Raw genomic sequence first — 72,089 nt, forward strand, 5'->3', positions numbered from 1 at the left:
TCATACTTCTTCTACTACTGTTCCTATGTATCAAATGAATTGCTTTAGAATCCCAGTTGAAGTTTCTAACAAGATTGACAACATTCAGCGAGATTTTTTTTGGGGAAAAGATGTCTCTGTTATTAGAGGAATCTATCCAAAAGCTTGGGGTAAAGTTTGCATCCCAAAGGAGTTAGGGGTGATGGGATTTCTTAATCTTCGGAGTTTCAACAGTGCAATGTTAGCAAAGATCAATTGGAGACTTGTACAGGATCCAGATGCTATGCTAGCTCAGGTAATGAAGAACAAGTACTATCCGGAACATAGTCTCCTTAACAACGAGATAGTGTGTCATGCAACTTCTTCTTGGGGTTGGAAAAACATCAACAAAGAAATGCCCAAAATCAGGTACAACTCTACTTGGGTGGTGGGAAATGGGAAGACAATACGAATCTGGGAGGATTGGTGGTGCATTGAGATAGCTGGCAATCCTAAGCCTTTGAATGAACAAAGCATGAGTGTTACTTATGTTGCTGAGTTAATGGAGTGCATTGGGGACAGATGGAAATGAAATACAAATGTGTTGAAAACTTGCTTCCAAAGAGAGGTAGTGGAAACAATTAGTAAGATCAAAATTTCAGAGAGAGAGGAAGATAAACTAGTGTGGAATCTAGAAGCAAATGGGAAGTTTAGCACTAAGTCCCTCTATACCCAGATTGTAACAAATGATCAGTTAGAGCAGCACAATGACAGAAACCTTTGGGGAAGGGTGTGGAATCTCAACACTATACCGAGGATCAAAACTTTCCTTTGGAAATGTGTTCATGCTATTCCACCACTCAATGAGAGGATTAGGAGAATTCTACCATACATAAACAAGTTGTGTCCTATGTGTGGACAGTAGGAAGAATCACTTAACCATATCTTTATGGAATGTGATTTTACTTTTATGTCTATTCACTAGTATTGGCTTTAATCCTGTTTTTGTTTTGAATAATCAGGTACAGTTCCTTGGATGGTTTACAAACTGGTTTACAAGAACCGACGTTAGGGACAAAGGAATCCTAAACTGGCCAGAAACTATGGCAACAATCATGTGGGATGTTTGGAAAACTAGATGTGATTTAGTGTTTAGGAAAATCAGGCCAAATGTAGATGTCACTAAATATAGTATTACTACCTTAGTGAAGGATAATACTAGAAGTAGATGGCACTTAGAAAAAATGGATGAGATAGACATCTCTAAGTCGTATTATACGTTAAACCCAACCATATTGTCTATGAAAATAAATGTTGTTGTTATAATGGATACTAGTACAAATATTTCAGGCATAGCTCTAACTTGCTCTGACCATACATGTGCCTACTCAGGAGCCAAGTGCATCCATATCGCAGGAACAAGTAAAGAGGAGTTAGAGGCAAGAGCAGCTTCATCGACAATCAAGTGGATTCGCGACTTAAAGCTCCAGATGGTACACGTTGAAGGAGATAACTTGAAAGTTCTTGAAGCAGCTAGTAAAGCAATTACCAAGATAACAAAAAACTCCAAAAGATGGCAGGATGATACAAGCTTGATTTTTCGCTTATGTATGAAAGGAATTAAAACTCTTAACTTAATTCCGGTTTTTGAAAACTTTATTACCAAAAATATAGCGGTAGTCAGTACTAGGGAAGGTTTAACAAAATGTTGGAATGATGATTCTTTTTTGTATTACATGAATCATCTACCAGTGGATATCGGTAGCCAGTACTCAATTATGTAAACTTCAGGGTCTCCCTGTTTCTTATTAAAAAAAAAAGATGGGTGAATAAAACAAATGATAGAGTGATTGGTGAAGAAAACAATCCCGCCCCACTTCTTTTTGGCTGAAGATGTTCCCCCACATCCAAGCTGCTCATCTTTAGGCTCAGATAATCTCTAATAGAAGGCACATATTTTAATTTTTCATGATACATAACATTTTAGATTCCCAAAAAAAATAAATTCATCCCCATCCTACAAAATAGGAGGGATGATATACTAAATACAAAGATTTTAAAGAAAGTCTTAACTAGACTTCATGAATGACCTCCATGTTTATTCTGGTAAAGATTTTATCACATAAGATGTTCTAAAGGTTAACTCATATACTATTAGAGATAGTTTATTAGCTACGAGGTCCTATACTCTCCTAGATCAGGGTTTTAAAAGACTTCCATATAGGATTTTTTACACCCAATGTTGGAAATGCGCTTATAGTCTTCCTTTTCACACACTCCTTCGTATGAAGGAATGTTTTGTAAATTTTGGGACTAAAATGGTCTTTTCCATACCGTGACACCAGATTTGACCAAAATTTCTAAACTCCTCCGGTGTAAATGAGAATCCTCACCCCTCGCTCTACACAACTTTGAGATTTGACTTTTTCTTTTGCTTGAATTTGATTTAGATACAAGTTTTTATGAAATTGAGTTTAGCAAATAGAGTTAAAGGGGGATATAGTGGACTTGTCCAATAATATGGTGTAATTAGCTAATCACAAGGTATCTCAATTCTCAGCATGGTAGGGGCTAATATTCCCATTGTCTATTCTCGTGTCTTTGCAGAATAAGTAGGAGAGCTACATGACAGAATTATTGCTCTGAAGAAAGATGCGGGACTAAAGATTTCACATGTTTTCTTGGAGAGTGATGCTCGTGTCTCGATAGAAAAATTCTCTATGAGATTTTTGATGGGTCTACTACCTCTATGCTTGAAATAAAAATGTTGAATTCCAAGTTTCTAGTATTAAGAGATTTCAGTGTCGTTTTATTCCGAGAATTTGTAATATCGGAGCGCATCACTTAGCTTCTTGAGCTATGAAAAAAAACGTGTATTATGTTTTAGTTCTCATCTCCTGGATGGTTATTTCGTTTTATTATGAGAAATTGTAATAGAGCGCATCATCACCTAACTGCTTGGGCTACGAAAAAAACGTGTATTATGTTTTAGTTCTTAGCTCCTGGATGTTTATTGTTAGAGCACTGCTCGGTTGAACTGGCAAGTTTTGTTATCTCAAGCTTGTTGTCAATGTTAAATGAACAAAACTATATCTTAATTTCTAGTCTACTAAGTCAAGTCTAAGACTAATATAGAAATTGGTAGTTGAGTATCATACATCACCTTCGAAAACTGAAGATAGACGAAGACATTTGGAGAACTTCATCAACAAGGTATGTCAAAACTGAACCATTCTATTTATACACAAACACTATGTTGTATGGCTTTTAGTACATTTATTGCAAAGAAGAAATTTCGAGTCAAGCTTGTCTTGTTAAATATATCGAAATATGATTCAAGCAATGGATATCCATTGATCCTTAACAATATTAGTTCAAAGCGATTTATTGTTCAAGAATTAATTTTGTGGATAGTTTGAAAATTTCCTAAGCAATGAATTCTTATCTATGTGTTTTGGGAAGGTTTCAAACATCAAAGAGGGAAATTCAGAACTATTTTAATTTGGACTCAGGGTAGGTTTGCGAACCATCTCGCAAACCATATATATCTGACTTTCTGGAATACAAGAAGGTTGGCGGACCAGTTCACAAACCTTAAGTTAAATATAGGATATTTCACCAACTCGGTTCACGAACCGTGGCAATCTGAAATTGGTAAAAGGCCAACGAGTTTGTAAACTATCTATTTTGAACCGTTGGCCTTTGTGATGATTCCTCAGAACTTTGTGAAAGTTCTTTTTATCTCAGACTTTGTGATTCCTCAAGATTGATATCTGAAAACTATTCTTAATTAATTAGTTCAGATTGTTCTTGAGAGGTGGTTAAGAATCCAGGCTTCTCGGCTAACTAAATGTAAGTGTTTCGGATTTGCGAGGGTTTCTAACTTTGTATATTGCAAATATATTTCCAGGCCTTGATATTTAATTTAAAGGGAAATCAAATAGGCTTATCTGTTAAAGGCAGATTGGTATCAAAAGTCTTCACTTAAGTTAAAGCAACTCTTAAGCTATAAAGCACGTCAGCAAAGGGAACCAATTGCGTAGAGCCTTGCGAGGTTCAAGAGACGTAAGGAACACGATTGTAATTGAATCTCTTGGAAGGTTGATTCAGTCCCAACTACATTCCAATCTGAAGTCTAACATATATTGCTTTCAAGACAAGCTTCTCACATGCTTACTTGAAACCCTAATTAGTGTTTCATCTAAACAGAGAAAGTGTTTGCTTGAATCTCAAGTTATCTTAGCTTGACTTTTAAGCAACCCCCAGTCTTGAAGATACTCATTCAACTGGGAAATTCAATCTCCGACACTATATGTCCTAGTTGATTGCTAGAGTCATCCTCTATTGTCTTAGGTTTCCTCTGAAAAACATAATTAGGCCTACAATTTAAAGACTTCATTTGTGGATTCGTGAAGCCAGATACGAATCTCTTTACCTTGATAGTTCATGTATCATGATTTTGCTTTTCTACTATCGAGGTTCTCGTAATCTCTTTCATGCAAGATGATAGAATCACAAAGTTCTATTAGTATCAGACTTTGTGATTTCTCAAGATAGATGTCTGAAAACTATTCTTAATTGATTAGTTCAATATTTTTATTGAGAGGTGCTTAAGAATCCAGGCTTGTCAGCTAACTAAGTATAAAGTGTTAAGAATTTATGAGGTTTGATAGATCTGTCTACTACAAACAGGTTTCCAAACCTTGATCTTTGATCTAAAGGGAAATCAAATAGGCTTATCTGTTAGAGGTAGATTGGTCTCAAAAGTCTTAACTTAGGTTGAAGCAAATCATAGGTTGTAAAGGACGTCAGCTAAGGGAATAAAATGCGTAGAGCTTTGTGAGGTTCAAGAGACGTAAGGAGAGAGATTGTAACTGAGTCGCTTAGAGGGTGGATTCGGTCTCAACTGCATTCCAGTCTGAAGTCTGATAGTAGGTTAGTGTCTGTAGCGGCTTAATACAATTGGTATTCAAATTTGGACGAGGTCCTGGGGTTTTTCTGCAATTGCATTTTCCTCGTTAACAAAACTTCTGGTGTCTTGTGTTTTTTCTTTTTCACATTATATTATTTATCTTTATAATATGATTTGTACAAGTAGTACTATTCAATTCTAATAGATACATCCGTATAAATAATATTCATTACGAGACTTGTTTTTTGTAAAATTCGTATCTTGAAAGAAAGATAACAAGTTTCATACTTGGAAAACTTCAGATCTGAATATATTGTATACCACTTGATTTATCTTGGATATTGATTTTTGAGATCGTCCATGTACTCTTCTTAAAAATCAGTTTCACGGACTCCATTGTGTTAGAGCATTGCTCGGTCGAACTCACAAGTGTTGTTATCTCAAGCTTGTTGTCAAACTTAGTTGTCAAAATTATATCTTAATTTATAGTCTACATTTAGTCAGGTCTCGGATTAGGATAGAAGTGTGTAGTTGAGAATCAGATATCTTTGCGTTCTATCGGTTGAAGGTGAAGATCGACATGAGCTTTGGAGAACTTCAACATCAAAAGGTAAGTGAAGACTGAACCTCCTGTTTTTCAAGTTTTAACCTTTTATCTATGAGACATTATCGCATGACTAAATTAGACAGTACATGCATAACATAAATTTCGAGTCAACTTTATCTTATATATTGTTCTTGAAATATGACTACTTATACTTAAGAACATTTGTTCATACTTGATGAATTTGGTTAAGAAAAATTTATTGTTCATGACTTAAATTATGATTTAAGATTTAATCATTTGAAAATAGCCTGGAATAGTGATATGTGTCATTGATGTTATTCGGGAATGTTTCGGATTGATTATTAGAGAGATATAGAACTACTATTAATCTAGATACATGGAAGTATCCATACCAGTTCACATACTGGGAGAACTGTTATAAGTATGAACTCCGCGGTACATGTACCCAGTACACGTACCGCCGTAGCTATAGTTCGGCAACGACTTTGTGATACACATACCCGGTATCCGTACCATAGAAAGTCTGTGACTCGTGAACCAGGAACGGTACGCACACCCAGTACGCAAACCAGTAAAGATCTGTTGGTTTTGATACCGAAAATGGTATGCATACCAGGTATGCAAACCATAAACTATCTGTGACTTCCTGAAGTTGTTTTTTGTCTTAAGGGTATCCATACCCGATACACGTACCATGAAAAAGACATTCACAAACATGCACAGTACATGTACTTACCCTGTCGAATATTTTCAGATGCATCAAAATTATTTCTATGAGATAATCGATATTTGATCAACTCTCTAAAAACATTATCTAGACATTTTTGATCATATGTATTATTCATGAAAAGTCTTAAAGTGTTATATGAAAATGGTTAAGTATATAGCTCAATTGGATAGTTTCGACCAACCTACATGAATAGGCCATTATACACGGTTCGGTTATGGTCCATCCTAACCATACTCACCCTGTCGAATATTTTCGGATGCATCAAAATTATTTCTATGAGATAATCGACATTTGATCAACCCTCTAAAAACATTATCTAGACATTTTTGATCATATGTATTATTCATGAAAAGTCTTAAAGTGTGATATGAAAATGGTTAAGTATATAGTTCAATTGGATAGTTTCGACTAACCTACATGAACATGTCATTATACACGGTTCGGTTATGGTCCATCCTTACCAGAGTGCATATTCTGATATGTTAATCTCAAGTCAAGTTTTTCATCTAACAGTGATTATTGATTGCTTGGTTCCAAAGTTATCTTAGCGTAAACCTAAAGCAACCTTGCTCTTGAAAGTCTATAAAAGGAGAACTTCTAACAACTGGGATTTTTGAATCCCTAACAGTATTCTTGTGTGTCCTAGTTGTAAACTAGAGTCTTGCTCTCCTTCAAACCCTTTTAGGGTTTAGCGACTAAAAAGACTTCACGTGGGGATATGTGAAGCCAGGTCTAACTCTCTTTATCTTGATAGTTCGAGTATCCTGATCTTGTTTTGATTGTTGAGTTTCTCACTCAAACAAGATAGATAAAAACCACAAAGTATCTTCGTCTCATACTTTGTGATTCCACAAGTTTCGACTTGTGAGGTGAATAATAATCCAGGCTGCTCTTAGGGAGTCATAAGACCGGATTTTGAGGTTTGCTAGACTTTTTATATTACAATCGATTTCCTACCTCACACTGATCTTTGATCAGAACGGAAATCACAAATAGGCCTATCTATGGAAGGAAGATTGATTTTAAGTCTTCAATTAAGTTAAAGCAACTCTTAGGCTATAAAGGACGTTAGCTAAGGGAATCATTTGGGCGGAGTCCTGCTGGGATTCAAGAGGCGTAAGGAACGTGACATGTAACTGAATTGTTGTGACGGTTTCATTCGGTCTCAACTACATTCGAGTCAGAAGTTCTGATAGTAGGCTAGTGTCTGTAGCGGTTTAATACAGTTTGGTGTTCAAGTCTGCACTAGGTCCCGGGTTTTTTCTGCATTTGCGGTTTCCTCGTTAAAAAAATTCTGGTATCTGTGTTATTTCTTTTTCCGTAATATATTGTTTATCTTTATAATTGAAATATCACAGGTTGTACGTTAATCAATCAAAGTAGATACATCCATCCTTGTTTGTTGGATACGACTTGATTGGTTCTTGGATATTGATCTTTGGAATCGTCCAAGTACTCTCACACATAATCAGGTTCACATATTCGGTTATGTAAACTTTCTAATTGTGACAGAAATCGATATAAGCTCTTCGTATAATTCATTGATTGAGATTCGTTAAGTTGACCTCTCGGAATTATATTCGAGTTTAGTTTATACAGGTTGTTTAAGAAAAAGTTGGTGGTGTATCAACCTCTCACGGGAACCATGGCTCGAGCGACAGCATACTTGGTTCAACACAAGGAGAAACGACAAAAGAACTGGGTTGTGACCCGAGAATAACTCTCGACCTAGTTTTCTGGTACAAGATTATAAGAAGGGAGGTTCTCTCTATCTAAATGTTGTCTGTCCATAACAATTCTGAAGAGTTGTTTCTAGGCCCGAGTAGAAACAACCAGGTGCTTCAGTAGTTCTTTGTTCTCAACTCCCATGATCACCAAGCAATGGATTTAGTGTTTTTTTACCTTGTTTCTTTTGGCATGACTCCAAAGTATCTACAAAATGCAAAAGAAGCATAATATACAAAAACTACAAGAGAAATAGTTAAGAAAAGTGTAAATAATTGATATTCAAAAGATGTATTTTAGGCACTTATCAAATTCCTCCACACTTAATCTTTGCTAGTCCTCGAGAAAACAAAACAAAACCAGAATACAACAACTCCCTTTCGTTGAGGATACAATTACACTTTGCATGTATAACAAGCCTTTATACTCCTAGGTGTCCCTAGCGGATGAGTTATAGTCTCGTGAGGGTTTATAAGAGATATACCCACAAAAGCTATGCTCCAACTCATAGCTATTTTTGAGCGATGGAGGATAAACACTAAACAAGCTATTTAGTTGGCATCTAATCCCTGACTCAGCTGAAATATACCTCATATTCAAAAAAAAATTCCATCTACTTAGAAAGCCTAGTGTTCATTCTAAATTATTCAAAAATCTCTAAGACTTAGAGTTTTATATACGTCAATTTTTTTATGAAACCCTACCCCCGCACTTAAATCAAACATTGTCCTCAATGTTTCAAACCATTGCAAGAATAATAAGAGGAATACTTGAAAAAGACAAGGAAGTAAGAATTGCAATTGTCACCTGATTGACGCATACAAGTAACGTTCAAAATAGATTCCCCGTATATCAACAATCTGAAAATTTGGGGATCTACCCATAAAAAAATCTGCATATATAGCAATAGCTTCGCAAAAATATTAGCAAATGGTGGGAAAAGTGAAATTATCAACCTAAGAGAGTCACCCCCACACTTAGCCTTTTCTACACTCGGAAGTGTATACAAAACATAAGAGGAAGGCATTTCTACTCGTTCCTCTCGACAAACCTGCATGGTATTAGACTCAAACACATATGGTGGAACTTAGAAGCAAGAAAATCAGATAAAACTTTTGAAGCACACAATTCCAGCCCCAAATGAGGTATTTTCCTAAAAGATGGATTACCAACTCTATGAGAAACTACTTCAAAGTTTGGGAGGATCATCTCTAGATGGAGATTCATGTAAAGCATTATAGAAACCTTGCAAAACCTCATGTATCATGGGATCCTCGGTACTGCTGGACACTCTTGTTCTCGCATCACAAGTATCAATATTCTCACTCAAACTCTTGTTAAGACATTCACTGGTTTCTTCTATAACTAAGTCGTCCTCATCTAAAAAGAAATCAGAAAATCTTTCATAAGCAAATTATTGTAATCCTTATGTTTTTCATTACGAGTTGACTTCTCATTCAAAGTATCGACTATCTCTGGATTTGGAGTAGGATACACAAAAAAGTCATAATCATCACCGCTCTCATACACAACATAAGTCTTACCATTAATAATTATATTGTTTCTGGACTCGGCTTCTTCCTTTTGAATAGGAGAATGATCATTATGATCATGAGTTGAGCTAGTTGCACCGTCATTATCAATATTTTCCTAAGGTTCATCATTTTTGGAATCTTTCTTGGGGCCCTTCTCCATTATCCACACGGCGGTTAACCTCCATATGTATGGACCTGGAAATTGCTTGAAGAGTCTCTTACGTTTCTCCCTCTTCTTCCAACTGTTCATATTGTTTAAAGAGTTTCTTTATGTTAACACGTTTTCCGCTACTACCCACAATAGGTTCTGTAGACCACGTCTCTTCCCGCTGAATGGGTGAAAGATCATAAGTACGATGACAAGTCTAAATACACTATCATATGTTTCACTTGGTACGAAACTCTGCACATTGGGAGTTGAGCTAATATGGTTCCATGTATGTTGCAAATCCTTGAATTCTTCAAACATCTGCATGAAACTAGATTGGAACATATGCGAAGTATAACTATCCCCCCATCCTTGTGATTATCCACTTACATAACCGCCAAAATTTTGTTGCGATGTATGAGAATAATCACAATACATTGTAGAATAGTCATCATAGCCAAAAGATTGGTTTTGATTTTATCCCGCATATCGTTGGAAGTTATTGTAAGAGTGAGACTGAAAATCAGAATTATTACCATAGTATGGTCTTGTGAACCATATATGTTGTTCCCAAAAGGAAACATCTTGAAAAATTATGCATATAACTCGTTTAGAGACTTACTTCTTGTTACCAATTGTGCACGCGCAAAAAGAATGATTAATGGTACCTGAAAACAAGATCATGAATTGAGAGCTTAAGATCATTCACACCGCTAACTACTAAAAATCCAGAGTTATAAGCACAATGAATAGCATAATTTTTTCACAATTGATAAAGTTTGGAACTTGAGTAAACAAAATGATTAGTTTGGTTAATCTAGGTCTAGTGTTTTTCCTAAGAATGATGAAAAATAGAATATAATGCCTAATTTGCAATTGTATTCTCGTGGTATTCTTTTTCTTTGTCAGGTCTAGTGATTTGCCAAATAACATTCCTTTAGAACCAAATGAAGCAAGGGTTTATGAAGCTTTACTCGTTTGCTTGCAGTACCCATATATGAGTTTCGATCAATAATTTTACAAATACTTTGGGAGTTCAATGACCTATTGATGCTATGAACAAGGTTTTTTTCAAAAAATGCATGTGATATTAGGAAATCGAGAAGGTGTCAAAAAACTGAACGTGTCGCTACATTTAAGATTTAGATCATTGTTCTCAATCAACAAAAACAAATCCAAAATGATATTATAACTTTTGTCGAAATTGATAAAGAACAAATTAAAGTCGGCTTCAGGTCCAACAACAATTTATCTATTTGTGCATCTCATACTAATTAAAAAACTCAGTTCTATAATCAATCTAAACTAATTGAATCCATATCAAAAAGTTCAGTTTTGTGATCCGAAAATATCAGGATAGACAAATGATAAAGAAAAGAATGTATTTTAGTTTGGTTGTATCAGGTGTTGCACAACAACAGGATTTTAAAAAGTTTGCTAAATCCTCTATAGTCCATGGTGATTTTCTATCAAAGCTCAATAAGTTACAGCTTATTCATCATTGCTTCCACATCTATATATAAACTTCTTGGACAAATAACTTTCAACGCAATAAATCTATATGGACATCAGCTTAGTTCTACTAAACACCTTATAACTTGCATTTGATGAAGAACAGATTAAAGCAAGCTTCAGCTCCAACAACAATTTATCTATTTATGCATCTCATACTAATTAAAAAACTCAGTTTTGTTATCAATCTAAACTAATTGAATCTAAACTAATTGAACCCACATCAAAAAATCATTTCTTTAATCAATCTAAACGTTCAAAATACCCTCTATTTTCGCGTTAATCCTTCACCCAATTTCATATAACTAAACTAAACCAATTATCATTTGATTCTGATGAAATAGAGAACTCAATTACTTACCTCGTCAAAGAAAAAGATAAACTAACGAAATTTATCATCAACAAAATCAATTCTGAATCATCTTCTTCATCTTCATCGTTCAGATTTTAGGTCCAATCGATGGACATAATTTACATAATATATAACCTAGTTAAGGCTGAGTTCGGTAGTTCTTAGTTTTTTCAAAATGTATTTATAGTAACAATTTTTCATCTTAATGTTTGGTAAAGCTTTTACAAAGTGCTTTTTATGCAAAACACTTCCAAAATTCCCCAACTTTCAAAAGTTGTGGAGAAAGAGCTTTTAAAAACTCCAAAATATAAGCAGTGGTCCCACCCTAATTTGATATTTTCCTTTTCTTTCCTATCCTTATTTTATTTTCTTAATGACAAAATGACCCTTAAACTTATATATCATCAATTTTTTTTCTTTATATGTTATTCTTTACAAATTATTATTTTTTATTTTCAAACTAATTTATATACTATTTCATTGATTTTTTTTAACTTATATATAAAATACTTACTTAATTTTAGTTTGATTTTTTCTAACAATAATAATAATAATAATTATTATTATTGTTACATTGAAGAATCACCTTCGAGGGCCTTTATTGAAAATAAACATAGAGTTATTTATACAGAATTTGTTGGTAGTCTAGCCACCAACTGGGCGCCAACGCCCTTTTGAATTGCAATGCCTGCTTTATGAAATACAAAGTTGCCAATGTCACAGTTGGCATTATTGTTAGCAAGACAGTTCTTCAGTCTCTTCAAGAAAGTGGTAGCGTCTTCGCGTAGTTCAACTAGAGTGGCGAAAGGAAGAATACCCAACTCGTATCCATGTGCTTCAAAGGTGGTAAGATATTCGTTGTGCTTGCGAAGAACTGCGATGGCCTGGCCGGGTGTGAAGTAACGAATGCCATTCGTGAAAGGCGAGACACCTGTGATGCCAAAGCACGTATCCTTCCCATTGTCCCACTTATAAACTAGTAAGTCAGCAGGTAGCAAAGTAGTGTTATTCCCTGAGAAGAGACCTAGTGACGCTTCCTTCCTGGCTGAAATTCCATCTCTGAAACATATGTCGACAAAGATGTCTTGTACCAGATCGTGACGAAACTTAAGCTCGACCTCGCTGGCGCAGTGGAGTGCATGATCCCCATATATGTTCATCTCCCTATTGCAACTGGTGTAGTGGCTGCCTTCAACGAATAACGGGATGCCAAGGCGATAGCTGAGGATGCATCTAAACTGACGAGGGTTGAGTGTCTGGTTTAAGCCACAGATGGGTATCTCCAGTAAGTAGTCTTGCGCGTGCTTCATCTTGTTGCTCTGCCAAAGCACATTGTCTCGTACAGACATAGCGAAGGTAGTGGGTATTTGTTTCTTGAAAGCTTCAAAATATGTTACAACCAAGGAATATATATAATGCATGGAATGAGGGGCTGTAACATCGAAGCTGAGCGAAGAGGATTGAATTCCACAAACCTGAGTGTATGTCTGTAAGGCTTGCTGAGAGGTAACACTTGGGATTGTAGGGGCAACACTGTTTAGAATGGTGTGCTGAACAGGTTGTGTCTGAAACTACGAAGCTAAGTAACAGTACTTAGATGTGTCAGACATAGTGTAGCTTCCAAGTCCACCATCTTTCATAGGAAGAGTTGCTATACGAAACTGCAGGGGGCCAAAACCAGTTCCGTCTGTGGTAATCAACAGCCTGATATAGGCAATCGTCAAATGTGCGCATAGTAAAATATAGTTTGGAGACACCGGAGCAATTGCGCAACAATAACATCTTATATTGGGGGTCTTTAAGCTTCTTCACTACAGTCATAAGCTGGATTATCTTCTCGACTCGTTGCAAAACCATGTCCTTACAAAACTGTAAGTCTAAACTTGCAGGCCGCCTAACAGTTTGACTCCTGATGATGGCCTGCTAATATGAGTGGGAAAGATATCTGGCTTGCGACTTCGAGGGCCTGCATTGGGCCAAAAACCTCCGTTTTGTGAATATTGAGGTGAAGACCTCTACAGGCTCCTTCCGTATGGATGATCTGCAAAGCTTTAGATACCGCTAGGGTGTCACCAATGATGGTGCCGTCGTCCAAGTACCATGCATGTATGTCTAGATTGCACTTGGATGTGATGTTCTTCACAATGAGGTTGAGTGTAAGAGCAAAGAGCAGGGGTCCAAGGGGATCACCCTGTTGAACCCCTTGCGCTGAGGATAAAATAGCATCCTTGTAATATAACCTGGGTGGATTTGCGTAGCAAAATTCCACCCAATGTGAAATTGCAGAGCATTGAGATCTAACCTCCTTAATTAGTGTAGCCCTATCTACCATGTTGAATGCATTTGTAAAATCAATGAGTAGCATGGATGTGTCGGACCTGTTGCCCTTGAGCTCTAGTAGTCTGTTGACCGAATGGAGGATGCTTTCTCCACGACAAGGCACGCCAACTCCAAATTAATAATCGTCGAGGTACACAGACATGTCTTTCCCCACTTTAGTAGCAGCGAGCTTTGAGACTAGTCTCCTCCAAATGGTGCCCACGACAATGGGTCGAAGACCACCACCAGGATTTTGCAGGGGAGTGAGAGGGGCACTGGCTATAAATTCACCAAGCGCAGTTGGGAACTTACCAGATAACCACAGATTAACCACCTTGGTGATTGAGGCTATTAACTCATCTGCGACTGCATTAGCTGCGCCACTCATGGCGTCAAGGAGATGTTGAGATCTCAACCCATCTCGTCCGCAGGAGGTTCCTTTGGGAAAACTTTTAATGGCCTTGAGAGCAGACACAACATCCACAGTAATAGCATCACAAGGCATGGCCTCAGCATGAATAGCTGGTGGAGGAGCAGTAGGGTGTTTGTGCAATAGTTCTGAAAGTTTTGCCTCATTACAGGGAGCCACACCATATGAGGAAAGCACCCTAATGGCAGCAGTATAGTGTCCGTAAGACAATTTCTTACGACAAGCTTCCAGATTTGCGCTGGCTTGTGCCTGTTTGCTCTTAGGCTTGCCTAACTGGCTGCACTTCGGTCTTTCTAGCAAAGTGTTGACCAGGTTGAAACATCCATTTGGTTCTCGCCAGTCCAGCAAAGCTTAGTTAATAGAAGCAGCTTGCAGCTTATTTCTAGTGCCTGATTGTTCCTCTGAAGAATTTTTAGGGATATATAGATTGAGAGTGCATATGGGGAGAAGCAGTAATCGAATCCAAGAAGATATATCCCTAGGGTTAAGAATGACTGCGTCTAGGCATGATTTAAGAGTTCTAGAAAAACTCAGTCTGCAAGGTGGAGGGATGCATGAAATAGTAGTAAATTGTCTCTGAAAAACATCAGTCAGCAACTCCAAAGAAAGAGATACAGAATGGGTATCTGTCGAAGTGGATGGAGTAATCACTGACTGCCATGGAGGCTTGGGTATGTCAGAGATAAGAAAATTCACGTACCTACCATTATATGGTCCAGGAATAACCTCATTATCATGCTTGCAGGATTTTTTCCAGACATGTATAATCATGCAATGGCTGCATAGCCAACAATGCATTTGTTGTAAGACTTTCTCCCATGCTATGTTTGTAGCCCTATCTTTGCCCAGTCGCTCTCTGCATTTCTGTTTTGCTTCTTCAAGCGGGAAGTGCTTGTCAGTAAGGTGTCTCTGGAAGGAACTGCGAAATATCCCTGCCGTTAACCCCATCGTTGTAGTCATCATAGTTCTTGAATGGACAGTGAATTCGTCTATCTTAAGGAGGAGATGATCTCGATATTGGACCATAATGAGGTTGTGAATATGGGGCAACATGAGATGCAAAAGAGGACGATGTTGTAGCAGGTTGAGATGAAGAACGTGCTCGCATTCTTGGCATGGTGGTAACTGCCAGTAACTACCCAATCGATCGGAGTGATGTGAAGAACAATGCATGAAAAGGCATCACAGGAAAGAGTATAACAAGGGGAATTGAGGGAAAGATCTTTAATGGAAAACTGCAGGAGAAATCCGGAGATATTGCCGGAAGCGTTTTGCAGACTTTCTGTCGCCAATAAATCGCCTGGAGTTTCTCTTTCCTCACCCTTATTATATATATTTTTAATAATAAGAAATTCAGTTATGCGAGGTACGACGACTCCATTGTTAGAAAGAAAGAAGAGGTCTGGCGAATCCAATGGAGATGCAGGGATGATGAGGGGAAACAATTTTGGTTTCTTAGATCAACCCATTTTCCCCTGATTCCGTTCGTGTTTTTCCTTTTTGCTTCTTCTTTCTTTTTATTTTGGGAACTGATAGACCATAATCTGTTGCCTTCCACGCTTTTTGCACAACACAGTTCCTAGGGTTTCTGCAAGTACATAATGCATATTACCCGTTCCTCACATAGTCCTGCTTCTTCTTCAACATTAGAACTACATGCATATTTCATTCACTATCCATTCTGTGGGTATGATGGGTGGAAAGATGGGATAGGAGGCAGAGGTTATGCCAGGAACTCTCTAATTCTCCACCTAAATGACAAGCATCTTGTCAATGGAGATGAAAAAAACGCTCTAGGCTTAGATTATCCTCCATTCATGATGTCTACAATGCCTGTGAGTTTGCTTTGCGGCAGCTGCAGATGTGGTTATACACAGATTGCATGTTGCTTCACGCTTGGAGTCGACCATGTAGACATGCAGGTGAGGTATTAGTTGGTAGTAAAGATGCAGAGTTTCTTATACATGGAGTTCCTTGCACATCACCTGGTGAATCCAGTTCTGCAGATGGTATTGTTTCTGTTGTACCCTCTGATCAGCTGCCTTGTCTTAATTTGGAATTGCTCCATGAGGTTTTTCTGAAAAAAGTTCCCAGTCAAGAACATACCTCCCAAATGTAAGTTGCAGTTCTAGAGAGTTCTGAAATTTACTTTTGACATATTTTTTGACAGGCCATGTGATGTTTTTACCTGGGTTCGGTTGTTGCTCTTGCTTGTGGGTGTGTTGCACTTGTATATCCCCAAGAATAGCCAGGAAGAGAAATATGGAAATCGTAAGAAATTCCAGACTGCTTTTATCACACAGTGGTTTGATCCGGAGGGCTGTATTAGGTTAATTCATAAGGTACTACTCGAGCATCAACAACCTAACATTAGAGGTCGTAAGAAGGTCAATCAGGAGGCCAGCAATCTAAAGGTGTGTTGAAATAAGGTCCAGAATGGGCTGTTCACATCAGTCATCAAAGTTATCACCTCGAGTGGCATAACACCAAATAATGAGGATACTTTGAATAGTCTATTGGATGAACACCGATACGCCCCTCCTCCTCTCATCCCTTCCCACCCCATTGTTCCTTGCAGCGTTATCTCGACTAATAATATCACTCTTGGAAGGATAAAGAGTTTTCCGGAGGGTTCGTCATGTGGACGAGACGGTTTGAGGGTACAACATCTTCTTGATGCTCTCAACAGGCCAGCTGAAGTAGTTGCGGGGGATTTACTCACATCTATCAACGGTGTCGTTAAAATTTGGCTTGGTGGTTCATGCTCTGCTCAGCTTGGCGAGTATGTCGCAAGTACTCCACTCACTCCGTTGCTCAAGCCTGATGGAGGAATACGTCCCATTACTGTAGGCACAATGTGGAGATGTCTAGTATCCAAAGTTGTAGATCAAAACATTGGCAAAGAAATGTGTGCGTACCTTGAAGATTTCCAGTTTGGTGTAGGGGTTCCGTGTGGAGGAGAGGGTATTCTGCATTCGGTTAACATGCTCATTTGGGAAAAAGGTAATTCTCATTCTATGTCTATGTTTCTTTTGTATTTCGAGAATGCTTTCAATTTGGATAGTAGGACTGCTATGCTCAAAGAAGTGAGAAATAGGTGTCCATCTACTTCTAAGTGGGTGGAGTTTTGCTACTCTCAGCCTCCTAGGCCATGTTACAATGACTCTAAATTGTCGTCTGCCCAAGGAGTTCAGCAGGGAGATCCCCTCGGCCCCCTTCTTTTTGCACTCACCTTACACCCCTTGGTTAAGAAAATTGTGGATCAGTGCCAGTTGGACTTGCAGACATGGTATCTGGACGATGGGACTATGACTAGCGATACTCTTATGGTGTCTAAGGATTTGAAAATTATCCAATCAGAAGGGGGAGGTCTGGGTGTTCATTTAAATATTACAAAGACTGAGGTGTTTTGGTCATCAGTTGATGCACGTTGTATCGATGCTTTTCCTTTTCAGATTGGTAGACCTGCTAAAGGGGTTAAGTTTCTTGGGGGGCCAGTGAGTCTTGATCATGGTTTTTCAGTGATTGGGTCAAGTCTAGAGTTCTCAAGACTACGGAGTTGATGGATGCGGTAAAGAAATTAGAGGATCCTCAGTGTGAATTACATTTGCTCAGAAGGTTGTGCCGGGGTTTCCAAGTTATATTTTCCGATGCGAACCACTATGCCCGACTACATAATAGAGGCGCAAGGTATTTTTGATTCTCATTTAGCCCATCATGTGCATCACATTGTTACTAATGATGGTCCGGGGTTAGGATTCCTACATCCCCAACTTATTTCTTTATCTCTTAGGCATGACAGTTTGGTCTTATTCTTTATGGCAGATGCGATTCAATATTATTACTTGGCCTCGGTTATACAGATACAACCCCTTCAATCTGGTATTATGTGCAACACTTCTTTAGTGGGGGCCTAATCTTGGTCTTCAGCGGTCTATGGAATTATTTTCAAAGTGTATGTCCCAATGTCAACATCGATCTTACTGCCCTTCATCCCATAAAGGTTTTGGCAGTTAAGTATTTAAGGTTGTCATGAAGGTGATGCCTGAGAAGTTTTCTATGTCTGCTCGTGACTGTGCCCTTTGGAAATATAACAAGTCCAATCATGCTCCTGATTTTCTTAAAAGCGTTACCTATTGTAGATGGCGGATTTTCGACAAAGGCTAAATTTGTAAACTCATAATCATACGAAACTTTGATTCAGCAATCGGACGTGAGTATCGAGACACGAGTCTCTCATCGAATTCTCAACAGAGAGTACTTTCTCTCAGAGTACATGTAGATATGAAGTCTCACGACTGGACAACGGCATATCTCATGAATACTGAATACTTTCAGTGATTATTTCTATATAGCATCACGTGATGGAGGGCTCCTAGACAGCTTGCTCTGCTAGTATAGAGCGATAACGTCTTCAGGAACAAACAACGAGTTTACCCTAACTATATAAAAGATATGACTTACCGGCAAGCTCATATCGGGATGATTAATGCTCCTAGACAGCTTGCTCTACAGTATGGAGCCACAAAGTTAATTATTCCTAATTGCTCCTATTCCATGGTCGAATCCACGACTGGTCCCATGGAATGGCGATAACAATTGTTCTGATTCTATGGTCGAATCCACGGCTTGATCTCATAGAATAACAATAATTATATTATCTCGTTACTCCGATTTCATGATCTAATCCACAACTGGTCTCATAAATGGTAATAGATAAATCTTAATTACTCTGATTTTATGGCCGAATCTACGATCCCATGGAATGGTAATGCTCACTTTATTATTCTGAATTCGTAGTCGAATCCTCAGCTGATCCTATGAATTAATAATAAACATCTTATTGCTCATTTTTGTGAATTATTCTCCATCGAATTCCACAATTAGTAATAAATAATCAACAACCGGGCATCTGAGCTACCTCTAAGTAAGCCCCGATTCAAATGGTAAAAGTGTATTCAACGATGATACACTAACAGTCACCGCACGAACGAGTATTTCAAAAATACAACGAAACGATGAACCTATGCAAAATAGAGAAGAAAATAATAAATAATTAAAATATTGACCAGGGTGCTGGGAGCACGGATACACAACCAACCGACCGTGTCGTGGTCAATCCCAAACCAGTTTTATATTTTAATGTATTTTTATTATTTTTCATGATTTGATGAAAATTCTCTCATTTTATCAAATTTCCTTCGTCTCAGGAAACTCCTCGGTTTCATGGTACTTCCATAAATCGATAAAAAATAATATAAAATTAAGGAAAGGAGTGTGGGGCGTGACCATTGGCCAACCGGCCATGCCTTGGTCCCAACCGGCCCCACACCCACGGTTCCTTATTATTTTTATTATTTCTCTAATTTCATGAAAAAACTCCTTGATTTCATGGTATTTTTGCATAAATCATCAAATAATAATAAAATAATATAAATTATGAAAACTTGTTGGACCGGGTCTTGGCCGGCCGGCCATGCCCTAGCCGGTCCCACACACCCCTTTGTTTTATTATTTTATTATTAGTTTTCCTTGAATTCATCAAATTTCTTGATTTCATGGTATTTCTCTCAAATTAGGAAAAATTCCCTCAAATCATCAAAAATACTTAAAGAATATAAAAAAAATTATGAAAACTCGTGGGACCGGGCCAAAGCCGGCCGACCATGCCTCCACGGTCCCACACGCCCTTGTTTTTATTATTTTAATATTTTTTGCTTCCCTGAACTCATGAAAACTCCTTCAGTTCATGGAAACTCCCTAAATTCATCGAATTTCTCAAAATTCATGAATTTTTCATAAAATCATTATAAAATTAGGGAAACTTGTGGGATCATCCCTGGCCGGCCAGTCATGCCTTCCACGATCCCACACGCCCTTGTTTTATTATTTTAATATCTTTTGCTTCCTTGAACTCATGAAAACTCCTCTAATTCATGGAAACTCCCAAAATTCATCAAATTTCTCAAAATTCATGAATTTTTCATAAAATCATCAAAATATTATAAAATTAAGTAAAAGGCACCACGGGACCGTGGTCACGACCGGCCGACCATGCCTTGACCACAGCGGTCCCACCCCTCCTCATTCCTTATTTTATAGATATTTTTCATCATCTCATGGTGTTTTTCCTCAGTTCCGTCGAAACCCTAATTTTGGCATATTTTCTCGAATGGATGCTCAATTGCACGCTAGAAAATATCAAAATTCTCAGGACTGAGACGCGGACGCCTTGGGGACACGCGGGCGCCTTGGGGATCAGTATTCTAATTAATATTTTGGTACACTGCCAATAATCCATCAGACGAGCAACACATGCTCAGACGATCAAATATTCAACAATTCATCACATGAGCAACACTTGCTCAAATGAGGAATATTTGCTCAATATTGGTTCAACAATCAATATTCAACGATCCATCGAACGATCAATACTTGCTCACTTCATCGTAAGAACTATACCTCTGTCTCATGACATGTTCAATTCATGAGTTTCAGAACATCATGTTCAACTCAAACGACTACATGGACTCATCGTCCCATCAAACTACGAAGTCATCAATTGACTAAAAAACCACGAGACGTCAATCGCGTCACTTGGGGGGATATCACTTAGGGTTTTGGTCTGGCGGTCTACGACACGTGTGTTCAAACACACGATGGAATGTGAGCAAGTCGTGCAATCAGTTGAAGGAATTCACGAGGTAGTGGGTGGAAAATCGACCAAGTCTCCACACGTTGAGCAACTGGTTTCAAACACGATCTCCACTTCCCCACTCCTTGATTCCATCCACTGTCACACTTCATGGAATCATGGTGTCTAAAATTCCAGCAATATAAATAAGTCTCTGAATCATGATTGAATGATGGGCATAAACAGTATCATCAATCTCACGTCTCATCGACAACACGAGATCATCAACTCATCAATTGAGCAACTACTCTCAATTGAGCAATTTCAATCACTCAGAGCTTATCGTATTTGGAATTCACACATCCACAATCTTTGATTACCATTGATTCCACACATTTCTCAGCTTCCCTCCTACAGATCAACCCATCCTCTCTTGTGACCGAATTTACTCTGGAACGGTCATTGTCTTGATTTAGGCCGGAGTACTACAGATTGATCTCTCGAATCTAAAGCACCCCCTTTGCAGCGGTGCATCTGTGTGAGGTTTAACATTTCGCTCGGTTCGAGGAGTCTCCTCCGTACGGTCGTCTCCTCAATTCCTTAAAAACCAGCAAATCATTTTTCCCCATCTACACCTATTGAGGGGCTTAATCAGAGATTAAGGGCGCGACAATTTAGTACGGTTCTTTATTACCGCTTGGGTATCCCTTTATTCACTGCAAGTATTCAATGTTCCTTTTGTCAACGGGATATGGATTGCTTTGGGGATCATGCTTTACATTGTGCTTATGAGGTGGGGCTCAAATTTCGGCAAGACCTTGTCCGAGATATTATTGCTGATATGTGTTATCGAGCTGGTGTGCCAGATAGGAAGGAGTGCTTTGGGTTTCTTATCTACTGATGATGGGGCTTTGAGGCCGGCTGATATTCTGGTTTACAATTGGGATAATGGTCGTGACGTCTGTTTAGATGTGACTGGGGTGTCTCCTTTTATTGGTGGAGCTGTTCGTGCTTTTTAGTCGGGCTTAGGTTTGAGCAGTGCCATTTCGCAAACATAAAAAATACTTTGATAAATGCTTGGCCCAAGGTTTTGGTTTTGGTTTTGGCTTTTACGACATTCGGGGAACTCAGGGAGGCTATAGTCGATATGTTGAAGAGACTGCACAACCACCTATTTAGGTTTGATATTAGCGCAAAGAAACGTGATTTCTTTTTCATAGATTAGGGATTGTTATACAGAAGGGCGTTGATGCCCAGTTGGTTGCTAGGATTCCAACTAGTTATTTGAAATAAAAAGAATTTTATCGTTAGTTGATTATATCTTATAAAATTAAATAAAACTATTTCAGAGATATGTCTATTTTTTTCATTTGCTACAACAATAATTAGTGAACCTAATAATTTAACAAACACAATTTAATCGGTTTTTTAATCAACTTTAACTTTAATTTATACTTTACCAAACATACAACTGCATTTTATACACAACAAGGCACAACAACGAGCAGCAAAAAAGCACTTTTATAAAACTCACATCAATACCAAACTAAGCCTAAAACTGATCATATCTGAATTCAAACTCAGATTTAATCTTGATGAAATGGCTGACTTTCAACCTGAAATTTTTACACTCTCAGAGTGTGTTAATGGGGGCATGAAGAACAAAGGAAGAAGATATTTCTTTCTGTGGTGTTGTCTCGACAAAATCGAGAGAAAAAGGTTGGTATTTGTCCAAGTCTAGTTTCCTACTAAGTCATGACTTGTTGACTTGGTTTTGATGCCTGATTTCTAATAAAATAAAAATATATTTTGATTTATAGAAATTAAATACAATTGTTAGTTTGTATAAATGTCGAGAAAGTAGTGACAAGAATAATTATGGGAGTTGTAAATTTGGGATTGTTTTAGATGTGGTGAAACTTTTGGGTGGAATCATCATTTTAGATTATAATTGTTGATGTCTATATAATTATCAACAAATATTATTGTTACTGATAATTTTTTTTAATATTCCTAATTATTATCACTAATACATAATTTATTAACAATTATAATTGTTGGAGGACCTATTACAGGTGTATCCGTGACTCAAAAAGAAACTATGACAGGTTACACTGTGATAAAATCCTGATTTTGGTGTAGTGTAAGTTGGTATACTTTCAATTGTATTAGGTTTTGTCCATATAGGTTGCGGAACGAAAAAAGTTGGTGGTGTACTTGGTAGCCTCTCTTTTTCAGTTATCTAGCCTCTTCGAGAAGAGCGTTTTTCTAGATGACAGCAAAGCACTCAAGGTACAAACCTACAAGCTTGATTTTACACCAGTAGTATACAAGGCCTCTCCCTTTCTAAAGGTGTAGGGCACGTAACATAATAGATAACTTTTTCATGAGAATCTAAGTACACTCTCAGAAAAAGAGAAACTGGATAATTTTTTAAGATCAAATGCTTATAACATCATCTCTCCAAAAAAAAACTAACATAATTGAAAAGTGTATTAATTATGCCGTTTTTGCTACAACTCTGCAACAATGGTCTTCGTGTATGTATCACCACTACCGTAATACCTGGTTATCGAAAACCAAAGCAATAAACGAGGAAGAATAAAAGTATAGAAAGAGAATACAAATCTATGATTCTTCAATAAACTTACTGGGGTATACTGAGGCGAGTAATCTCTTAACTTAAGACATTTGATGCCCATCCCAAGATGTTGACACAGGTAATGTCATATGTCTTCAGCATTTAACAATCTCTTTCATGTTCTTTAATATCACTTCAAAGGAGATTCTTGGGGAAATTATTTAATGAAAGTCACATTCATTGGATAAAGAGATTCAAATTTAAATTGAAATATGTTAGAGCATCACTCGGTCGAACTCGCAAGTTTTGTTGTCTCAATCTCGTTGTCAATGTTAGATACACAAAACTATATATATCTTGATTTCTAGTCTCCTAAAGTCAAAACTCGGATTAGGATTAAAGTATGGTAGTTGAGTGTCAGACATCACGGAATAACCCTTGAAAATTGAAGACTGAAGAACAAATGAACATATTTGCGAGAACTTCATCAACAAAGAGGTATGTGAAGACTAAACCATCCTATTTACTCACAAAAATTTCCATTCTATCTTATTAGACTATGTCGTATGATTTTAGTACATATAATATTGCAAAGAAGAAATTTCGAGTCAAGCTTGTCTTGATAAATCTATCGAAATATGATTTAGGCATTGGATGTTCTTAGATCCTTAACAATATTGGTTAAGAACAATTTATTGTTCATGAACTATTTTTGTTTCAAGTTGATCATTTGAAAATTATCCAAGCAAGATATGTGTTATCCATGTCCATTGGGAATCTGAGTTTGCGAACGAGACAAGGTATGCATACATGGTACGTGTACCCTTGGAGCCCGAGTTCGTGGAGTACCGCTCAGCTTTGTGCATAACTCTGATAAACACTTCAAGGACAACTTTTTTCACAAAATCTCTTGATCTTGTGAATCATGGTTTAAGTCATAAGTATTATTGAACACCACTTATGCTTGTAAGTTCAATAAGCATACTTGCCAATATGAATCATCATTGTACATTGTTCCATAACCTTGGACCATAATGTATATTCTTTTATGTAATTTCAAGGCAGACTTCTCACTTGCTTACATGAGTTCCTAATAAGAATTTCATCTCTGAAAAAGTGTTTGCTTGGATCTCGAGTTATCTTAGCTTGAATTCAAAGCTACCTAGAGCCTTTAAAATTTATTATTAAACAGACTCATGCAACATGATTTTTTAATCCTTGGCATTCTTGTGTTCTAGTTTCCTGATAGAGTCGTCCTCTATAACCTAGGTTTCCTCTATGAAACATAATTAAGTCATGACTTTAAAGACTTCACTTAGGGATTCGTGAAGCCCAGTTAGACTATCTTTTACCTAATAGTTCGTGTATATGGATCTCGTTCTTATTGATCTTTGAGGTTGTTGTAATCTCAGATCATGAATGAGATAGATAGATATCACAAAGTTCTCTTCGTATCAAACCTTGTGATTCCTAAAAATATATATTTAAACTCTTATTTGATTTGTTTGGATTGTTATTGAGAGGTGGTTAGTAATCCAGGCTTCTCAGCTAACCGGGTGTTAGTGTTCCAGATTCTTGAGGTTTGTTGTACTTTATCTACTGAAAACATATTTTAAATCCAGATTGAAAAATCAAAAGGAAAATCAAATAGGCTTGTCTATTAGAGGAAGTTTGGATCAAAAGTCTTCACTGAGGCTGAAGCAACTCTTAGGCTGTAAAGGACGTCAGCTAAGGGAATCAAGTACCAAGAATCTTGCGAGGTTCAAGAGGCGTAAGGAACACGACTGCAGCTGAATCACTTGGAGGGTTTATTCAATATAAACTACATTCCATTCTGAAGTCTGATAGTAGGCTAGTGTCTATAGCGGTTTAATACAGTGTGATATTTGAAGCTGGACGAGGTCTACAAAACTTCTGGTGTCTTGTGTTTTTCTTTTTTTCGTATTATATTGTTTTATCTTTATAATAGAAATGACACAAGTAGTACGTAATTAATTGAGATAGTTTAAGTCCGTATTAGTTAAGATAAAAAACAAGAATTGCTCTTGTTGAATCCATATCTTGAAAGATAGATTGCAAGTTTCATACTTATCATAATTCAGATCCCCTTGATTCGAATACAATTAGATTTTTTTTTTTTTTTGATATCATCCAAGAACCCTTCTACACAATCAGGTTCACAGAGGTTTAGTCTAAACATATTGATCTTGGAAGAGAAAAAAAATGTTTACAATCTTATCCAAGGGTCTTTGCTTTGTCTTACTTGTTATTATATTAGGTTTTGTCCATACAGGTTGCCGAATGAAAAAGTTGGTAGCATACTTGGTACCTTCTCTTTTTCAATTGGTATCATAACCGACAAATACCGATATACCTAATAAGGTTAAGCTCTACCTTGATGGGTAATCGTTTTGGGAGGATTGTTTTATTCATCTATAACGTACAACCATAATGGCTTAAGGATTCTTCCGAGTCTTTAGGGGACAAACTCATTTTTTAGTCCTTTATATGCTCTCGACTCAACTAAGATTCCTAATCTAATGGTTGATAGAAATGAATCTAAAGTAAAAAGAAACATTCCCTTAGAAAGGGCAAAAATAGAGAATATATCAGTCAAGAGTACTAGGCTTTGTTGTCTTGAAAGGTTGTCTCACAATCTTCTTAAGGAATGCGATAAATGATTGTATATAGACGAAGATATCTTCAAATCCGTTAAAGATACTCTTGAATTCTTGCAAAATTTTGCCTTGATCAAGAACAAGGTCAAATCTAGGGGTGTAAATTGGGCCAGGCCAGGCAGCTTGGCTCGTTTTTTAATCCAGGGCATGCCAGACGTGCTTCATATTCAGCTACCTGATGGTTTTCCAAAAGTTGTTATAGATAGTGATAAAAGGGTTCTTTTCGGACTTGTGAAGGAAATAATTTTTAGATTTAAATAAATATTGAAAATTTGATTCAAAAAGTGATGTCAAGATTTTGGAGAAACTGGGGCTAAGGGTTCCACTATTCTATCAATTCCAAAGTGATATTATTATTATTATGCAATTTCCCATTTAAGTGATTCTAATTATTGCAAAAATAGATTTTATAAAAGAGCAATTGTAAGTTGAAAGCATGGAATATCAAGAACTCAAAGTTAAGCATATACCATCAATTAAAATAACAATTGCTTAATAAAAATCATTGGAAAAACTCTTTTGTTCTAGGCAAAAAATCATAATTTAAATTACATAAATTATTTAAAATAGAAATTACCACTTTTTCATTGTCAGAATAGCTTCCTCCGTCGCCCCATAGGATGGGTTTATCTCCTCATACCAATCATGGTCTCAAAAGATTGGTTTATGGCTCAAAAGATGATCAAAAGAGTGAAAAGGTATGAAACTGTGAGTTTGTAACAGTTATAATTGTTACAAACTCGTTGTAACGGAAGAACGAAAGTGAACTGTTGCAAACTTTATCAATTGTTGGAATAATTGTTACAAAACTGTTACAAAGAGTTTGGATTTGAAAGTTTAGGCCATGGTTTCTGCGACTGTTTTCAACTATCGAGTTCACTATTCACCTTCTTCCCCGACTGCAACTCGACAATTTCTTTGTAAATTTTTTTCTTTGTTTCTGAGCTTCCCTAAACCTCCTTAAGTCTCGACATCCCCTCTCTGAGTTCCCAACACCCTATATATACTCCACAGGGCCAAAATATCTCGCCATAACTTCATATAATCTTCCATTATTCTTCACTGTCTGTTTAGGAAATAATTTAGATATTTGATTTCTCCACGAGTTCTGAAGCTGCCAAATTACTATATTTATCTCCTTCACACTCCAGATGGTTGTTAGAGTCATCCTAGCATACGCAAACTCATTCCAACTCATGCAAATCCCGTGACAGTCTCCATACAATGACGTGCTCCCTGTTTTGCTCCACAATTTGATTCAACCAATTCTGGCACGAGATAACACCTGAAATAGCTTAATATGGTTATATCACGTCTTTCCACAAAGTTTCAGCGATTGAATCGCACAAAATCACGTCCAAAAATCGATCGAAACATCTGCCAGTTGAAGAAGAAAATTTCCCGCCAAAATGAAAATTCAAATTTTTGAAGATGGTGCCCCCTATCCGATCCTGGGGTGCGAATAGCATCTGCCTTTTTGGGTGACCTGGGTTTCCCCTTAGTAATTGAGTGCCCCTTAACCAATGATGAGAGTCCGAATAACAAATGTCCTCCGGGGGTGCTCCGTGCAACTTTTCGAGCCGAATTTTCCAACAATAATTATTTTCGAAAAATACATACAAACTCACAAAACACTTTAATAAGGACCAAAACAAGTACTAACAATACGAAACAATGAGGACAAATTAGACACATAAATGCGTCTATCACTACCCAAAAATCCTGTCAGGCCGGGCAGGCCAGGTAAAGACAATTACTTTGAAGCCCAAAGACCGTCCAAAGCCTATTTTATTAACCAGACCCAGGTCAGGCAGGCCAAATAGGCTACAAGCATTTCGTACTTTTAAGAAATTGTAATAATTTAATTCTCGTTTGGAACTTGGAGACTGAATGAACTATAATTTTAAAAAATATTACTCAATTAATCTTCTAAACTTAAAATAGAATTGAAAATAAGAATTTTAACCAAAATATAACCAAAACACGCAATAATTTGCTTCAACGTAAAACTAACAGTCCGATGATAAGTTTAACGGGTACCAGTCCGGGTTGTTTGGGCAGATATCAGGCCAGACTATTAAAATTTAGGAAAATCCCAAGCCCGCCCATTCAATCTAACCAGGCCAGGCCAGGCGGACCATAGCGGGTCGTAACGGGCTTTGGGCTTCCGGATGCAGGAAGGCTCGGGCAGGTACATGCAGGTTGAGTATTATCGGATATTATTTACAGCCTAGTCAAATCCTTTCAAAGCTCTGACTCTCATAAATTCTGTTATTATCACAAATTGGACATGATTGAACGGTGAAGGTGCTCATGAAGTGGTACAAAGAACACCAACGATATGGCACGAATATAATGGTGACAATATGGCTATTTTTTTACTGTAGCAAAGTAACCATAGGCAGCTTAGCTCCGACCGCCCGCGACTGAAGTTTAATAACCATCGTCTTACTAACATCGCACGCTTATATTTTGGGCACACTTCTTTCATCAGCCACCAATCAAATATTATTATAATGGAAAATCCACTTTGCCCATCCAGGATTGACCAAGTATCTAAGTTTCCAAATCCCCAAAGAAATTGTCCTTGTAGCGCGTTTAGATACCAAAAACAAAAGCCAAAAATGAAAAATAATATACTTCACAAAAGTTGATATTTTTGTTTATATGAATCGTTCTGAAATTTTATACCAGACATACTTCTTGCATTTTAACTTTTAGAAATCAAAAAGCTATTTGTGGATTATATTCGAATAGGCCATTAAAATTACGAAAACTTGTTTCCTAAATAGAAACATAAAAGGTGTTGAATAAGAAGTAAAAGTGTGGGACCATAGAGTTTAGAAGAACTCAGAATAAAACATAGGAGAGAATATACTACTCCCTCCGTTTCAAAAAATATGCTTGTTTGGTTTGCACCAGTGTAGTCAATATCGGCCGTATCGGCCGATATATCGGGGATATTTCGGATATCGGTCCAGAACGATACGATAAGAAGGATATCGGGGATACGATATTCGCCCGATAATATCGGTCGAATATCGGCCGTTTCGGTCAAATATCGGCCGTTTCGGTCAAATATCGGCCGTATCGGTCGATACGAAATTTTCCTACATTTCCTGATATGAGACGGTATTGGTCGTTTTCTATAAAGTTTAAGGGTAATTTTCGCGAAGAAAGTCTTCCAGGTGGTAGTAGAGGTGCATGTAGCTCTCGAAGCAAGTCTACTAAAGTTACTCTTTTGTTTTTTTGATAAAATTGATGTTATCTATTATATCTTATCCGAAAATGTGTGGAGAAATGTTTAATGTAAAATTATAGTCTCTAAATCTAGAACAGATATTTCAACGATAATATCCCCGATATAAAATCGTACCAGTGTATCGGTCCCGGCCGAGATGAACCGATATCCGATATTAACTACATTGGTTTGCACAAGGATTAAGAGAATTATTCATTATAGCAATTTTTTCATAGTTTTTCCTACTTTATCCATGGCCCCAGAGAGAGAAAATGAAGAGAGAAGTGGTCACCTCTTCATATTAAGAGTGAAAAAGGAAAAAGAAGAGTGGTCCCCCATGGGCAAATTAGTAAACTAATAACATTCGACTTTCCAAATAAGGAAACAAGCCTAATTTTTTGAAACATCCAAATAAGGAAACAAGCCTATTTTTTAGAAACATAGGGAATATAAAGGAATCTAAAGATTTAAAGGCCTAGACAGATAGACAAATAAAGTTCTCACGTTGAATGGTGAGGAAACCCTCGCTTCCTATTGGCCGAAATAAGCCTTTTATGACTTTTGTGAAACGAAAGTTTTGGTAGAGGCACTTGGCAACGTATGATTGGTTTAAAAATTACAATTATTTTTTCTTTTTAAATTTTTTTTTAAAAGAAAACTTAACTTACTGTGCATAGAATTTTATGATGTCTAAATTCAATTCGGAAGTCGAGTACCTTCCATATTAGGACTTTTTTTCTCTCCAAATTACTACATACAAAAAGAAGAAAAAAAACCCACATATTTCACACATATTATCTGCGAAAATAAAAAAGATAAATAAATAAAATCCACACATATTTCCTATCTTTTCTCCGCTTATTTCATGTATTCGTCCTACAACACCAAATCAAAAATGTATCATCACGGGCCGGGACAAAGCCCTGCGCACACCAACTCAAAAATGCATCGTCATACCAAGTTAAAAGAAAGAAATGGTAGCAAGGACACAAATTCAGTTTAATTTAATTACGAGAAAATCTTTCCTTATTTTCTCTCTGAAAACTTTAACTTTAAAAAGATTTCATTCACGAAAAGAGTTGAGTAGTCAAAACTCTGTAAACCTAGGCGAACGAGTTAAAACCCAGCGAACGAGAGAACGAAGTCGGTAGTTTTTGTCTCAAAGTTTCAGAAAAGGAAAAGGGCGGTATAGAAGAGATAAGAAAAAGAAACAGAGTTCGCGTTGATAGACCGTCGGAATCTTCGAATATCAAAGCACTCACTACCATCATCATCGACAACTACTCCCACTTCACAACATTGGCGTGCTTTGTACGGTCTATCCTCGCTCTCTGCAATTCTTCCTCTCTCTCTCTTTTATAATTCACACAACGCAACCATAACCCTAACTCGTAATAAATTTTTCGCGTAGTTTTGCTTTTAGCCTTATTAGATTATATGTTTTAGTCTACTATAACTGTTTAGGTATTTAGGTGTTCATATAATTGAATTCAATTTTTGATTCTGTGTTCTGGGTTTTATCTGTGTTGTTTTTTAGTCTATCTGAGATGGATGAAAATAGGGTTCCTGGAAATAATGGGATTGGTAATGGTAATCGTTCAGCTGACGATGCTTCTTATTGGTTAGATGCTTGTGAGGATATACCTTGCGATCTGATTAATGATATTGTTGATTTTGATCCTGTTGTTCCCACCCAAGTAGTAATTGATGACACTGCACATCAAGGTGTTGATTTTTTCGGTGGAATTGATCGGATACTGGAGAGTATTAAGAACGGTGCTGGTTTTTCGGAAAATGAAATTGTTGCAACCGGTGTTGAGTCTGAGAATATGGTGACTGATGGAAGAATAATTCAATCAGCGGAAGTGAACGGAGAAGCGCAAAAGGAAAAATTGGCAAAAACTGAACTCAAAAGTGATGGGTTTTGTCTGATTATTAGTGGTGGTGAGAAAAAATCATCTCAAACTGAGGTCCATGGCAAGGAAATATCGAAATCATCTAAAGCTGAGGTCCATGGCAAGGAAACATCTCATAGTAAACATGAAAGAGGTGACAGGGAGGTTAGGAGAGCGAGACATGTCGAACCTGTTGATAGACATGGCAAAAGAGCTCGACTTAGTGACTGCAGTCGCCATGATCGCTCTAACGAAAGATTGAGCAAGAAGAGGCATCGGGATTATGAGAGGACGGACATGGATAGGGATAGAGGCCGGGACAGGGATAGAGACCGAAGCAGTAGAAGAGACCACTATAGCTATAGCAGTGATAGGAAGGGTGGTAGGGATCCAGATCGCAGAGATAGTGATAGAGATAGGGATAGGGCTAGAAAAGGTTACTGGGAAAGGGATCAAACGGGTAAGGTTGTTTTTCATTCTGGTTCGTGGGAGTACGAACATGAGCGAGAGGCGAAGAGAGTCAAGAAACAAAACCTTGAAAAGTGTGAGAACATTGAGAAGAAACCCGAGGAGAAGAGAGAAAAACCAGTTGAGGAATTGGCTAGGAAGTATCAGTTGGATGTGCTTGACCAGGCGAAGAAGAAAAATACAATAGCTTTTCTTGAAACAGGAACTGGTAAAACACTCATTGCCGTTCTTCTTATTAAGAGTCTTTGCAAGGACATGATGAAGGAAAATAAAAAAATTCTGGCAATTTTTTTGGTGCCCAAAGTCCCCCTTGTTTATCAGGTAACCTATCCTGCCAGGGATTTAGTCGAGTTTTTGCTTACTTCAATCTAATTTTGTTGAGTCTTCCTTTTTCAGCAAGCTGAAGTTATTAGGGAGAGTACTGGCTACAAAGTAGGACATTACTGTGGTGAGATGGGTCAAGATTTTTGGGATGCTCGTAGATGGCAGCGTGAATTTGAATCAAATCAGGCAATATACAATTTTTAGTTGTACTAATGAATACGTTTCCAAGTTTTTCTTTTTTCAATGCTTCTACTGTTCTAGTATATATTTTTTCTCATTCATGGCTTCAAGGTCTCTTAAGTTACCGGAGCTTCACTCCTGCTGTTGATCCACTACCTTCTTAAGATGTGCTATAATTCTGACTGCTTACTTCCACTGCAGGTGCTTGTAATGACGGCTCAAATTCTGTTGAACATTCTCAGGCACAGCATAATAAAAATGGAAACCATCAACCTCCTCATTCTTGATGAATGTCATCATGCTGTCAAGAAACATCCATATTCATTAGTGATGTCTGAGTTTTATCATAGAACCCCTAAAGAGAAGCGGCCGTCTGTTTTTGGGATGACGGCGTCACCTGTAAATTTGAAGGGTATGTGTGACTCGTCTGTACTAGGTTTTAATTTCTAATCTCGTCGTATGACTTATATTATATGGAGGACATCTAGACATATACATAGGGTACATAAAGGTTAGGTTTGAGAGGCTTACTCTACAAAGTTCTGAAATTTGTTAACTTGTTTATAATGCAATTAAGTGAGGTAAAGCGTGATCATTGTATATATACATCTAGTGGCTAAGCGAGAGGAAAAAGAAGATACTGGTGTTATTCTTATACACGCGTTGTACAACTTCTATCTTACTAAGAATCTGTTATCTGTATGATACCTATATGTTTTTAGATATTTTTTCTAGATATAACATTTTGTTATCAGTTTCAGCAGTAAGTACCTAATATTCAGTTTTAATTAGGTGTTTCTAGCCAGGAAGATTGTGCAATAAAAATCAGGAATCTTGAGAGCAAACTAGATGCAATTGTTTGTACAATAAAAGACCGAAAGGAGTTGGAGAAGCACGTTCCAATGCCCTTGGAAGTTATTGTTGAGTATGACAAAGCAGCAAGCTTGTGGTCACTTCATGAAAAAATTAAAAAACTTGAAGTAGAAGTCGAGGAGGCAGCGCATATGAGTTCCAGAAGAAGTAAGTGGCAATTTATGGGTGCTAGAGATGCCGGATCTAAAGATGAGTTACGCCTTGTGTATGGACTATCTGAAAGAACAGAAAGTGATGGTGCTGCTAACTTAATTCAAAAGTTGAGAGCTATTAATTATGCTCTGGGTGAGCTAGGGCAGTGGTGTGCTTATAAGGTATTACATGGATAATTCACAACTGTATATTCATATACTTTCTAATTTTTAATCTCAACCACTTATGCTGGCTTATGCTTTCTATAGGTTGCTCTTGCATTTTTGACAGCCTTGCAGAATGATGAAAGGGCAAATTACCAGCTTGATGTTAAGTTTCAAGAATCGTACCTGAGTAAAGTTCTGACACTCTTACAATGCCAATTGTCTGAAGGAGCTGTCTCTGATGAAGAGGCAAAAACATCAGATATGGAAAGCGATGATGTTAAATGTGACGATAACCTTGATGATGTTGAAGAGGGAGAACTTCCTGATAGTCACGGTAAGTTCTGTTGGTTGTCTTGCCGTGCCTGAAACTTAGTCTTTTAGCAATTCAAAATTGTTTGCAGCCGATCTTTTTTCCCGTAGTTAGTGGCCACCTCGAGAAACATAACTTCCATTATGTGACTGATTTTTTTTCTTCTTCAAATTAATTCTATTTTTTTTTTTGAATGCATTTGTGTTCTTCAGCTGTCTCTGGTGGAGAGCATGTGGATGTTATAATTGGAGCCGCTGTAGCTGATGGAAAGGTTACTCCCAAAGTTCAGTCGTTGGTTAAAATACTTCTCAAGTACCAACACACAGAGGACTTTCGTGCAATAGTCTTTGTGGAGCGAGTAGTGTCCGCCTTAGTTCTTCCAAAGGTTCAATTTAAATTCCTGTCTTTTGATTATGTTCATTTCTTCAGGTCTTTACAAGTAAGTTGTTATATAATCTTTGCCTATTTTGCAGGTCTTTGCCGAGCTCCCATCTCTAAGTTTTATCAAATGTGCTAGTTTGATTGGGCACAACAATAGTCAGGAAATGCGCACATCCCAAATGCAGGACACAATAGCTAAGTTCCGTGACGGCCGAGTATGTTCGAAAGCTAGATATCATTTATTTCATATTGGAAAGTTGTACTCTTAGGTGGTTCTTCTATGCTGGAAGCTTATTTTTTCTACGGTTTGCAGGTTACACTATTAGTAGCTACTAGTGTTGCAGAGGAAGGGTTGGATATTCGGCAATGCAATGTTGTCATTCGTTTTGACCTTGCAAAAACTGTATTGGCTTATATTCAGTCTAGAGGTCGTGCAAGGAAGCCTGGGTCTGATTACATCTTGATGGCTGAGAGGTGAAAAGGCATTTTTTTTTTCTTTTTTCCTATACCTTGTTTAGCCATTTGCATTGATTTGAATGATGTGAAAATTTCTAAGCATTTAAATTGGTTTTCTTTTCCAGAGGAAATTTGTCGCATCAAACATTCTTAAGAAATGCTCGAAATAGTGAGGAAACCCTACGGAAGGAAGCAATTGAAAGAACTGACCTTAGTCATCTCAAGGGTACTTCTAAACTAACTACTGTAGACACAACGCCGGGTTCAGTATACCAGGTCGAATCAACTGGAGCTGTTGTGAGTCTAAATTCTGCTGTTGGTCTCGTTCACTTTTACTGCTCTCAGCTTCCTAGTGACAGGTCTGAGTTCTGTTGCTCTGTATTGATTGTTTTTTGCACTAGGGTTTAATAGCATTATTTTCTTTCAAGTTGGAACGTCATTTTCCTGGTTATTTCTGATCCAGGTATTCTATACTGCGTCCTGAGTTCATTATGGAACGGCATCAGCACCAAGGAGGTTCGGTTGAATATTCATGCAAGCTTCAACTTCCTTGTAATGCACCATTTGAAAAGCTTGAGGGTCCCATTTGCTCTTCAATGCGCCTTGCTCAGCAGGCATGCCTATGTTTTTGGTTATGAAGTTGCTAGAAGTCTTGTTTACGCTAATCACATCCTATACCCTCCAATATCCATTAAGATCACTCATTTATGTTATCCATTATATTTGCAGGCTGTTTGTTTGGCTGCTTGCAAGAAGCTTCATGAAATGGGTGCATTTACGGACATGCTCTTGCCAGACAAGGGAAGTGGGGAAGAAGGAGAGAAGCTTGACGAGAATGCAGTAGGAGATCCGCTTCCTGGAACCGCAAGGCACAGAGAATTCTATCCTGAAGGGGTTGCTGAAATTTTGCGGGTAAGTTACTGCAATATTATTTGTATTTCGGGAAGAATGAGAATCAAAACTAATTGCATGGCTGGTATCATTCATTATATGGCGAATGCAATAATGAATCAGTACAGCTGCCTCCAGTTACAGATCTCTAGCAATTTCTCCATTCATTGTTTATATGGTTCTCTCTAACATGAATTTCTGTGGGTGTTTAGGGAGAATGGATTTTATCAAGTAAAGATACTTGCCAGAAGATGGTTAATCTGCACATGTATGCTGTAAAACTTGTGGACGTCGGCGCTTCAAAAGACCCTTTCTTAACCCAAGTATCAGATTTTGCAGTACTTTTTGGCAGTAAGCTGGACGCGGAGGTACTGGGTTTAACTTCTTTCATATCATCCCTGATATTGACAGTTATATTTATCATTGTATATCCAAGTAATTGTTGTTTTTTGTAGGTTTTATCAATGTCGATGGACCTCTTTGTAGCTAAAACCATGATAACAAAGGCATCTCTTGTATTCCAGGGATCTATTGATATCACAGTAAATCAGGTCTTGAACTGTTAATTTCTCTAATGATATTCAGCACTTCTATGCTTCTGTAGACTACCTCATGTTATAGCTTTTTTCTCCCTTTTTTGTCGTGCAGCTGGTTTTGTTGAAGAGCTTTCACGTTAGACTTGTGAGTATTGTGCTGGATGTGGATGTTGAACCTTCAAGCACTCCGTGGGACTCCACAAAGGCATATTTATTTGTCCCTGTCATTAGTGAGAAGTGTATTGATCCTTCGGAAGGAATTGATTGGGGTCTAGTTGAAACAATAGTAGGGACAGATGCTTGGGAAAATCCTCTTCAGAGGGCTCGTCCTGATGTTTATCTTGGCACAAATGAGCGTACACTTGGTGGAGATCGGAGGGAGTATGGATATGGAAAATTACGTCATGACATGGCATTTGGACAGAAGTCTCATCCTACGTATGGTATCCGTGGGGCCATTGCTCAATTTGACGTTGTGAAAGCTTCTGGTTTGCTTCCTAATCGGGTTGCCACTGAGAACCATAGTGAAATTTTGGGCCAAGGCAAGATATTTATGGCTGATTCGTGCATTAATGCGGAAAGTCTTGTTGGGAGTATTGTGACTGCAGCTCACTCTGGAAAACGATTTTATGTGGATTCTGTGCGCTATGACATGAATGCAGAAAACTCCTTTCCGAGGAAAGAGGGCTACTTAGGCCCTCTTGAATATAGTTCATATGCTGATTACTACAGGCAAAAGTATGATTTAGATTTTCCTTGCAAAGTGCCAACTCTACTATATTAGTCATGTTTTATTAAGCTTATGATGCCAGCAAGTCGAAACATTGTTTTGAAGGTGCAAGCTGTACTGGGCCCCCAGGTGCATCTTTTCTATTAATCTCATCACACGAGACTTAATCTGACACCATGCACATTGGGGGCGCCGTGCAACCTCTCCCATCAAAATTGTGCTCATTGAGTCTCATTTGCTGATTTTGTGATAGCCAGTTTTCTGATGTTTATCGTTTCTTTAATGCAAGGAGTGGATAACCATGTTGTACCTGGAATGTTGTACATGAAGAAGAATTATAGCTGATTGAAGTCTGTAGGAGAAGTTGTTAACTACTGTCATTTGTGAAATTTGTTAGTGACTCAACCAATCTTCGAGTGACAGTAGCTACAACTTCTTTGGGTTGATCTTGAAAGCTATTTTTCTTTAATGTGCAACAGAAAGGTGCATCTTGGTTATCCATTCTGCTATTTTACTTACAGATATGGTGTGGATTTGATTTACAAAAAACAACCTCTTATTAGAGGACGAGGTGTTTCGTATTGCAAGAATCTTCTCTCTCCCCGATTCGAACATTCTGAAGGTAACCCATTTCTATAATAACTTTTGAAGTGTGGCTGTTTACGTCATTTTTTTTTTCTTTCCTTCTTTGCTGTCTTTCTTACCATGAAGGTAGGGATGTTTGTATTACAACCTTATACTTTTTATTTTATTTTAATATTTTGTAGCGCATGAAGATGAGTCGGATGAAAATCTTAACAAAACATACTATGTTTTCCTCCCCCCGGAGCTGTGTTTTGTACATCCACTTCCTGGGTCACTTGTACGAGGAGCCCAAAGGTTGCCTTCAATTATGAGGAGAGTTGAAAGTATGCTTCTTGCAGTTCAGCTGAGGGATAGTATTAACTATCCAATTGCTGGTTCCAAGGTATGAATTTTCATTGGTTCGAATCGCTGCTGTGGATATCTCACAGAAGATGTATTTTTGTGCCAAATCTATCTCTTGTTACACACACTAAAGCTTGTGCTCCTTCATTGATCTGATGTTTAGCACCTGCATAAAATGCACCGCCTCTCTAACTCCACTATCTTGTTGAGCTCCAATTATCAATACTGTCATTATTTGGATCATCCTCACAAGGATCACATTATTAGAGACCTGTTACTGAGAAGATCATATAGATTTTATGATTGATCCAGTTAAACTTAAAAATTACTTGCTTAACCATGTTAGATTATGTTACGTCATTTTATTGATGCATGCTTCTTCGTAATCAGATCTTGGAAGCATTGACTGCTGCGTCGTGTCAGGAGACATTCTGTTATGAAAGAGCTGAGTTACTTGGAGATGCTTACTTGAAATGGATTGTAAGCAGATTTCTATTCCTAAAATATCCACAAAAACACGAGGGCCAGCTTACAAGAATGAGGCAACAGATGGTTAGCAACATGGTACTTTATCAGTGTGCTCTGAATAAAGGTCTTCAGTCATTTATCCAAGCTGATCGATTTGCTCCATCTAGATGGTCTGCCCCTGGCGTTCTTCCTGTATTTGATGAGGATACGAAGGACACCGAGTCTTCCTTATTTGAACCCGAGAGCAACTCTTCTGATCCACATAAGGTTGCCCTAGATAACAACGGATATGAGGATGATGATATGGAAGATGGTGAGGTTGAGGTTGAGAGTGACTCTAGCTGTTACAGGGTCCTCTCTAGCAAAACGCTGGCAGATGTTGTCGAATCCCTGATTGGGGTATATTATGTTGAAGGTGGGAAGAATGCTGCACACCATCTTATGAGTTGGATTGGGATAGAGGTGGAATTTGACCCTGAGGAGGTGGATGCTGTTAAAAAGCCGTGTAGTGTTCCAGATAGTGTTCTGAAAAGTGTCAACTTTGATGCTTTAGAAAGTTCATTGAATATTAAGTTCCACGATAAGAGCCTGTTATTGGAAGCCATTACTCATGCTTCACGGCCTTCAGCCGGGGTTTCTTGTTATCAACGTCTGGAATTTGTTGGTGATGCTGTCTTGGATCATCTAATTACAAGGCACTTGTTTTTTACGTACACCGATCTACCCCCAGGGCGTTTGACAGACTTAAGAGCTGCTGCTGTAAACAATGAGAATTTTGCACGCGTTGTTGTTAAGCACAAGCTTCATTTGCACCTCCGACATGGGTCAAGTGCCCTTGAAGCTCAGGTTCATATTCCTCGCAACTAATTGCAATTCCATTTTTTTATTGGCTTTTTATCCGTCTTAACCAGTTGGGCATGGGACTAAAGACATTGAGGAGACAGTCTTTTGTAGGAATGACCTTTTAGGTTCCCACCAGTGGTATGGTGGGGTCTTCTTGGACTATGTGAATGATAAAAGTCATTTACGTGTCTGTTTGCCTCTCTTATTAATCCTTGTCCATGTGCCTGGAAACCTTGCTATTTCTCAGCAGCTTTTCTTTCTTCTTTTTGATTTATTCAGATTCGGGACTTTCTGAGAGATGTTAAAGATGAATTGTTGAAGCCAGGGTTCAACTCCTTCGGTGTAGGAGATTGCAAAGCTCCCAAAGTTCTCGGAGACATCTTTGAATCCATAGCTGGTGCTATTTTTCTAGACAGTGGACGAGATACCTCTGTTGTGTGGAAGGTAATTTGTGTTACTTAGGTAGTTCAATTTAAAGATGGCATGGGGGTATTTGTGCCACTGAATTACCTTTAAACCTAATTCTCGTGCTGATTTTATAGGTGTTCCAACCTTTGATGCATCCAATGGTGACCCCAGAAACACTTCCAATGCATCCGGTTAGGGAACTCCAAGAGCGTTGCCAACAACAAGCTGAAGGCCTTGAATATAAAGCTACTCGGAGTGGAAATTTGGCTACTGTTGAGGTGTATATCGATGGTGTACAGATTGGGATTGCTCAAAACCCACAAAAGAAAATGGCTCAAAAATTAGCTGCAAGGAATGCACTTGTTGTTCTAAAAGAAAAGCAAGAGATCGAAGAAAAGGAGAAGGGTGAGAATGGGAAGAAGAAGAATGGCAATCCAGCATTTACTAGACAGACTCTTAATGATATATGCTTACGGAGGCAATGGCCAATGCCTCAATACCGGTAATTTTTCTTGTTTGTATTTGAACTATGGATGAGCTATGGCCTAACCAGCTTTGAACTTGAAGACTGTTTGTCCTCTTGGCCTTCTTTAAATGCTGGGCAGAAAGATTCTAGTATTCAGATTTTATTACCGCATCTATCTACTAACTTCCTTGATGTCATTTCTCTAGGTGTGTTGATGAGGGTGGCCCTGCACACGCGAAGAAATTCACGTACTCCGTACGTGTGAATACTACTGATAAGGGATGGACAGATGATTGCATTGGGGAGCCAATGCCAAGTGTGAAAAAGGCCAAGGACTCTGCTGCGATTCTTCTCTTGGAGCTTTTAAACAAGTTGTATCCAAATCCATGAACAATTTCAACAGGTGCTATTAGGATTTATGCATCGAGAATTCATTGGTGTAACCAAGGTTCGAAAAACGGGTCACGGCCCAGGTCACAGGTACTAGGCGTGACCGTTATAACGTGTTTTGACGGGTGTGAGCACGTTTTGGGTCAAAAACGCGTTATATAGGAATAAAACGCGTTTTTTTTTAAAATAACGGGTGTGATAACGGTTAAATAAGAAAAATAAATAATTTGTGATCTGAATTTCCTATGTAACGGTAATTACAGCTGTGAAAACGGTTACAACGGGTCTAAATAACGTTGTTACTACGTTTTTTCATTTTTTTTGGTTTAATTTATTTATTTGATTTTGTATTTATTTGTTTATGGGTTTTTAACATACAAATTTATGGATATCTAGTAAAATTCACAACCCTAAGTCTATGACTTATAACAATGCATTGTAGTTATCGTCTACCGACAATATTTATACACGCATACTATCACTATCCACTTGATATGTTCAAGTTGTCACTCGAATAGTTCAATGCATTCCCCAATATTTCAATAATGCATATTCGGATTCAAAAACAGTCAAAACTTTGTTGTCAAATAATACCCCTAGGCTCTTAGCTACTTGCTACAAGACTAACCAACAAGGAATGCAACAGGAAGAGAGTCAGAGACTAGCTAGAGAAAAAGAGAGTGAGAGAGGGAAGTCAGGGAGTCGATTTATCTTTTTCTTTTGCATTTGGAGGTGTGTACAGTATATGCTACATGTGGTCTGTACTTTAGAGTTCAGACTCAAAAGTTCAAGAAATAAAACAAAAAAAAAAAGTAAAAAGAGTAGTTGGTTTCATGATCAAAGACATAGCTAGCCTGTGCTTATATATGCATGCAACGAGATTCCAAATGTTTCAAGAATATTTCGATTTGCTAGCTATTATGTCTTCTTGCCCAAAGGAATGCTTTAAAAGGACAAGAAGAGAATTGAAATGAAATCAATACCTCTGGTTCTCTGCTTCTTGCTCAAAGGAATGCTTTACATTTTGAATTTCTCAAATACAAGTTTAAGAGGTAATATTAATTATTTTTTGTAGATTTTTCATTCAATTAGAGATATAATTTATTAATACGTTATTAATTTATTTATTATCGTTTTTTTCTTTCATGATGTTTGAGAAATATTTAAGAAATGTTAAGTGAAGAAATGTTTCATTCTATTAACGTATATTTACTTAATAAATGTTTCATTTTTATCTAAGAAATGTTTTAAGAAATATAGATTTTTTGTTCATTTTATTATCATTTATTTAAGAAATGTTTTAATAAATGTTAATATTCATAATTAAATAGTCCATCAACTTGAATCAGTTGGCACGTAAAAAATCATTGTTTCTTTATAAAAAAAATGGCATGATGAATTGATATATGTCACTTATTGCTATGTGAAATTTCCTACTTACAGAATATAATGGAAGGATCAACATCTGCAAAACGAGATGTTTTTCATGCATATTGTACTGTAATGAGTGATGGTAAAAAGTTGAAGTGTAATTTTTGTGAAAAAGAAGTGTCTGCGGGAATTTCGCGTTTCAAAATGCATTTGGCACAACAAAGAGGTACAATTACTCCCTGCATGCATGTGCCACCTGAGATTAAAAATTTAGCAAAAGTATGGGTGCAAGACAGAAACAAAAATAACAGCAACGAGTACCAGAAACTGAATATGAAGATACAGAAATTCAAGATATGTATGAAAATGAACCGTGGAACCCTGTGCATGATATAGATGAAGAAGAACAAGCGCCGGTAACACAAAAGAAAATGGGAGGGTTATCGAAGTTGAAGAACCTTTTTGGACGAAAAAGTAAGAATACTAATGCCGGAGAAGGTACATCACAGCGTCCACAGGCCTCTATGGACATACCTAGTTCTTCAATGCGTACACCACACCAAGCACCTAGGATGTCTGTAGATATGGGAGGACAATATAATACTAATAGGGATTCTCACCTAGCATGGCGAATTTTGGGAGAAGTAAAATATGCCGGGAAAAAGTTGATTCTTCTGTTGGACGTTTTTTCTATGCTAATGATATTCCCTTCAATGTGGCCAACTCAACTCAGTACCACGAGGCATTCAATGCAGTTGCAAATTTCGGAAAATCATACAGAGCTCCGTCTTCCTATAAGTTGTCGAACCCATTATTAGGGCAGGAAAAACAAAGGATTCAGAAGGATGTGGTGTCGGTCCAACAAAATTATTGGAGAGAGTATGGGTGTACACTCATGTCAGATGGTTGGAAAAACAAAAATAACCATACGATTGTAAACTTCTTAGTTTACAGTGGCCATGGGACATCATTTTTGAAAAGCGTTGACATCGAGCATAATCGGTTGACAGCATAGTATTTGATGAGTTTGTTCAGACCGGTTATAGAAGATATTGGTCCGACAAATATTGTTCAAATAGTAACTGATCAAGGATCCCAATTCAAAGCCGCAGGTAACTATTACAACTTAATTTAATTACAGTTGTTTATTTTTATATATTATTAATTCATTTCTCATTTTGTTTTAATAGGTATGAGATTGGCCATAGAGTATGGTACATTTTTTTGGGTACTTTGTGCATCTCATGTGTTGGATTTAATGTTGGAAGATACTGAAAAGTTCCCCTTTGTAGACTAAGAATTTGTGAACTCGCCAGAAGGAAAAACTCGTACGGCTAAAGATGTGAAAAACATTATTTTGAATGAGATGTTTTGGCACACATGCCAAAATGCATGCATGATGGTTGGTCCTTTATTGAAAATGATCCGTTTCTTGGATTCAGATAAACCTACCATGGGTTATTTGTTTCATGCACTTGCTACATGTGTGGAAACTATAGAAATGGGTTTGGGTAAAACTCGAAATAATTCTATTGTAGGTGTGATTAACCGACGATGGAAAGATCAGTTGAGTTCTCCTCTTCATGCTGTAGCGCATTTTCTGAATCCATATTATATCTACAACCCAGCAGCCAATCTCATCAACAATGAAATTTCTCAGCCCCAAATTTGTCTCAGTGAAGTTATATCAAAAATGATTAGTATCCCTCAAGAACAAGCGACATGCATGCTAGAGGTGTGAATTTTTATTAACAATTAATTTCGTAATTATATGAATTTCTATTCACGGTTTTTGATATTTTTAGGCGGGAAGAATGCAAATGATGCAAGGCCAATTTGCATCACCATCTGCAAGATTGGCTGCTCTGCAAGGTGATCCTGTAAGCTGGTGGTTGTCATACGGTGCTCAGTTTCCATCACTCCAGAGGATCGAGGTAAAGATACTAAGCCAGACAAACACATCGTCTGGATCCGAGAGGAATTGGAGTGTGTTTGAAAGAATTCACACCAAACTACGCAACCGTTTAGTTTCGTCAAGAATAAACGATTTGGTATATGTTCAGTACAATTTAAGATTGGAGCAGCAAAGAGTTCAAGGTAAAGCAAAGCGACATAACATCGATGTCCACGATGTTCATAGCCTGCTGACAGATGAAAATATGCTTGATTGGATAGCAGGGGATGATGAAACACCAGTTTTACCTCAGGAAGAACATTGGTTAAATGAATTGGAAGAGGAAGCAACTAATAATCCAGAGCCTCTCCCTCCACCATACGAATGACATGATCCAGAAGTTGAAATCTCATATCAAAGGTTGCCAGTGAGTAACTTTGTTTATGACTTTGGTAACCTAACATTTGGAGACAATACACAAGGTCATGAAAATGAAAATCCCATATACAATTCTCATTACACTGAAGATCGTCCAGAAGAAGATACCCGAGGAATTAATGAAGAGTATAATTCCAATATTAATATCAATAATGAAGTAGATAATCGTAATGATAATGAGGAAGAAGACTATGGTTATGAAGATGACGATACTGTTAACTACGACAGCCAAATGCATTACGCGAACCAATATGAGGCGGAGGAAGAGGAGGAGGAATCAACTGAGAATCGTCGAGAAAACAGAAAATACTTGAATAAGTCGGAAAAAAATGTCGGTACAAGTTGGTTTGTCTAAGTTTAAAATTTCAAGCACTACTGTCACTAGGTTACTTATTGTAAGTTTATAAAATTTGAAGTGTTTAATGATTATTTATGAAATTTTAGTTGTAAGTTTGAAATTAAAAATTGTATAAGAATTTCTCCAACTCAAAGTTTTTTTCCTTAAAAACGGGTTTAACCGGTATGAAAACGGAAAATACGGTGTAAAAAACGTGTGTTAAAATGTTATTTAGAAGAAAAAAACTGAAATATTAATTTTAGAAAAACGGTAATCGCAGGTGTGAAAACGGTTATAACGGGTCTAAATAACGCCATTTTCCCCTATTTATCGGTGTTATTTAGGTAAGCGTGTTGGTGAACCTCACGGGCACGGTATATGGGCGTGAGCGTTATAACGGACGTTTTTTCGGAAAAAACGACCGTTTTTCAAACCTTGGGTGTAACTGGCCAAAATCTAGAAGTTAAGAGTGAAACTTGGTCATACTTCTTTTTAGAAGCATATTATATGTAGTGCTCTTAACCAATGCTAGTGCAACTGTTTCACCGATTATAATTCTTCCTCATTTTTCTCACTTCATTCTTTCTTATTTTTCACGGATCCTGTTCATGTTACCTGGTTGTTTGTGTTGCCTTTCGAGGCATGGCGACAAATCATGATTAGTTTCTTGATCATCAGGATACCGGATCAGTGATAATCTGGATTACATGTATTGAAGCTAAGTTGGTTAGCGATACACTACATCAAGTCTAGAGTAGCTTATTTAACTTTATCAGATGGCGAACATCACATGTCATTTATCACGCGTGGCTTCAACTCATGGGAAGAACTAAATCTTTTGTACAGATAGTTTGTCCATCTTTAGATTAAATGACCTGTAATAGTATTTTGTTGATCACACTAAATTCGACCACTGAATTTATCGACATACGAACAAACCTATAACACTAACCTTTACTAAAAATGCAACAAAACTAAATAATTTCTGTTTGTGGAAATTATATAAAAATAGCATTCATTTTGGCGAGTCTACACAAACACCCCTACCCGTTATAATAATGCCCCTATGCATTTCGAAAGAAATAACTTTTATTCGTATTTCCGCAAATACTCTCTATACACGATTAAAGAAAGGAAAATCCATCGTTTCGTTTTCAATTTTAAATCTGAAAAATTTTCAATCTCTCTTCCTCCTCCTCTCCAGCCATTACCTCCGTCATCGTTGTTTTTCTCCACCTCGTTTCCGTCGGGATTAATGGTGTTGGTGGTGTTGGCGGTGGAGGATATCAAATATGTACTAGTTAATCTGTCGAATTGATTTTCCTTATTAGATTCATAAATTTCGGTTATATTTGTTGACGATAGTGGCGGTGGCGGTTGTGGAGAATGTCAAATAGTGGTTCCTTTACTTAACGATGATGGTGATGACAATGAAGGAGGATATCAATCTCTGTTTTATTAGTTGCTGATGATGGTATGGCGGCGGTGGTGGTGGTGATGGAAGAAAAATATTAGTGAAGATGTACCACTTTTGGTTGTGAAGATCTGGAAACCGGTGATCTCTCTAGTGTAATGGATCAGCTTACTAACAAGAGTATAATTAGTATTTTCATTGCTTGGGTTACGTGAGATGAACATTAGTGGTGGTGTGATGGTTCTTGGTGCGATTAATCCTCCTCTTGTGACAGTCTTTTCTCATTCAAATGTTAATAAAAGGTATGATTTTAAGACGATTTTTTTCATTTTAGATAACGTATTTTTTAAGTGATGAATCTTGTCCTAATGGTTTGATGTCTTTGTGCATGCAATAATTGATTATATTTTTTCTCTAGTTTAAGTTTCTGCTGGTGGTGGTAGTATGTAGATGTAAACAGGTTAGAACGATGAAATTGATGATGGAGATTGTGTTGGTTCTGGTTGGAATGATGAATTAAAATCACTCATGAAGATAGTGGTGGTTCTGGTTGTTGTGGTGTTGGTGGAGATTCTGTGTGCTGCTGGTGGTGGTGACGGTGGTGAGGTTGGAACGATAAGTTGGTGTATACTACTTCATCAAATGTTGAAGGTAATGACTGTATCAACTCATGTTGTTGATGCCTTTTTCAGCGGATCAACTACCGTTGTTGATCCCATTTATGAGATCAACTCCTGTTGTTGACAACATTTTTTAATGGATTAACTACTGACTCCTATTGTTTGAAGTGGTGATGGATGATGTTATAGTGGAGATGATGGTAGTGGTGGTTGTGAAGGTGTTGGTGGTAGCTTTTGTTGGGATGGTGGAATCAACAATGGAGATTGACTTATTTTACAATTATTTTGGCTTTAGGAGCAGATTTGGGAACTACTACACGGGGGATTATGTATGTATCAGGTACTGAAATCACCAACAATGCATGATATTAATAATTTATGGGATCAACTCCTACTGTTGATACCATTTTTATGGGATCAACTATTGTTGTTGATCCAATAAATGGGATCAACTCCTGTTGTTTACTCCATTTTTATGTGATCAATTACTGTTGTTGACAACATTTCCTTGGATTAGTATAATTATGCATGTAGTTTAAATGCTTTGATTTTTATAGATGTAAATTCTTCAAAATGTTGAATTTGTGGTGCAATGGTAGCATGACTGATTCCACGTCAGATGATGCGTGTTCGAGTCACGCCAAATTCACACATTCGTATATGTCATTTTGTATCAACTTTGGTTGTTGTAGGCCATAGATGGTTGTTCCAGAGATTATATTTCGTAATTGTCGGATAACCATTTGGATTTGAGATTTTTGATTCATTGATCTAGCACGAAAGAGCTTGACGTGTTGAAGTTGATCTACTACAGCTTTTTTTGCATCTTTTTTAGGTTTCATACTTGTTGGATGTTTCTTTTTTTTTATGCTTTTTGGTTTTGGAGTTGCTATGTTTTGTGACGACATACATTCTAATTTGTTTTTATGAATGTTATTTTTGTGTTTCTTAAGGATATGTCAGTTTGCAGGTTCCCGGTTTATTGCTTTTTACAGGAAACATACTTATATAAATATGTTGATGGGATCTCATTTTTTGTGGATCAACTTCCATTGTTGATCCCACTTAATGGGATCAACTTTGATTGTTGACACAATAAAAGAACTGGAATATGTATTAGTAAAGTTATTTTTGAACTTTTATTTTTTGGATCAACTTCTGTTGTTGACGCCAAATTTTGAAGGCGGTGGTGGTGGAGGAAACAACGGCGGTGGAGGAAACATCGGCGGCGACGGTGACAACAATGATAATAGTGGTGGTGGTGGTGAAATATTAGTGGCGGTGGTGAAATATTAGTGGTGGTTGTAGTTAGTAAGTGGTGGTGGTGGCGGCAGCGGTGGTGGCGGAATGGTGGCGGTGGTAATGGCTGTGAAATAGGAAAAAAATTGTTAATGGATAACGATAAGGTTTGAAAATGAAAATAATAATAAGTGAGGGTACTATGGTAATCTATTTATTAATGGATAAGGTTTTTAAATGATAGAGGTATATTTATTATTGTATAAGGGTATATTTGTTAGGTGTCAAAACTAGGGGTATTTAATTAATGTACACGTTCTGTTTTGTCCATCACTAGGCCCGGAGAAGGAGAAGTGCATGTGTAACTGCCTAAATTCCTACAACCCACAAGATAAGATCTACGACGATGCTAAATAAGATAAATGCAACATAAACCAAACAAGAAAAATAAACCGACACACGAGAGTTTTTACGTGGTTCGTTTGTTAATGAAACCTACATCTGCGGACTTGTAGTAATGTGTTAAGAAGTTACAAAGATGATATTTATCTATTCTTGATTATGAGATATGTCTGATATTTCTCTAAAATATAAGATATTTGCTTACAAAATTTGACGTATCTTAAACGTATGTAAATGACCTCTATTTATAGCCCAAAATATGATCTCAAGCTTCACGCTTATCGAGTATTATTTTGCAGTTCACCTCGGGTTCAATCCCGAGTATGTAGCTTAGCCAACCCAATATGGCATATCTAAGCTTGACACGTTAACTAGATATAAAGTCTTCTCACAGCTGCTCACACGATTTCAACGTTAAATGCTTTCCAACGCTCCTTTTAATCTACTTCGTTCATCTTCATTTTGCTTTTACATGCGTCATCTTTTCTTTTTTTTGGTAGATTTCTTGATTGATGCATACAAGTGGGTGATATGATTCCATAACTTTCTTGTATACACCTTATCTTACTCTATTGTTATCGGATGTTCTCCACGTATTCCATGAATATTTATCCCTCAAAGTTTGCCTCTTTTCTTCCTATCGGGACAAGGCTACGATAGGAAGAAAATCATGCTGTCAGTTCTGACTAGTCACATCCCGAAAATTTCTATGCATCGTACCTCTACGTCATTGAGTAACCTATTTCTCCATTTTATTCATCTGTTATAACCCACATATGTTGGTTTTCTTAGAATATTTTCTCTATTTAAGAGGATATCTACCTCGTTTTCTCATTTACTTTTGTTCCTTTGTTTTCTTCTTCAGCCTTTTGTCTTTTCACCGTTCTTATACAAATTTTATTTTTTTTCTTTCTGTTGCTTTCATCATTGTTAGAGCATTGCTCGGTCGAACTCACAAGTGTTGCTATCTCAACTTGTTGTCAAAAATATATCTTGATTTCTAGTCTACAATTAGTCAAATCTCGGTCTAGGATAGAGGTAGTTGAGAAACGAATCAGTCACCATTGCGATCTACCGTTTGAAGGCGAAGATCAACCGAAGCTTTTGGAGAACTTCATCAACAAAAGGTAAGTGAAGACTGAACCACCTATTTCTCAAGTTATATTCACTTTCCATCATCTGAGATGATGTTGTTAGAGCATTGCTCGGTCGAACTCGCATGCGTTGCTATCTCAAGCATGTTTGTCAATATTAGTGATCAAAATTATATGTCTTGATTTCTAGTTTACTTATGACTAAGTCTCGGTCTAGGATAGTTAAGTGTTGTTAGAGCACTTCTCGGTCGAACTCGCATGCGTTGCTATCTCAAGCATGTTTGTCAATGTTAGTGATCAAAACTATAAGTCTTGATTTCTAGTCTACTATAGCTAAGTCTCGGACTAGGATAGAAAGTGTAGTTGAGCTCAAGAACTCCATGAAAATCATCATACAAGACGAAGAACTACTCAAGGAACTGGTGGAAATTCATCCACTAAAAGGTATGTGGAGACTTGAACTTATCTATCACTCAAAAGTCTATCTACTCTATCTCCTATCTTGAGACAAAAGTCATTTTGCTATACAAACTTTTATTATACACATTTGCTATTTCGAGCCGAGTTTATCTCGCTTATATATTTCTCGAAATATGTGTTGGTAAGCTTTCGCTTTGGCCAATTTCATCTTTACCTAGTGACGAAAGTCATGTTATGTTTCAATCACTTTGAAAATGGCTTTGACGAAAAATGGTTTGTGAATAACAACTATATAACGTCCTCTAAGAATGTTTCAATGATTGAAATGGGAGTTTAGATTATATAACCATTGTTGGATATAAGCGTTGTGTGGCAACACATATATGTATAAGTCCTTATTACTTGAACCAAAGTATGCGTACTTTGTTGATCAGGAAAACCAAAACAAGAGCTGTGAACTCAGTCCGCGAACCCAGTCCGCGTACTGGCGGAAGTTCTCATCCCGAGAAAATCTGCTGGAGTTTGTGAACTCCTTCCGGGAACTTAAGTCCGCGTACTTGAGTTGGTTATATCTAAAGACGATTATTTGTGGACTTATATTTTATATTAACTAAGGAATGAAATTTGCAAACAGTGGCTATAAAGTTCATGAATCGATTCAAGTGAATCAAATCATTTTTTCTTCAATTGTGTCTTGTATAGTTCTATAAGATTTATACAATTGAACAACTCTCTAACTAGTTCATTTGAGTCATTTGAACTAGTTATGGTGAAGAAGAATATGGTTGATATGAAAGTGCTCATATGGCTAACCATTTGGTTAACTATTGTTGAACCAACAAATGTACATGTTTGGGCACGGTTACACAAACCTAAAATCGTGCATTTTATTTTTGTGTAACAAGCTAAGTTTTCGATCCAACGGTTGAATGATATTACCTTGAATCTAATCAGGTTTTCATCTAACAGTGAATATTGAATGATTTGTTACTAAGCTAACATTGATTGCAAACCCTGATTTGAAAGACTATATAAGGGAGAACTCTAGCAATCGGAAACCTAATCCCCACACCCTCCTGTGTGATATTAGTTGTATTATCTAGAGTCGATTCTCCTTTAACCTTAGGTTTCTTCTCGATACCCTGTAGGTTAACGACTTGAAGACTTCATTGGTATTATGAAGCCAGACCGATACTACTTTCTTGTAGTTGTGTGCTCTGATCTTGATAATTCTATCGTGTTGAGTAAAATCGTAACGATTGGCTTGAGATTAATATCTACGATAGGCAAGTTATAAAAGTAGTCACAAACATCTTCGTCTCATAGTTTGTGATTCCACAATATCTTCTTTCGCCGCGTCGATTAAGATTATTGTGAGGCGATTGATAATACTAGGATGTTCTTCGGGAATATAAGTCCAGGTTATCAATTGGTTCTTGTTCACCTTGATTTATCAAAAGACGGAACAAAACTTGCAGGTATTTCCGTGGGAGACAGATTTATCTATTATCGTAGACTTTTCTGTGTGATACAAATTTGTTTATTAAAGTCTTCGACTTTGGGTCGTAGCAATTCTTAGTTGTAGGTGAGATCAACTAAGGGAATCAAGTGCGTAGTATCCTGCTGGGATCAGAGACGTAAGGAGCGCAACTGTACCTTGAATCAATGTGAGATTGATTAGGGTTCAACTACAGTCCAGACCGAAGTTAATTTGTAGTAGGCTAGTGCCTGTAGCGGCTTAATACAAGGTGGTGTTCAATCTGGACCAGGTCCCAGGGTTTTTCTGCATTTGCGGTTTCCTCGTTAACAAAATTTCTGGTGTCTGTGTTATTTCTATTCCGCATTATATTTTGTTATATAATTGAAATATCACAGGTTGTGCGTTAGGATCAATCAATTAGAATATCCAACCTTTGGTTGTTGATTTAAATTGATTGACACTTGGATATTGGTCTTTGGTACCATCCAAGTTTATCTCTCTAGTATTTGATAAAGACTCGCAGATTTCCATTTGCTTGAGTAAAGATCAAATCGAGAGATTGAGATATTAACTCTTTGATATAATTCTATCTAGATTAAGTCTGACTGTCTAGTTGATTATCTAGAAAGTATATTGGAGTTAGTCCATACAGATTGCTAATCAAAATATTGGGTGAGGTTGTTAGACCCTCGCTTTTTCAATTAGTATCAGAGCAGGCAAACATGTTTAAAGACCTTACAAATCTGTGTTTGTAGCGATCTGACTCTATGGACAGAGGTGTTATCTCTATTAACGTACCACCAGTCTTCGATGGTTCGAATTACTTATGGTGGAAAATTCCTATGCGAGCTTTTCTTCAAGCACGTGATTTTCAATCATGGGTATATGTAGTTAATGACTAAGATGCTCCCGTTGTGGCAGTATGAAATGTAAGTGTTCCCAAGAACATTGGTGAATACAACCCTGCTGAGATACTTGCTACAAAGCAAAATTACGACGGTTTGAATGCTATCATACATGCCATTACCCCAAATCTTCAGCACCATTTGTCAAATTGCACTAGGTCTAAAGATGCATGAGATATCTTAGAAACCGTATTCGAAGGTAATACCAGTGAAAAGGAAGCTAGGCTTCAAAATCTTAACTCCGATTGGGAAAACCTTCGTATGGAAGATGAAAATTCATTTGATGAGTTTAATCACAAAGTGTCTGAAATTGTTAATGCACCTTTTGCATTGGGTAAGTATATTCCTGAAAAGGACATTGTGATGAAAATTCTCAGATCGCTGCCATCTAGATACGACTCTAAGAAGCATGCCATCGTTGAGGGAAATAAACTTAATAATATCTCTAGAAATACACTGGTTGGGAAGCTTAAGATCTTTGATCACGAACATTCATCAAAATCTAAGGATGTTGCGTTCAAAGCACTAAAAGACACAAAATTACTTGATAAAAGTAAAAAAGTGTATATCTCTGAAGACGATCACTCCGAGACTGATTCATCAGATGAAGATCTTGAAAAATCGGTCTCAATGATCACAAGACAGTTTAGGGATCTTCTGTTGAAGATAAGTAAACGGTTTCTCCAGAGATAAGCCTAAAGCATCAGTCAAACCTCATAATCGTATTCCTCATAAAAAAAGGGACACAGATGAAACTGATGACGAGGATATGCCTCAGTGCTTTAAGTGTAAGGGATTTGGTCATTTTTCAAACGAGTGCCCAAATCGTAGAAAATACACTGGGAACAAAGGTCTTGCTGCAACTCTTGATGAAATGTCTGACAACTATGATTCTAATGAAGACGAGAAATCAAGTGTTGCACTTCTTGGTGAAAATATTGATTTTTATGATTGTAGCAATACATAAATCAATCTTGATATTCTTTCAGAAGAAAACTCAACCAATCTGGAAGAAAAAATTGAACCCTTCTTTGGAAACTCTGTATGCAATGTTTCAGGTTCCACTATGTGTCTAGCTGCTTGCACATCTCAGATGCCTGAATATTATCCAAGATTGACGTGCTCATATTGTTCTCTAAAGGGTCATGAACTTTCAAAGTATTACAAGTACAAACACCAATTGAGGCATGTCAACAAACTTCAACGAAGAGCAAATCAATTAGCAAATAAGCTTAAACTTGCTCAAAAAATCGCCGAGGTATGTAGGATTTTATCTTCGTCTAAGAAGTTAGTTTCCAAGGATAAAACAAGACCATTAGATAAGAAATTATGGTCAAATCATTTTGATAGACAGAGGTCCGTGGATTCCTCTCAAGAGGAAAATGGTGGACAAATTGTTGTTCACCGCAACACAACTTGATTGTGTTGATTTGTAAATCTTGTCTCATGCGCCTGATCAAAAGATACAAGATTATGTACCTCTCAGGCTTTAGGAAAATGTTGCCCTCTTCTTTTCTTAGTTTTGTTTTTGGAATCCCTGTCTATCAATAAAGGAGGATTATTCTCGACAATTCTACTCTCTTTAGGGTTCAGAATTGTGCGTGCAGGAACCTGTTAAAGGTTAACCCTACATTCCTTTTTCCTTTCTTGAAGCTTCTTTTTTATATTAATTACCACTTGTTGAGATTGTGATTTCCTCTCACAAACCCATACGTTTATGGATACTCCAAGTATCATGTCTTCTGATGGAAAAGATGTTAATATGATTGTCAAGCCATCAATCATGAAGGAAAAAGAGAAATCTCCGTTAGCTTCGACATTGGAAAGAAAAAGAAGGAATGTGAGGAAGCCTAGAGCTGTTCCTTCAAATTCTCAGAAGTTTTCTGATGTTCTTGAAGTGTTGAAGGAGATGCAAAAGGAGATTCAACAAATAAAGGCTTTTGTGTTTAAGACTCATGAGATTCAGAAGGCCCTGGTTCGACATCAGTCAAGAAGGTTTATTGATATTAACTCCTATCTTCATGAACCTTATGTCCCAATGGCTGTTGACGACAAGGAGTTCGGGGACGATAAAGAATTCTTTAAAGGTATCAACGTCTAGTAAATCTTCTATTTTATTGTTTTGTTTAGAAAAATAACTAGAGTTTGGAATAACCATTATTGTGATTACACATAGCTATGTCCAACGTTTTCATTTTCATGTTTTTAGGTTTATTTGTTTAAATTCTAAAATTGTTTGGAAGATGATTTTTGCAGTATTAATGTTTATGGTTTTATATATTGCAATTTTTATGGGATATGTCCGTAAACTATGATTGTCCCATACCTTGTCAAAATTTAAGTCTTTCATATGTCGATGTGCATGTATTGATAAAAGAATGAATGAGCTTTTGACAAAACAAAAGTTAAGCCTATTATGTCATTTATTGATGGAAGATAGGTTAAAATCTTTTGTTTATGAGGATTATGTCTATTGTATGTCATTGTGCAAATAGTGATGGAAAATAGAATGAATCCTTGTGTATTCCGCAGTATTGATCTTCCCTGATCCATATTTTTATGTTTATACTGTGAGGCTCCGTAAGTTCTCTTATGTCGATCATGACCAATTAAATTCATCACTTCTTGTGGTTAATTTGATTGTATATTTCCGATTAGATTAATTATGGGTTCTCTTGTGATTAATCTAATTGAGTATTTTTGGATTCAAATTCATACTCGTATGTGATTTGTTATGTCTAAAGAAATCCTTCTTTTCTTTTGAAATTAAGGTCACTCTTGTTGTTCTTTCGGGAATGACATATTATGGGGGAGAGTTCTTAATTGAACTTGTGCTTAATTGCCAAATCTTTGTGGGGAGTGCGGCTGTGGAATATTATAGGGGTTATCTTGTATCTTTATAAACTCCTTGATGAAAGCATTTAGCTTCGGCTATATGATTGCATCTAAATAAGTTGATATGTGCTTTCTTTTGGTCATAAAATGTCTCTTTTGGAAATTTCATTAGGATCCCGTTTTCGTACCTTTGCCAGTTTTATTGACAAAAGGGGGAGAATTAATATGTACTTCACACTACAAATACATATGGTTTTCGGATCATTATGTAAGGGGGAGTGGTTTCCATGTGAGATGGAGTATTAACTAAGGGGGAGTGATACATATCACCATAGTATTCTTGTCGAAGTTGTGATACAATTGAACTTTGATGTTGTATAATAATACTATGACACTGTATAACAATGATTGAGAATTCTTGTTTTCTCATTGTTATAGCTACGGATTTTGAACAACGATGATGCTGAACTTAAAACCTTTGGGATCATTGGAGTTCTTGGAAGTGATGAAGATTTCGAGTAATGTTGAAGATTAGGCATGTGGAATAGGAGCTACAAAAGTTTATTCATTTATTTTTGTATTCCATATGTATTGATAGTTTTGTCACTAAAATTGACAAAGGGGGAGATTGTTAGAGCACTGCTCGGTCGAAATCGCATGTGTTGCTATCTCAAGCATTTTTGTCAATGTTAGTGATCAAAACTATAAGTCTTGATTTCTAGTCTACTATATCTAAGTATCGGACTAGGATTGAAAGTGTAGTTGAGCTCAAGAACTCCATGGCAATCATCATACAAGACGAAGAACTACTCAAGGAACTGGTGGAACTTCATCGACTGAAAGGTATGTGGAGACTAGAACTTATCTATCACTCAAAAGTCTATCTACTCTATCTCCTATCTTGAGACAAAAGTCGTTTTGTTATATAGACTTTGATTATACACATTTATTATTTCGAGCCGAGTTTATCTCGCTTATCTATTTCTTGAAATATGTGTTGGTAAGCTTTCGCTTTGGCCAAGTTCATCTTTACCTAGTAACGAAAGTCATGTTATGTTTCAATCACATTGATATTTGACGAAAAATGGTTTGTGAATAACAACTATATAACGTCCTCTAAGAATGTTTCAATGATTGAAATGAGAGTTTAAATTATATAACCAATGTTGGATATAAGCATTGTGTGGCAACACATATATGTATAACTCCTTATTCCTTGAACCAAAGTATGCGTACTTTGTTGATCAGGAAAACCAGAACAAGAGCTGTGAACTCAGTCCGCGAACCCAGTCCGCGTACTGCGGAAGTTCTCTTCCCGAGAAAATCTGCTGGAGTTTGTGAACTCCTTCTGGGAACTTAAGTCCGCGAACTAAGTCCGCGTACTTGAGTTGGTTATATGTAAAGACGATTATTTGTGAACTTATATTTATATTAACTAAGGAATGCAATTTGCAAACCGTGGATATAAAGTTCATGAATCGATTCGAGTGAATCAAATTGTTTTTGCTTCAATTGTGTCTTGTATACTTCTATAAGATTTATACAATTGAACAACTCTCTAACTAGTTCATTTGAGTCATTTGAACTAGTTATGGTGAAGAAGAATATGGTTGATATGAAAGTGCTCATATGGCTAACCATTTGGTTAACTATTGTTGAACCAAAAAATGTGCATGTTTGGGTACGGTTACACAAACCTAAAATCGTGCATTTCATTTGTGTGTAACAAGCTAAGTTTTTGATCCAACGGTTGAAAGATATTATCTTGAATCTAATCAGGTTTTCATCTAATGGTGAATATTGAATGATTTGTTACTAAGCTAACATTGATTGCAAACCCTGATTTGAAAGACTATATAAGGGAGAACTCTAGCAACTGGGAAACCTAATCTCCGCACCTCATGTGTGATACTAGTTGTATTAGTTAGAGTCGATTCTCCTTTAACCTTAGGTTTCTTCTCGAGACCCTGTAGGTTAACGACTTGAAGTCTTCATTGGAATTGTGAAGCCAGACCGATACTACTTTCTTGTAGTTGTGTGATCTGATCTTGCTGATTCTATCGTGTTGAGTACAATCGTAATGATTGGATTTAGATTAATATCTCCGATAGGCATGATATAAAAGTAGTCACAAGCATCTTCGTCTCATCGTTTGTGATTCCACAATATTTTCTTTCGCCGCGTCAATTAAGATTATTGCGAGGTGATTGATAATACTATATTGTTCTTCGGGAATATAAGTCCGGGTTATCAATTGGTTCCGGTTCACCTTGATTTATCAAAATACGGAACAAAACTTGTAGGTATTTCTGTGGGAGACAGATTTATCTATTATCATAGACTTTTCTGTGTGATACAGATTTGTTTATTAAAGTCTTCGACTTTGGGTCGTAGCAACTCTTAGTTGTGGGTGAGATCAACTAAGGGAATCAAGTGCGTAGTATCCTGCTGGGATCAGAGACGTAAGGAGCGCAACTGTACCTTGAATCAGTGTGAGATTGATTAGGGTTCAACTACAATCCAGACCGAAGTTAGTTTGTAGTAGGCTAGTGTCTGTAGCGGCTTAATACAGTGTGGTGTTCAATCTGGACTAGGTCCTAGGGTTTTTCTGCATTTGCAGTGTCCTCGTTAACAAAATTTCTGGTGTCTGTGTTATTTCTATTCCGCATTATATTTTGTTATATAATTGAAATATCACAGGTTGTGCGTTAAGATTAATCAATTAGAATATACAACCTTTGGTTGTTGATTTAAATTGATTGACACTTGGATATTGGTCTTTGGTACCATCCAAGTTTATCTCTCTAATATTTGACAAAGACTCGCAGATTTCCATTTGCTTGAGTAAAGATCAAATCGATAGATTTAGATATTAACTCTTTGATATACTTTTATCTAGATTGAGTCTGACTATCTAGTTGATACTCTAGAAAGTATATTGAACTTAGTCCATACTGATTGCTAATCGAAATTTTGGGTGAGGTTGTTAGACCCCCGTTTTTCAAGTGTAGTTGAGCTCCAGACTCCGACTCCATGGAGATCATCTTACGAAGACGAAGAACTACTCGAGGAACTAGTGGAACTTCATCCGACTAAAAAGGTATATGGAGACTTGAACTTATCTATCACTCAAAAGTCTACTTTATCTCCTACTCTTGAGACAATAGTCGTATAAGTATGATAGTTTTCATACATACACATTTGCTATTTCGAGCTGAGTTTACTCGCCTATCTTTTTCTCGAAATATATGTTGGTAAGCTTTTGCCTTAACCACTTTCATCTTTACCCATGACGAAAGTCATGATGACGTTTCAATCTTGAAAATAGCTTTGATGACGATAGTCGTGAATAAAGATTGTTATAACATTATAGAAAAATGTTTCAATGATTGAAATGTAGAGTTGAGATTACCAACTATGGATATAAGCATATATAGTGTGTTCGCATATTAGTGTATAAATCCATGTGCCGGAAACCAAGTGTGTGCATACGGTATTGGTGAAGGAGACAGGTTTGGTACGCGTACCAGCGGAAGTTTTCAACCGAAAATTTCTGCTGAGTTTGTAGTTTGCAAACTAGTAAACCAGTCACCTTAAGTACGCGTACCCACGGAAGTTTTCGAACCGAAAATTTCTACTGAGTTTGTAAACTCAAATCCGGTAGCTAAGGTACGCTACCCGTACGCGTACCCAAGCTGGTTATTTCTCAAATCGGTAGTTCACAAACTTAAAACAATAAATTATAAGGAATGCAATCTTTGCAAACCGTGGGTATATTTTTCATGAATTGATTCAAATGGATCAAACCTATTTTGTTTCAATTGTGTCTATGAATAAAGACCTAAGCAATTGAACAATTCTTCAACTAGTTCTTATGAGGCATTTGAACTAGTTATGAGAAAGATGAATACAATTAATATGAAAGTGCTCATATGGCTAACCATTGGTTAACTATTTGTGAACCAACTAAGTGTACACGTTTAAGTACGGTTACTCAAACCTAAATGAATAAATTTCATTTGTGTGTGACAAGCTAAGTTTCGATCTAACGGTTGAAAGATATTAGCTTGGTTGAATCAGGTTTTTCATCTAACAGTGAATATTGAATGCTTTGTTACCAAGGTAACTTGGATTGCAAATCCTGATTTGAAAACTATATAAAGGAGATATCTAGCAACTGGAAAAACTAAACCCCACACATCCTGTGTGATACTAGTTGGTTTTGCTAGAGTCGATTCTCCTTTAACCTTAGGTTTCTTCTCGAGACCCTGTAGGTTGACGACTGAAAGACTTCATTGGGATTGTGACGCCATACGAAACTACTTCTCTTATAGTTGAGCGATCTGATCTTGCCATTTTCTATCGTACGAGTTTAATTGAATAATTGACTTGAGATTATATCTCCGATAGGGCAAGATAAAAATAAATCACAAACATCTTCGTCTCATCGTTTGTGATTCCGCAATATCTAGTTTCGCTACCATACGATTTAGATTATTGTGAGGTGATTGATAATTCTAGGTTGTTCTTCGGGAATATAAGTACGGGTTATCAATTGGTTTCTGTTCACCTTGATTTTATCAAAAGACGGAACAAAACTCTTTGGTTTATCTACCTAACTTGATATGTGTTTAAGGTTCTTAAATGTTTAGGTTTGAAAATAATAGTTCAGGATGTTTGGACTGCATGGTACACATACCAGGTATGTATAACATCATTTAAAATCAAAATCCATGGGTTTAGGTACGCATACCCGTTTGCATACTGCTCCAGGATAAGAAATTTCGTTTGCAAACCCGTATGCATACTTGACGTCGATATTTGGTAAATTTGTTTTGGCCGTAACTTCTTCGTCCGAACTCAGAATGACATCATTCTTTTTGCATTCTCTTACTCTTTGAATTATATTTAAAATGATGATGAGAAATCCTAAATGTGAATGATTTGAGGTTGGTATTTGTCCCGTTCTTTTTGAGTGTTTTGCTCTGTTTCGTCGGACTTGTTCTACTGGACTTGGGCACTTGGATTTTTGGAGTAATTCTCTTCTAAGATCATTTGTAGCTTTGAAAAGAATAATGTTGGTGAATCACAAAGAAGGAAATTCAAGAATGGGCCGTAGTACGCATTGCTATGGGATTCTTGAATGTTCACAATCATCTTATGTGAACTATGATGCATGGTCTTTAATGACTCTGTATGTTCTTCTTTGTTAAGAAAATGTTTTTTACGCTTTTGGTAACCACTCTTGGTGTAAATCCGTGCAAAAAAGATTGATTCTACCTTCTAAGGACAAAGATTGATTTTCGCAGTATTAATCTTTATGGTTTTATATATTGCAATATGTTATGGGATATGTATGTTTGCGTCCGTGAACAATTATCGTCCCATACGATGTCAAAAGTTATCTCTTTTATATGTCGATATGCATGTATTGATACAAGATCGATGAACTTTTGACAAACAAAAGTTAAGCCTATTATGTCAATTCTTTGATGGAAGATAGGTAAAAATATTTTGTTTACAAAGATTATGTCTATTGTATGTCATTGTGCAAATAGTGATGAAGATAGAATGAATCTTTGTATATTCCGCAGTATTGATCTTCCCCGATCCATATTTTATGTATATACTGTGCAGCTTCATAAGTTTTCTTATGTGAGCATTTCCAACTAAACAAATTATAGATTCCTTCGTGATTAATTTGGTTGTGTATTCTGATTAAATTAATCACGGGTTCTCTTGTGATTAGTTTGATTGAGAATTTTTGGATACAAAATCATTTCCTTATGGTTTTTGGTGTCCAAAGAAATCCTTCTTTTCTTGTAAAAGTAAGGTCGCTCTTGTTCTTTCGGGAATGACATCAAATGGGGGAGAGTTCTTTTGGACTTGCGCTTAATTTCCATATCTTTGTGGGGAGTGTGGCTGTGGAATATTTGAGGATTTATCTTGTACCTTTATAAACTCCGTGATGAATGCATTTAGCTTCGGCTTTATGATTGCATCTAAACAAAGTTGATATGTACTTTTTCTTTGGTCTTGAAGTGTATCCATGAAATTTCATTAGGATCCTGTTTTCGTACCTTTTCCAACTTTATTGACAAAAAGAGGGAGAATTAATATGTAGTTCACACTACAAATACATATGGTTTTCAGATTATTATGTAAGGGGGAGTGGTTTTCGTGTTGAGACGAAGTATTGACTAAGGGGGAGTGATACATATCATCATAGTATTGTTGTCGAAGTTGTGATATAAGAACTTTGATGCTGTGTAATAATATTATGACGCTGTATAACAATGATCGAGAGCTTTTGTTTTCTCATTGTTATGGTTACAGAACTTCAACAACTATGATGCTGAACTGAACATCTATGGAATCATGGGAGTACTTGGAAAAGACGAAGTTTTCGAGTAATGTTGAAGCACCAAATAGATCAAGCATGTGGACGAGAAGCTACAAAGTTTTATCTATTTTGTAATCCATATGTATTGATAGTTTTGTCACTAATTTCTTGTTTACTATCTCAAGCATGTTTGTCAATATTAGTGATCAAAACTATATGTCTTAATTTCTTGTTTACTTATGACTAAGTCTCGGTCTAGGATAGTTAAGTGTAGTTGATCTCCAGAATCCATGGAGATCATCTTACGAAGACGAAGAACTACTCGAGGAACCAGTGAAACTTCATCCGACTAAAAAGGTATGCTGACATTTCAATCTTGAAAATAGATTTGATGACGATAGTCGTGAATAACGATTGTTATAACATTATAGAAGAATGTTTCAATGATTGAAATTTAGAGTTGAGATTACCAACTACGGATATAAGCATATATAGTGTGTTCCCATATTAGTGTATAAATCCATGTGACGGAAACCAAGTGTGTGCATACGGTATTGGTAAAGGAGACAGGTTGGGTACGCGTACCAACGGAAGTTTTCAACCGAAAATTTCTGCTAAGTTTGTAGTTTGCAAACTAGTAAATCAGTCACCTTAAGTACGCGTACCCGTACGCGTACCCACGGAAGTTTTCGAACCGAAAATTTCTGCTGAGTTTGTAAACTCAAATCTGGTAGCTAAGGTACGCATACCCGTACATGTACATACCCAATCTGGTTATTTCTCAAATCGGTAGGTCGTGAACTTAAAACAATAAATTATAAGGAATGCAATCTTTGCAAACCGTGGGTATATTGTTTATGAATTGATTAAAATGGATCAAAATGATTTTGTTTCAATTGTGTCTATGAATAAATACCTAAGCAATTGAACAACTCTTCAACTAGTTCTTACGAGTCATTTGAACTAGTTATGAGAAAGATGAATACGGTTAATATGAAAGTGCTCATATGGCTAACCATTGGTTAACTATTTGTGAACCAACTAAGTGTACACGTTTAGGTACGGTTACTCAAACCTAAATGAATACATTTCATTTGTGTGTGAAAATCTAAGTTTCGATCTAACGGTTGACAGATATTAGCTTGGTTGAATCCGGTTTTTCATCTAACGGTGAATATTGAATGCTTCGTTACCAAGGTAACTTGGATTGCAAACCCTGATTTGAAAACTATATAAAGGAGACATCTAGCAACTGGAAAAACTAATCCCCACACCTCCTGTGTGATACTAGTTGGTTTTGCTAGATTCAATTCTCCTTTAACCTTAGGTTTCTTCTCGAGACCCTGTTGGTTAACGACTGAAAGACTTCATTGGGATTGTGAAGCCAGATGAAACTACTTCTCTTATAGTTGAGCGATCTGATCTTGCCATTTTCTATCGTACGAGTTCAATTGAATAATTGACTTGAGATTATATCTCCGATAGGGAAAGATAAAAAGAAATCACAAACATCTTCATCTCATCGTTTGTGATTCCGCAATATCTATTTTCGCTATCATACAATTTAGATTATTGTGAGGTGATTGATAATTCTAGGCTGTTCTTCGGGAACATAAGTCCGGGTTATCAATTGGTTTCCGTTCACCTTGATTTTATCAAAAGACGGAACAAAATTCTTAGGTTTATCCGTGGGAGACAAATTTATCTATCAACGTAGACTTTTCTGTGTGATACATATTTGTTTATTAAAGTCTTCGGCTTTGGGTCGTAGCAACTCTTGGTTGTGGGTGAGATCAGCTAAGAGAATCAAGTGCGTAGTATCCTGCTGGGATCAGAGACGTAAGAAACACAACTGTACCTTGAATCAGCGTGATATTGATTAGGGTTCAACTACAGTCCAGACCAAAGTTAGTTTGTAGTAGACTAGTGTCTGTAGCGGCTTAATACAGTGTGGTGTTCAATCTGGACTAGGTCCCGGGGTTTTTCTACATTTTCGGTTTCCTCGTTAACAAAATTTCTGGTGTCTGTGTTATTTCTATTCCGCATTATATTTTGTTATATAATTGAAATATCACAGGTTGTGCGTTAAGATCAATCAATTAGAATATCCAACCTTTGGTTGTTGATTTAAATTGATTGACACTTGGATATTGGTCTTTGGTACCATCCAAGTTTATCTCTCTAGTAGTTGATAAAGACTCGCAGATTTCCATTTGCTTGAGTAATAATCAAATCGAGAGATTGAGATATTAACTCTTTGATATACTTTTATCTAGATTGAGTCTGACTGTCTAGTTGATTCTCTAGAAAGTATATTGGAGTTAGTCCATACAGATTGCTAATCGAAAATTGGGTGAGGTTGTTAGACCCCCGCTTTTCCAGATGTCGCATAACTAATTAGGCTATTATGCGTAGACAAGAATTTCGAGCCGAGAACTAATTTCTAGTTAACGAATTTCTCGAAATATAATGACTAAGATTAATGAACATTTATTCATGCTTGATGATTTTCGGTTAAGAACGATTTATTGTTTGCAATCAAAATCTTGATTCAAGTTTATCATTCGAAAATAGCCTGGAACAGTGATATGTGTCATTGATGTTATTCGGGAATGTTTCGAATTGATTTAGAGAAAATATAGAATTACTATATTCATAATACAAGAAAGTGTTACCAGTCTTACAAACTGAGATAACTGTTATATGTCTGAAACCGTATTACATGTACTCGTACACGTAGCGGAGTAGCTATATATCGACTTACGGATTGTGTGATACGCATATTCGTATGCACATCATGGGAAATCTGTTTGATTCGTGATCCGGATCAGTATGCAAACCATTTTGGAACTGTGGTTAGGGAACCGAGTTTAAGTATCCAAACTGGTATGCGAACCAAAATAGTTATGTGTTCCTGAACTCGTTTAGTACCCAAATCGGTACGCAAACTTGAAAAGTTTTGTGGACTCCGGAATCGGTAAAAATCTTAAGGTGTCCAAACCGGTACATGAACTGAAAAAGTTCTGTCAACTCCGAAACTCGGATTAGCTCTTTAGCTTCCAAACCGGTACGCGTACTATGACTCAACCGATTCACGAACGACTAAGGTATTTGTACTTTGTGCATTTACTAATCATGTCGATTATGATCAAGTGTGATTAAATTATTTCTATGAGATAATTTGCATTTGATTAATTCTGTAAAACACTAGAGTTATATGATCACATGATTGTGACTCAAGAATAATGTCTTTTTGTTCATGAAAATGAGTGTTAAGCTTTTAAAGTTCAAACCGGCTAGTTTCGGCTAACCATGTTGAACACAGTCTTTGTACACGGTTCGGTTATGTATATCTTGCTTATGTAAATAAAATTCAAAGTTTCATCTAACGGTGATTATTGTTGGCTTGGTTCCAAAGCTATCTTATCTTAAACCTAAAGAAACCTATGCTTTGAATGTCTATAAAAGGGGAACTCTTAGCAACTAGGATCTGTGAATCCTGACACTACATTTTGGTGTGTCCTATTTGTACATAGAGTCATTATCTCCAGAAAGCTTTTTAGGGTTTAGCGACTATAAAGACTTCATTGGGATTTGTGAAGCCAGATCCAGTTATCTTTTATCTTGATAACTTGAGTATCCTGATTTTGATTGTTTGTAGAGCTCGCTCCATCAATCAATATTTATAGTAATCATCAAAGTTCTCTTCGTCTCAAACTGTGTTGATTCCACAAGTTTTATACTTGTGAGGTGAATAATAATCTGGTATGCATTTCGGGTTGCATAAGTCTATATTTTGAGGATAAATAGACTTTTTTCAAAGTGCTATCCATTTCCATCACCTTGATCCTACGTTTGTTTTTGATCATACGTTTCGATCGTAATTAGGAAATCAATTATATAGGCTTAATCCATGGGAGGCATATTTGGTTTAAAGTCTTCAATTGAGTTGAAGCAACTCTTAGTTGGTGCGACGTCATCTAAGGGAATCAATTACGTTGAGTCCTTCTGGGATTCAAGAGGCGTAAGGAGCGCGATTGTACCTGAATCAGTGTGAGACTGAGTTCCGGATCAACTACATTCCAGACCAAAGTTAATTGGTATTAGGCTAGTGTCTGTAGCTGCTTAATACAGTTTGGTGTTCAATCTGGACTAGGTCCCGGGGTTTTTATGCATTTGCGGTTTCCTAGTTAACAAAAATTCTGGTGTCTGTGTTATTTCTTTTTCTGCATTATATTGTTTATCTTTATAATTGAACTATCACAGGTTGTGCGTTGATTAACTATAGTAGATACGTCCGACCTAGTTTTTTGGATACGACTGGATTGATCCTTGGACATTGGTCTTTGGTACCGTCCAAGAACTCTATTTTTTATTAGGTTCACGGATTCAATTCTGTAAACGTTTTAATCGCAAGAGAGAGAAATATAACTCCATACACTTTCCTTGATTGAGTTTTGTGTTGATACATGAAAAATAATACCCCTTAACAGGTTTAGGGTGCCCCCAAAGGGGGTGGAAAGCCTAACATGATACATGGGGACTTGGGGACTAAGCCCAAGCCCAGATAAGAAGATACCCATGAAACGGAAAGGACAATGAAGGGATTAATGGATAAGAATGAGGTTATATTAAGGAAAGAATGGCATTAGGAGTAATTAAGGAGGTTTAGGACATGTGGTATGATGTCATAAAAGGAAGGGGATTTCGGAAAGTCTATATAAGGAAGGACAAGGTACAATGGAAATACAACTCTCTCTCTTATTATTCCTAGAAAGCTGAGGTCACTTGGTGTAGCTAGGACGGGTAGAACCAAAACTAAAATCACCCATCAACATTTGGCGACCACACCGGAGGCTCGTGCCTAGCTCACCATGACACACCTAGGAAGCACTAACTCAAACGCGGAAAAAAATCAATCGACCAACCAACCCATCAATATGGACGAATGAACAATAGACGAAGAGGACAGTGAAGTAGAAGTGCTAGCCCAAAACGCCGCCAAGCAACCGATAGGACGCGAACCTCAAAATGGATAAATGAGAGTAACTCATGAGAAAAACATGCAGGTAATCTAATCACCAGAGCCCGCATTTCCAGCTCTGCAATACATACAAAAAGAGCTAGATGAACGCTTGCAAAGAAGGCAAGAGCTAGAGGATTGGATAGTACAAACAATGATAGCAGGCCAAAACACTCCGAAGGAAGTAACTAAGGGCGAGGAACGACGAAGCGACAAGATCACGACATCGCGGGAAGAAATGGCGAGATTCCTAGATAAAAATTACCATGTGATAAAACAAGACAATCACTGCCTCGTAAGCAGCCCATACCCATCAAGTATCCAAAAATACCAACACCCCGAGGACTATGCTTCTCCGAAATTTAAAACATATGATGGGAAAGGAAATGCACGGGAACACCTTAGACGATTCTTATCGACAATGAATGACAAAGCCTCTGATGGAAAGTTGTGTTTAAGAGAATTTCCTAAGTCACTAACAGGAACAACATTCACCTGGTACGACAATTTAAAGGCGAAAAGTGTGGATTCCTGGCCAACCATGTCTGCACTTTTCCTTGGAAAATTCTATTCAACCAAGAGGAAAATCACATCAATAGACTTAAACAGGAGCGGTCAGCGGATAAGAGAGGAGATAGGAAAATATATCTTGCGCTTCCGACGTCTAGCACTAGATTGCCATGAAGACATCAGCGAAGGAGCACTCGTCGAAATATGTATGCGCGGAATGATGCCAGCCTTTAAGGGAAGTTTGATCAATTTCATGTTCCAGACTTTTGTCGAGCTAGAGGAAGCAGCTGAACGAATCACTGATTGTGTAGAGGAAGTACCTTCAGACCCGGTCTGGCGCCACGCAGTCAACACCATATCCGAAGCACCACGTAATGTAAGGTCTAATATTAATAAGAAGAAAAGAGACCAGTTTCAAGCAGTCGACGAAGGCCAAAGGAGAAGCGGATAGACTAGGCGAGACACAAATCCATCACCTCCCCTATCCTACAGTAGAGAACACGCGATTGAACTCCTGAACCAATGGGTTACAAGAAAGGAAATCCAGCTGCCCCCCAACAGTGGTAGATGTCAACAAGATGGATAAGAACGCGACCAAGTATTGTCACTACCATCGGAGGCTGGGACATCCGAGGGTGGAATGTTTCGCCATAAGGAGAATATTCGAACGAAAACGCGCCTCCGGAGAGCTTGAAGCAGCGAAACAGAAAATCGAACACGACCCCTTTCCCCGCCATTGAGAGGGAAAAGGCGAAGAACCAAAAAAAAAAAAAAAAAAAAGAAGAGAGAGGACAAGAAACAAGGAATGATCACACCTAGCTTGTTAACAACCCCTTTTTTTGTTATGGTAAGAATAATCTTTTCTTTCTAATTCATGAGAAATATGAAAAAAAAAGGTTATAGGAATGCCAACGGCGCCTGGTCGGTTGAAAAATCTACAAAAGGCTACAGGAATGCCAAAGGCGCCTGGTCGGCTGACGAATCTACAAAAGGCTATAGGAATACTAAAGGCGCCTGGTCGGCTGACTAATTTACAAAAGGGCTACAGGATAGCCAAAGGCGCCTGGTCGGCTGACAAATCTACGAAAGGCTATAGGAATGCCAAAGGCGCCTGGTCGGCTGATGAATTTACAAAAGTCTATAGGAATGCCAAAGGCGCCTGGTCAGCTGACAAATCTACAAAAGGATACAAGAATGCCAAAGGAGCCTGGTCGGCTAACGAATCTACAAAAGGCTACATGAATGCCAAAGGCTCCTGGTCGGTTGACGAATATACAAAAGGCTACAGAAATGCCAAAGACACATGGTTGGCTAACGAATTTACGAAAGGATACAAGAATGCCAAAGGCGTCTGGTCGGCTGATGAATATACAAAAGGATACAGGAACGCCAAAGGCGCCTGGTTGGCTAACAAACTTACCAAAGGCTACAGGAATGCCAAAAGCGCCTGGTCGGCTGACAAATCTACAAAAGGCTATAGGAATGCCAAAGGCGCCTGGTCGGCTGACGAATATACAAAAGGCTACAGGAACGCCAAAGGTGCCTGGTTGGCTAACGAATTTACGAAAGGCTACAGGAATGCGAAAGGCGCCTGGTTGGCTGACGAATATACAAAAGGCTACATGAACACCAAAGGCGCCTGGTTGGCTAACAAATTTACAAAAGGCTACAGGAATGCCAAAAGCGCATGGTCGGCTGACAAATCTACTAAAGGTTGTAGGAATGCCAAAGGCGCCTGGTCGGCTGACGGATATACAAAAGCTACGGGAATGCCAAAGGCGCCCGGTCGGCTGACGGATCTATAAAAGGACACGAAAATGCCAAAGGCACCCAACAAGACATCCTGCCAAGAGAGTGTAGGCACGTTTAACCTACGCCTTACCCATTCCTCTATTTGAAAAAGAAAGAGGGAATGGGCGCGTTTAACTAAAAAACCACTCACCTCACCCCATCTATCTAGGGAGTAGGCGCGTTCAACCAAAGAACTACCCACCTCACCCCCATCTATCTGGAAAAGAAAGAGAGAATTGGCGCGTTTAACTAAATCCCTATCCACCTCACCCTATTTATCTAAAAAAAGGGAGGGAGTATGCGCGTTCAACCAAAGAACTACCCACCTCACCCCCATCTATCTGAAAAAGAAAGAGGGAGTAGGCGCGTTTAATTAAATCCCTACCCATCTCACCCCATCCATCAGAAAAAAGAAAGAGGGAGTAAGCGTGTTTAACCAAAGCCCTACACATTCAGTCTCATTCATCTAAAAATACCTAGAAAGGCGGTAGGCGCGTCTAACCTACGCCCGACCCACCTCACCCCATCTATGAAAAGAAAAGAAAAGAAAGGTGGAATAGGCACGCTTAAACAACACCCTGCTTACACATTCATCCGTCAAAAGGGGGGGGGGGGTAAGCATGAGCAGCCAACGCATCATCAAATCACAGAGTCAAAGCTGGTGAAACTTAAGCAACGGTAATAAAATTAATACCAACCAAACAATCTCAATATCCCAACAAAAAAAAAACAACAAACATGCTAACAATAAAAAATTATCCAAGAAACAAGGGTTCAATACAACCAAAGTAACAGAAAGACAAGAGCAATGCATTAAGCGGTCTGAAGCGAGGAAAACTCCTGCCGTTTCTTCTCAAGTTCCGTCCGAGCTGCCTCCTCCGCATTTTCAGCCCAAATCACCTCATCGCTAGCCACCCCCACATCAGCGACCAATTGATTTAGCGCCTTCTTCCTGCTGGCAGTCGTCTTGGAACGCTTCTCCAGTTCCTCCTCCAGTTTAGAAATCTGACTTGTGAGCCGAACACGAGGGTCATTACGACTCTTCACCTTCACCAACAACTCCTCCAACCAACCTATCGGGAACTTAATATTGACCGCTGATCGCACGGTACTCTCCCAACCACGCATTATCACCGCATCAACAGGATCATCCCTTACCCGCGTGAGTTGGTCGGCGACTTCCAAGAGGTTTTTAGTCATATAGCACAAAGTGCGAATGTCGAAAAGATATGCCCTCTCCATTTGACCGCCGCCACGCTCCACAATGTCCCTATAAGTAGCGGCAAAAACAGTTGGCACCCAAAAACCGTGAACTAGTGTATGGGTGGCAGGATCTACCCCAGCCTCAGCAACACTCACTACTAAAGGAAACCGAAGTTGCGCGTCCTCGGGATTTGCTGGCACGAAGGGGACAACTGGTACGTCAGGAACACCAGTCCTCTTCTCCAAAGGAGTGGAAGAACCACTACCATCCAGCCGAGCGCGTTTAGTAGACTCGTCACCACCAAGCACTACACGCTGCACACCATCCGTATCGGGTCCTTCAGGCTTAGTGGTCCCTTTGCACTCATTACCTATATCCTAGTGCCAACGACGAAGTTTTAACAAGCAAGCGAAAATACAATGCAAAAGAAAAGACAAGAGACTAACCTCAGGAATTGATGAATCGAGCAGAGAATCAACAGGTTTGGGACGAGACGTGGAAGAACTAGAAGATGATTCAGAGTCACTAGCAGAGCCTGAAAGATGAGAGATGAGCACCATTGCGAAGAAAAACCCAGATTTATAAAAAAAAAAAGAGGGGGGGGGGGGGAGGGGAGAGAGAGGAGAGAAGAACGATAAAAACGAAGACACGTATTAAATAAGGGGTTGTATAAATTACCTTCAGAATCACCAACAGGTGGTGCAATGTGGGACGAGGACCAATCAAAAACTGACCGGCTAGACCCAGATGGGCTCATCGATTGCAAAACGACACTAGGGGACATTGGAGGCCTTCCCCTAACACGGACAGTCTCGTCCCGAAGAGGATGAACTGATGATATGTGGAGACGCGGGGATACCCAACTGGTCCCCTCGGGGAAATCGACCCCAAGATCCATCAGTTGGTCTATGAATGAGGGAGTCAGACTACCACTAGCGCTCCTGGGAGGCTGTGACGCGCTCCTCTGACGGGCTTGCTGAGGTTGTAGGGATGAGATATTAGCAGAGGAACAAGGGCACGGAGTAGACTATTTGGTTGTGTCTCGTCTGGCCTTCTTAGCGAGGCTCTTCTCAGTCCAATCACTCTCAGACATGTTTAGATACTCCTCCATCATGTAAGAAGGGGCCTTCCACCCCACACGATTGGAAAGAAGAAATCCCTGAGAATATGATCCCTGTCACTCGCCTCCAATAAAAGTCAAACATGTATAAACAATAATAAAGAACAAGTGAGAAGGTGATAGGTACCTGCACTGTTAGGGAACTAACAGCTGGCCTAGACTCGTTTAGCCGGAGAGGCTTACGGCCGGAAAAGGACTTTGATCCCTTCTTTGGCCTTGTAGGCTCAGAATCTTTAGGGGGATCCCAAGAAGTCACCAAAGGCTCTAAAGGGCGACCTTTGGTCGCGTGAAAAAGACGGTGGACGACAACTACAACATCATCAAGTTTGATCCTGCCAGACGCGTGAAGCGACCGAAGGTCTTCATAAGACAAGTCGCGAGGAGGAGATGGTTCTCGCAAAGGGAAGTTCAAAGCTAGACGACGCATGAAAAGTTGATATTCATGGGCGCCTTCGGTGACTGCTAAGGGACACTCAGGGATAGGCTGCTTGAACGAAAAATCGATCCCTCGATCACCCAAACATACTGGCCCTTTGAAGACAAAACGATCAAAACTGACGATGACGTCCCCAACATCAGAGCTCCCCCAGGGAGGGAACCTTGGGGGAATCCCTTGATCAAACCCAACCTACCTAGACGCACGGTCAGGATTATAAGACATGGCAATGAACTTATCAACATGAAAACCCGGGAGATAACCAGGCAACACCGCCATCACCGAATCAATGTCTGACGCTGCAAAGAGTTTTGTCGAGTCCAGCTTTGTGTCAGGAGATGCGGTGAAGTCGTAATGCGCGGGACCTGATCGACCGTCTTGATAAGAAAATAGAACAAAATCCTTGGCCACATCTATGAATTGGCTATATCACCCTTTGGTACCTTCCCCCTGTCGTTCCAAAGTGCCATCCGTGAATAGCCGTAAGTAACTGGAACCTTCTTAACCGAGCCGTCATCATGTTCAACATCTTCTTCGCGGTGAAATGATAACTCATTAGGATCAGGCGCATACGGGGAAACATGCTCCCAAGACCACACTTGCATAAAAGAGGCCGGGATGTAGGTCTCGATCTTATGATTCGAACCCATTGTCTGGAGGTCTTGTCAAAACAAGTCCAAATGGCGATACAAGCCACCTAATAACATCGGCGCGAGTGGGAAGGAGACGCCACGAGATAACAACACTGCCATTGGCACAAGTTCACTTATGATTGTATCTCGGGGACTATACTCGAACACATCGGGACAAAGACAGAATAGGATATAACTAGCCAATTCAGCATGAGGATCCGTCTCTTTTCGCTCAGGAGGGAGCACTTTCCATTCTACCAACCGTGGAGCCCAATATTTAATCCAGAGGGGAAAGAAAGCTCGTCGATTGGTCTTAGTGACCCACTCGGGAGATGTTCCCTACGGTTGAGTTGACGAGCCATGAATCGCCTCATGAGCACGGATAGAACTGGCAAGCAAGCGCTCACCCTGTG

The 72,089-nt window shown here is 37.8% G+C and overlaps 2 protein-coding genes and 1 long non-coding RNA gene across 4 annotated transcripts in view; all 3 read left to right on the top strand.

Moving 5' to 3' along the window:
- LOC113294766 (uncharacterized mitochondrial protein AtMg00310-like) overlaps nt 1-550 on the top strand; it is a 642-nt gene extending 92 nt beyond the window's left edge. The window contains exon 1 of the mRNA XM_026543143.1: nt 1-550. This exon is cut by the window's left edge and continues 92 nt beyond it. Within this exon, the coding sequence (XP_026398928.1) occupies nt 1-550 (550 nt within the window).
- Nucleotides 551-15,565: 15,015 nt separating this feature from the next.
- Nucleotides 15,566-18,416, top strand: LOC113297635. Its single transcript, XR_003333563.1, has 4 exons — nt 15,566-16,198; nt 16,360-17,192; nt 17,645-17,879; nt 18,015-18,416. It is a non-coding gene; the product is annotated as an uncharacterized LOC113297635 (long non-coding RNA).
- Nucleotides 18,417-30,399: 11,983 nt separating this feature from the next.
- LOC113297636 (endoribonuclease Dicer homolog 1) lies at nt 30,400-40,434 on the top strand. 2 transcript variants are annotated; one of them, XM_026546171.1, is made up of 21 exons: nt 30,400-30,714; nt 30,861-32,007; nt 32,083-32,196; nt 32,392-32,602; nt 32,983-33,377; nt 33,465-33,696; nt 33,885-34,057; nt 34,146-34,268; nt 34,367-34,527; nt 34,635-34,868; nt 34,973-35,123; nt 35,239-35,421; nt 35,613-35,768; nt 35,856-35,951; nt 36,049-36,674; nt 37,188-37,288; nt 37,434-37,633; nt 37,984-38,907; nt 39,184-39,348; nt 39,447-39,814; nt 39,985-40,434. In XM_026546171.1, the coding sequence occupies exons 2-21, from the start codon at nt 30,871-30,873 to the stop codon at nt 40,166-40,168; spliced, it is 5,934 nt and encodes a 1,977-aa protein (XP_026401956.1). In that variant the 5' UTR covers nt 30,400-30,714; nt 30,861-30,870; the 3' UTR covers nt 40,169-40,434. The 2 variants fall into 2 exon arrangements, with proteins under 2 accessions (XP_026401956.1, XP_026401957.1); XM_026546172.1 differs by having other exon boundaries at nt 30,400-32,007; nt 39,985-40,433.
- Nucleotides 40,435-72,089: the final 31,655 nt, after the last annotated feature.

The sequence above is a fragment of the Papaver somniferum genome, chromosome 7 (genome assembly GCF_003573695.1).
Source record: "Papaver somniferum cultivar HN1 chromosome 7, ASM357369v1, whole genome shotgun sequence".
Lineage (NCBI taxonomy): Eukaryota > Viridiplantae > Streptophyta > Magnoliopsida > Ranunculales > Papaveraceae > Papaver > Papaver somniferum.

Bases quoted from the DNA above. Each gene is read 5' to 3' on its own strand.
- LOC113297636 (XM_026546171.1), top strand. From the start codon at position 30,871: ATGGATGAAAATAGGGTTCCTGGAAATAATGGGATTGGTAATGGTAAT. The intron at 35,422-35,612 runs GTAAGTTACTGC...GTGGGTGTTTAG, and splicing joins GGGTTGCTGAAATTTTGCGG to GGAGAATGGATTTTATCAAG. The intron at 36,675-37,187 runs GTATGATTTAGA...TTTTACTTACAG, and splicing joins GCTGATTACTACAGGCAAAA to ATATGGTGTGGATTTGATTT.